This window comes from Silene latifolia, chromosome 5 (genome assembly GCF_048544455.1).
Source record: "Silene latifolia isolate original U9 population chromosome 5, ASM4854445v1, whole genome shotgun sequence".
Classification (NCBI taxonomy): Eukaryota; Viridiplantae; Streptophyta; class Magnoliopsida; order Caryophyllales; family Caryophyllaceae; genus Silene; species Silene latifolia.
In genome coordinates, this window is record NC_133530.1 from 18,836,821 (window position 1) to 18,908,909 (window position 72,089).

At 37.8% G+C, this 72,089-nt stretch overlaps 3 protein-coding genes across 3 annotated transcripts; 2 read left to right on the forward strand and 1 right to left on the reverse strand.

Annotated features, from left to right (window-relative positions):
- Positions 1 to 2,405: 2,405 nt before the first annotated feature.
- On the reverse strand, positions 2,406 to 3,023 carry LOC141654968 (serine/threonine-protein phosphatase 7 long form homolog). The gene has a single exon (XM_074462073.1). It carries the CDS (start codon positions 3,021 to 3,023, stop codon positions 2,406 to 2,408), a length of 618 nt encoding a protein of 205 aa, XP_074318174.1.
- Positions 3,024 to 14,828: 11,805 nt separating this feature from the next.
- Positions 14,829 to 15,938, forward strand: LOC141654969 (uncharacterized). Its single transcript, XM_074462074.1, has one exon. The coding sequence runs from the start codon at positions 14,829 to 14,831 to the stop codon at positions 15,936 to 15,938; it is 1,110 nt and encodes a 369-aa protein (XP_074318175.1).
- A 3,824-nt stretch (positions 15,939 to 19,762) lies between these two features.
- On the forward strand, positions 19,763 to 20,878 carry LOC141654970 (uncharacterized). The gene has a single exon (XM_074462075.1). The coding sequence runs from the start codon at positions 19,763 to 19,765 to the stop codon at positions 20,876 to 20,878; it is 1,116 nt and encodes a 371-aa protein (XP_074318176.1).
- The last annotated feature ends 51,211 nt before the right edge of the window (positions 20,879 to 72,089 follow it).

Genomic DNA, 72,089 nt, shown 5'->3' on the forward strand with positions numbered 1-72,089 from the left:
GTGTAAATCCGTATACAAAACCGTATACAAAGAACTATACTGACCTCGATTAACTGAACCCGAGATAAGAATCTCGACCACAAAATCTCCTTGCTCCTGCCACCCAGCCACACACTAACCCAAGACAATCACCGTCTTGTATCAAACCGTGTGTAAAAAGACCCAAGAAAACAGACCCGTTTCTTGTTAGAAGATGTGGCACCCATTTGAGCTCACGCTCAAATCAACCTGCAAGTTTGCCTTTTTTTTTGTGATTTGTGTGTTGTGCTTGTTGTGTTCTCTGCCTTTTTTTCAAGATAAAAGGAGGAACTCCTTTTATATCCAACAACCAGCCAAATGATTTGGCTTCTAACCTACACCACGTGGGGACCAAGCCCACTAAACAAGCAAAGAAAACCTTATGTTTTATTTCATAAGACGAAGTTCTAAAGAGAACTTTTGGGCTGGACACATATTGGGTTACGACCCAACATAAGTTAACTAACCCATTAGAATAAATTCTAGCTTAAAATGATCGTAGCTTGAGAATGATGTGGCAAAAGTAAGCTAGTGATAACTATCCAGATTCGGTCCATTGTCATCCCTAGTATCAATATTTCAAGACAGTCTCAAATTTGAGACTATTCCGTAGCTTTTGAGACTGCTATATATTCAGTCACAAATTTGAGACTGCTAAAATAACATTGAGACAAGTAACGGTCTTTAAATCAATTTTGAGACCACTTTTTGAAGCGGTGCCAAAAAAAAGGTCCCAAAAACGCGTGTTTCTTGTAGTGCTGCATATTTTGCCATGGTCGTATGTTGAGATTCAACTTTCGTCCATGGTTTGCTCCTTTTTTTTTTTAAAAAAAATCCTTTTTAATGCGTTTTTTCCAATTATTATTTACGTTTTAGAGTCGATGTTGGTTAATTTCTAACATTTTTTATTTGTTTAATGCATATGGGAGATCGAAATGATTCGGGTTCCGTCATACTAATTAGTCTTGTTAATTGTTGTCGTCAATTTTTTTTTTAATTTAGTTGGTTTTTAGTGGAATTAGAGAGAATTTTTTAGAGAGAGAAATGAGTGTAAATGTGCAAAGGGCATTATCGTCTTTTGGAATGAAAACGTCCACGATAGTTACTAAAACACCGACTATGAAAATCAATCCTCATTAGGAAAGGAATTGCTAGAATTAATGAATTTTTTGGATAATTGGGGTTAATTAGCAAAGTAATTATGGATTTGGGGTTGGTTGGAAAGTATTTTGGCCCAATGGGTCCACGTCATTACTTTATTTTTTTTCCAATTTTTCTACAAAGCCGCTAACAAACATGACGACTTTGCCTTTTGTTCAACTTCCTATTACCAAATAACTGAGGAAGTCGGCAAAAAATGGGAAAGAGCAAAGCCGCTGGGGAACATGGCGTCTTTGCCTATTGTTTTATTTTGGCATCCAAAATTGGCTTCTGGATTGCATATTTGGGATTTGCATAGGAAAAAAAAGGAGAAAGACGCTGGGAAAGCGGGCGGCTTTCCCAGTTTGCAATATAAAAAAAGGGGGAAGGGGGAAGCCGCTGGGAAAGCTAGCGGCTTTACCCGTTGTTTTACTGGTAAATTTTAGACTAGTTACTGGATTGCAACTTTTGGAATTGAAATAGAAAAAAGAAGCAAAACTGCTGGGAAAGCTGGCGGCTTAACCAGATTCCACAGCAGTATTTGATGAAGCCGTTAGGAAACCTGACGACTTTGGCTAAAAACTGTAAAAAAAATACCTTCAAACAACACAGCGAGCAAGCCATACACACCAAAACTGCCATACACAGCCTATTCTCACACTCCAAACACGTGCTTTAAATCCGGAAATGTTCACCAATGTCATTCATAACCAAATAAAGAACAAAGTTCATACAACACTTCCATCTAAATTAACTAAAGTTCATACAACAAAGTTCATACGAAAGTTCATAGAAATTAAGCAATTCTATCTAACATCCAAACACATTAGCCCATTCTTGAGCGACCTCTCTTCGGTCTTGATCTTGAACTTGAACCGGTAGGTGTGTCCTCCTCACGGATCGGAGTAAGTGTACATAAATAATATCTCTGACCCTCTTCGTGTGGAGGGCTTAGATGTTCAGTCGGAGTGGGTTCGATTAGATGTCCTTGTCCCGTGCGTATCAAGCAATCGAGTGACATTGACCGCATCTCTTGCAACATCTGAACATGCTTGATTGACACATCTTCCGGCATGTTACCAAGCATAGTAGTAGCGTGGTTGTAGTTATAAACATGACCCTCCGTCTGCGAAATTGAACAAGTCAATTACAAGAGATATATTTTCAAAAATTAGTATCAAAGGAAACTTAACCAATACTAAACAACTATCAAAATGTAGTAATGACTAGACATGTAATGAAAATACTTACAAGTAGCATATTGTCCGCCGCATTCGGATAGAAATTATGTTTCTTCTCATATGTTGGTTTTTCTTGTTGTTCTGCAGTGAGGTTACTAATGACAGACATGTGATGGAACGATACCACTTTAGGTAATCGTCATTGTAGTCAAGGTAACCATTGTAAGGAACACCACGAGGAGTCGTTCTTGCCTTGCGATTATTCCACTTCTCAATGCTTAGTTTATGCATTTCCGCATAATCGGTGGCCTTTCCCCGGCGATCAATGGCATGCAACTTCTTCGATGTCTTGCACATAGGAGGCACCGTTGGATGCCAACCAAATTGCCTAACAACCCTATTAGGAAAATGCCATTCAACGGCCTCAAAGCAAATGAGTGGTGCATTTACAATCCACTCAAAAGGATCTTCGGTACAAATGGGGGGTAGAAGGGAAAAGACCTCCCTAGTGTAGGGCTCCCAAGTGAACATGGTGTCGGTCATGATATCAAGTGCATGCTTACATGCAACTAATCCAATTAAGTGATCCTTGTATGTGCGGTCTACCCTTAGCCACCTACAACCAAGAGGGTCAACACCCACCACCATTTGCGAACCAAGAGGGTATTCAACACCCGCTTCCATCGCTATAGCAACATTTTTTTGACTAGCTCTTAAATACCAACTACAAGCTAAGGGTTTTCTACCACATCTAAATGTCACGGTGTGAGGTTTTGATTCGGTGGTTTTGTAGACTTGGTTTCTAATGACATTGTATAATGTGACAACTTGTCTCAATTTCTCTTTGCTTGAAAATTCTTGCCCAATACTAAACTCACCACCATTCTTAAATGGAACCCCACTTGATTTATACCAAGTATTTACATTATCAACATCTATAGCATTAACCTTGACAAATTGGGTATTAAGACATGCATGTTTGAGAAACAAGGTCCATCCTAGCATCATCATCATCATCACTCACAAACAACATAGCATCCTCCTCTTCAATTTCATCTCCAAAAATATTACCATCAATGGCCGCTTCATCAACATTATTAGTTGACAAAGACACATACCAATTTGGATCCTCAACTTGACTAAGCATATTTGTGAATGACAAATTAGAGGGTTGTAAAGTTGTTTGAGTTATTTCAAGAGCTTGTTCAAGAGGCATCAACTCAATAAACAAATCCATCGATGCGGCTTTCGATTGACACACACTTGCCCACATAGCTTTCAAACTACGATCATTACTCAAGGATTGTACTTTGTAATCTCTTACACTTGGGAATTTCATTTTAATAGTAAGGTCATATTTAGTTTTATCTACCTCTAAAGACTAATATATTTCATTCTTGAGCTTATTAAGACTAATATTACTATTAACAGTAACAAAGCTTTCACAACCACCCTTATAACTAATATCTTAACCATTTACCACTATTTCACCATTCAACCAACAAGTTAATGGGTAATTATTGATCTCCATTGTAAGGAATTAAAGTAAACTACTAATTTGACAAAGAAAACTACGAATTTGAACAAGAAAAGTTCTAAATTAAGCTACAAACGAAACTAATAAATTAAGCACAAATTCAACTCAAATTAAACAACAATGCTAAATCAAAATAGAATAATTAGTACCTTTAGATGAATTAGGTAGATGGAGAGTAATTGATTAAATGAAATTTGGTAGAAATTGGGTGAGAAATTGGGTTTTTCGGGCACTTAGGGTTTGTCTTTTAATTTGGGATTTTTATTTTTATTTTTATTTTACGGGTATAGAGGAGAGTGATGAGTGTTCAGCGATTTTTTTTATATACGCGACAAAGCCGCTAGCTTTCCCAGCGGCTTCCCCTCTTCCCCTTTTTTTTATATTGCAAACTGGGAAAGCCGCCCACTTTCCCAGCGTCTTTCTCCTTTTTTCCTATGCAAATCCCAAATATGCAATCCAGTAGCCAATGTTGGATGCCAAAATAAAACAATAGGCAAAGACGCCATGTTCCCCAGCGGCTTTGCTCTTTCCCATTTTTTGCCAACTTCCTCAGTTATTTGGTAATAGGAAGTTGAACAAAAGGCAAAGCCGCCATGTTTGTTAGCGGCTTTGTAGAAAAACTGAAAAAATAAAATAAAGTGATGACGTGGACCGATTGGGCCAAAATACTTTCAAACCAACCCCAAATCCCTAATTACTTTGCTAATTAACCCCAATTATCCAAAAAATTCAGAATTAATCCATCAACCTTATCCCCACTTTGAGACTGTAAGTATAATTATACTAGTCGAACGACTACCAAAGGATGAACTCCGCTGAAATTTTAGCAAAGACGGGTCTTACAGTGTCTGTTTGCTCGCATCAGAGCTAGGAGGAAAAAGCCATCTTGTTATATAAACCTCAACAGAGTGGTAACTTGCGCTTGGAGATATAATGTGAGTTGGAGAGTGCGGAGAGTATGCTCATATAATCGGAATTATCGAGTGTATGTGTTAAAGTGATATGTAAATGATGTATATTCCGTCCCTTATCAGAGTTATATATATATATACTCCCTCTAATTTTTTTTTATCTTCCCCTTTCTATAATATATGTGAGGAGTATTTTATTGAAAGGGGAAGATAAAAAAAATTGGAGGGAGTATATACTCGAAGACATATTACCTAATACTTATATCTCATATATTCTATGTATATCCAAGCGAATGCGAGAATAATTAAACTGACATGGTATTTTCAGATTTTACATTAACATGGAAAACCAAAAACTCCACTAAACCGTATTTACAGTCTTTTTATCTTTGTCTGGATGAAGGGTCCCAACCATCTTACCCTATAAGGTATTTCGTGTAACAAAAGGCATGAAATGAGTCAAAATACTCTTAAAAAAAGCATATTTGATATGATTCGGTTGATATTCAAATTTCCGATCATTATCACTGTCACTCCAAACCATTATTCCAACAAATTTTAAATGATATTCAGTAGTAGTAACCGAATATTCAACTTTGAACAAAAGAAACACAAACTTTCGTACTTATAAAAATTCCAGCTATCTATTGCGTCAAAAACTCTGTCCATGAACTCTTCGAACTGCTTGTCAGTGTGACTGTGCATGGCGTCATATACTTTGTCCATTCCTTACCTCGCTCAATCTCCTCGTTTATGTTAGATATGGTACATGCATGAACAGGAATTGACAATAATGAAACCGCACCGAATCGACTCCGGTTTTCTAAATAAAATAATTCGACCCTTATTAGTGCCTGGGTTTAACCGAATTTCCTATTGAGATAAGACGGTGCCCTCTGATTTCCTAAATAAAAATCAGAGACGTAATATAGAAATATTTTGTGTAAAATGTTATATCGTTCTTTAGATGTAGAAGAATTTGTGTTTCTGTAACTTGTTCTTCTCATCCTTCATCTATTTATATAGAAAAGAAATTGGGAAATAGGGCAGCGAGACCCCGTCATAGTTATTCAACGAAAAACTATTCCGTAATCCCGCAAATAATTATGTAAGCGTACACTCTGTACTTCCCGAACTCACATTTTATTATTTAGGAATTACCTATCTACGAACCAACCTTAATTACGCCAAATAACCGGAAATTACTCTTAAATCACCAACAGTTTATTGGTGGAGGAATCCATAATGACCGAAACCGTGTCATCGAGAGATCCCCCGTGTCTAGAATAGGTGTTATGGACCCGTCTTTCAAATCAAACACCCTTAAATCATCTGCTATATAAACTGAATTTGGCTTTAACCCGTCGGGACCACATTGCTCTACTGGTACGGAAAACGAGTCACTTCCTTGCCCTATGAAGAACGCGTGATCATCAAGCTTTTTCGTATAACTCATCTTCCTCCTGACCAAATCAAACCTAAACACGTCCACAACACGTGTATGAGAAACGCCTAGCTCCCTATTGTGGAGCCTTATAACCAGGTACAATATTGGGTCTCCTCGCCCACCCTCGTCTCCAGTCAATACCAAGTATCTATCCTGATGACACCGCGCCCTCAACTCCCTCCCACGGGTCTCAATCTCATAACTAGAATCAAGTGCTACTTTAATCCGAGAAGTGACATTTATACGATAATCAGACATATCCCATAGTTCGACAACCCATGGACCGTGTTCACTACCATTACAAGAAAGCTTATAAACCGTTTTAGTTTTCTGACAATAAACAATAGGCGGATCGTCCTTGTGGAATAGGTTAGGGAACCTAGTCCATTTAAAATGATTTGACCAATTAACATAAAAATCATGGTAGGTCTGAGGTTGATACCTCGGATAACATAAAACTGTTACAATACAGCCGACTTTAGTGTAAAATCGGGTCAAGGAGTGAAGATGATTATAAGATTTGCGGTCATCGCCACCATAGATTTTGTACTTTTCTCCCTCGCCAGTGTGGGGGTACCCGATATACATCTTTTCACCCTCGCAGATAAGTGCGAGTGACCCGCGACTTGATCCAACGCATAATATGTTGCGATAGATACCGTATGCTTCCAATATTTCAAGCTTGACAAGTCTCTTGTCTACAATGTTGTAGAAATTTTCAATCTCGACAAATTCGGGGTCAGTCGTATCGATGGGGACCCGTAGCCACGGTGACGGTGTCGGTGGTAATGTGACCAACTGTCTCGCGTCAGTTTTCGTGCTGGAACGAGTAATTGGGGTGATATGCTTTAGTGCTCTTCGCGCAAAAGCAATGACCGCCATTGTATGTTGGAAAATGAGTTAGGTTTTTGGTAATTGAAACGGCCGTACTCCAAAGGTTTCCTTTGAGTGATTTTAAGTTATTGCTAATAAATAATAAAAAATATCTTTAATTGAATGATTTAGAAAATTTCCGGGATTTGGATGATTATATTTTAAGTTATTGCTAATAAATAAAAAAAAAAAAATTATCCGATGATCATATATCATCGCGTACAATTTCTATTCTATAGCTTTAGAAAGAAGAAACTGCTCAAATAAAAGAAACGGAATATACGGAAATTTGATAGTAAGTACTACGTAAATATGTAAAAGTATACTAGTTTTAAACCCGTGAAAAATTGCAAGTTTTGCACGGGCATGTATTTGGGCAAGTACTAACGTTCTTGGATGATTTTTTTTTGTTTTTTGTTTTTTTGCATTTCTTTTGTAATTATCTAATTGGTCTAAATCGGCGATCTACGTAATTAATGTTTACACTTGTTTCAAATATGTGTTCAAATGCAATGAGTTAAGAGGAAATAACGTAATACTCCGTATACTATTGTAAATAACATTTGCATACATAAAAAAACCTTACATCCCGAATAAAGAAATGTAATTTAATAATCTACTTTAACATATGGAAATTATTCTAAAAATTGAAAAATTTCATGATATACTACATTATTAGTAGTCGTAGTAGAAGTACACATATCTGAATCACAAATTAGAATTTTCAAGCCTTCTTTTCGTGTGACTCTGGAAAGTGCCACATAAAGCTGACCATGACTAAACACTGGTCTTGGAAGATAGATGTTGACCTGAGATAATGACTGCCTTGACTCTTGTTTAAATTACTATATGCAACACATTATCAGAAAAATTAGGAATTGTTTTCTTACCAATATAAAGTCTATATGGCATTGCACCAAAAACGATTTCATGAAAAGTGTAAAACAAATGAACTGAAAGTGGTATCTCAGAACCAGTTATGGGTATCACCCTTGTACTGTATTCAAACCAAATCTTGCAAGGGTGAAATATTGCCATGTCGAGGCCCACTCGGTTTGAGGAAATGCTGAATCTTCTGATTTTGTATGTGTTCCCTTCAGTAAGTTGTTCTAGGAAAATCCTTGTCAACCTCTGGTTGATTGTTGCCTGAATATCCCATGTTTCACGAAATGATCAGCCATGGCATTAAACTCATTCCCATTATATGACTGAACGATTTTGACCCGTTTAGAAAATTGAGTATCGACCATGGCTAAGAAATTCATAAACATAGGTGTAACCTCAGTCTTGTCAAAAAGAAGATATACCCAAACCGCACGAGAGCAGTCATCAACAATAGTTAAAAAATACTTAGCACCAGAAGTAGACGGAGTGGGATAAGGACCCCATAAATTACAATGAATTAAATCAAAAATGTTTGATGCAATATTAGAATTTAATTGAAAACTGACGGCATTGTTTAGCTAAATGACAGACGTCACAAGCACTGTCAACAGGAATACGAAATTTGCTAGCTTCAGGAATTAAATGAATAACTTTATTAGAGGGATGACCAAGACACCTATGCCACAAGTCGAAAGAGGCTTCAGCGCTCACCCTATGCACCGTAGAGGACTGACCCACCACACGCAGAAAATAGAGACCGTCCATGAGCTCACCGACTCCAATCCTCGTCCTCGATAAAGGGTCCTGAATTTCACAAGATGTACTAGTAAATTGCAATACATAGCGGGTTTTAACAATTAACTGAGAAACGGATATCAAGTTACACGTGAGACTTGGTATATATAAAACATTAACAAGAGCTAACGAATTAGATAGGCAAACCGTCCCAGCTAGAGATGCCTTAACCGTATGCCCATTAGGCAAATTAACCGGGTGAGGGGGTATAGAATAAGAGTCGGATAAACAACTAAAATCTCCCGTAACATGATGTGAAGCTCCGGTATCAATAATCCAATTAAGTGACATACCAGAAAGACGGTCACAAGAAGGGTCGGAAACCAAGGCATTGACACTAGCAGGGACCTGTGAGGAAGTAGAAGCCGATGCACCTGACTAGGAATGAGTCCGGGCTTTCACCTCGTCAAGGGTCCGAGGACGATCACCCCGGGAAATTTTTCAAGTTTATCTTATGTTATTACTCCTTTGCCGCCTTTGAAAATTTTCGGCCCTAACGATAAATTCAGGCTTCGCTAATGTTAGAATATGGAAGTCATTTCTCAAGATCAACCAAGCAAAAGATACAATGGGTACAATAGAAGAAGACCACACCAATGAAAGCAAGGCTTTAAAAAGCCTTTGAATTTTCACAGGACATACAACTAATTCTGATGAAAAGACGATTAGGCAATTTAATGAACCATTTTGCTTTAATTCGCCACAACAATAATAAAAAGAGAAAATAGCAGCATTGTCATTTTAATTTATAAAAATAAAAAAAGGAACAAAAATAGAAAGAGTGGAAAAACCTATGAGTTGAGATAAACCATCGTGGACGAGGACTAGACTTTTCATTGCCCATCAAAATGGGGGGTTCAGACGCACCCACTGAACCCCCTTAGTAAGACTAGTGAGTCAAATTCCATGACTCAGCATTTTTAATCTGCTCGTATGTTGGTGGCGGAATCCAAAATGACTGAAATCGTGTCATCGAGAGATCCCCCATGTCTAAAATAGGTGTTATAGATCCATCTTTCAAATCAAACATCCTTAAATCATCTGCTATATAGACTGAATCCGGCTTTAACCCCCTAGGACCACATTGCTCTACTGGTATGGCAAAGGAGTCACTTCCTTGCCCTATGAAAAACGCGTGATCATCAAGCTTTGTCGTATAACTCATCTTCTGCCCGACCAAATCAAACCTAAAAACATCCACCGCATGCGTTTGAGAAACGCCTAGCTCCCTATTGTGATACCTTACAACCAGGTACAAAACCGGGTCTCCTCGTCCACCCTCATCTCCAGTCAATACCAAGTACCTATCCTGATGACACCGCGCTCTCAACTCCCTCTCAAAGGTCTCAATCTCATAGCTAGAATCGTGCGTTACATTAATTCGAGAAGTGACATTTATACGATGATTAGGGATATCCCATAGTTCAACAACCCATGGACCGTATTCATTACCATAACAGGAAAGCTTATAAACCGTATTAGTCTTCTTACAATATACAATAGGTGGATCGTCTTTGTGGAATAGGTTAGGGTACCTAATCCAATCACGATTGTAATCATCTGACACATAAAAATCATGGTAGTTCTCAAGGGTTGGATTTTTAGGGTGATACCTCGGATAGAATCGGGTCAACGAGTGAAGACCTCGATTAGATAGATCACAGCGGAATTTGTCGTCAAACTCTTGATGACCGTATATATTGTACTTGTAACCCCCGCCAGAGTGGGGGAAACCGAAATAGAACCGTGGACTTTCGCAGACAAATGCGAGTGACCCACGACTTGATCCAACGCATAATATGTTACGATCGATACCGTATGCAGTCTCTCTATCAAGCTTGACAAGGCTCTTGTCTACAATGTTATAAAAATTTTCAAACTCAACAAACTCTGGGTTAGTCATATCGATCGGTACCCGTAGCCACGGTGACGGTGTCGGCGGTAATGTCGAGAACCGTCTCGTGCCGGTTATTGCGCAGGTACGCGTCATTGGGGTAATATGCTTTAGTGCTCTTCGTGCAAAAGCAATGGCTGCCATTGTACGTTTGCACCGGCAGTACTCTAAATTTCTACTTTGAGGGATTTTTTTTGAGAAGATTTAAAAAATTTTCGTGATTTGTATAAATATCTTTTAAGATATTTTTTAATAAAAAAAATATATGGAGTATATTTTATCCAAATTCAATAGCTTTACAAAGGAATCGCATTTACGGAAATTTGATAACCTAAAAATCCGATTGTCGAATATAACCTACCCTTGACTCGATTGACCTGTTTTCCGGGTATAATATAAACTACTCGATAATTAACCAATTACCCTAAACTGTAAAAATAATTCATCATGGCTGTACGCAGTATTCTCAATCATTGTGTCCACAAATTAAAACCCTATAGACAATTTTCATCATCAACATTAATTTCTAAAAACTTGTACAAGTCATCTTTGCCAATTTTATCAACACCATGGCTTATGCTCCCCCCTGACGTTAAAGACGGTCCGAATGGTCCATCTGATAACTACTGGAATATAATTGACAAATCAATTGTCAAGATCGACCGTCCGACAGCACATGGGAGCGTTCCATTCAACACAAAGTGTATAGGATCGGCCAAAGGGTGGGTTGCGTTTGATTGTGATTCGGATGGTAGTCTATTCCTGGCTAACCCGTACACTGAAGCGCGTTGTCATAAGTTACCAGCACCTCCCCAGTATCCAATATTTAGAGAAGGGTTACATTTTACTCTTGCTGGTGATCCAATGTCAAACAACTTTGAACTTATACAAGAGAGTCGCGGAATATTTAATAAATTATGTCTAGCCGCGTATAACAGGAAGGCAGACACACTGTACAAATTACACTTTGAGGACTCCGGGAAGCTCCAACTTATTACCAAGTCCTACCCTTTAGAGGATGATGAAACCGGGGATAAGAGACGTGTTTTGTCTTTGTTTTTGGATCCAAAAGTTATCAAAAAATATCCAGGTGACCATAGTGTTGAGAAATACCTGGTGGTGACCGAAGAAAAGAATCAAAGTCTGTTGTTAGTCATTAGACATTTAGCTAAAGATGAGGGGGTTCAATGCGAGACTAAAGATATTAAATTGTTTGAGATTGATTTAGAGGGCGACGGGGAGGTGAAATGTGTTGAGTCCATAGGTGATCAGGTGCTCTTCTTAGGAAGAAATAGCGAGCCGTTTTTCATCTCAACTCAAGACTGTTCTGGTCTCAAGTCGAATTGTGTGTATGTTGCAGATGATCTCGGTTACTATGATTTGGAAACAAAAAGCATTACACCATTTCTTTCTCTTGGTGATCTTGCCAACATTCGTCCTCATGTTTACTGGGTTGCTCCTCCCTCTTTTGCTTGATGTTTTTCAGCCGACATTCGTACACTTTCGAACTCAACTAGTTGTTTAATTACGTTTGATTAAAATACGTACTCCTTACAAGAAAATAAAATGTTTTAGCTAGTTGTTATGCATCAAGATATTAGAATTATTGTTTTTATGGGTTTATTCCTCATGTTCGACCGAGTATGCTCTATTTTGCATTGCATTATTAGTGCCTTGTTTTCTTTCGGTGTTGTCCCTTACCACGGAGGTTATGCCCATTGATTCCAACGGACAACGGACAGCTGGTTATTTACGTTTGATTAAATGAGACGTATGTACAACGCATTGTAAGGTCGTTGTACATCGTATTTACAACACGAACTTACTCTATAATTTGTGTTTTTGACTCAATGTTATGGCTTTTGCAACTTTTAATCTCATAATAATAAGTGAAATATTGTCTGCAACTTTGGATCGTAGTTGTAACACCCACGATTTTAGGGCTAATTTAAAAATATACAAAGCTGTTCAAAATAGTATTTTTCAAAAAAAAAAGCTGTTCAAAATAGTAAAATTTAGAACTGTTTTTACAAGAAGTACAAAATACTTAATACAAAACATGACTGAAATCTTCACTTTAAGATCGACTCGAGCTAAACGGAAGCAAACCACCTGAAAACCATTGACAGAGAGAAAAGGATCTACCCCTATAACGGGTAGCCCAAAAAGGAAAAACACGTCAGCCGAAAACACTCGCATGTAAAAATGGAAAATATAATGAAATAATAATACTATTCTTATGATCTGACCCGAGTGAATGAATCTGTAACCGTTTCTCTTGGGAATAGCTACAACCATGAGTAACGCAAGACCGCCATGTTACTTAGACTTCCCTCAGTTCTAGTTCGAACTGCGTCTGATATTCTCTTGGGGACATGTTACATATAGAGCATCATCCGAAAAAAGAAACAAAAAAAAACTGTCCAGATCAACCAAACTATAGATAGATATATAGACTGTGCAATGCAAAAAGATCACGCCGATAGAAAAAGGCTTTAAAAAGGCTTTGGCAGTTTAGTGAACCATTTTACTTTAATTCGACATAATAATAATTGAAAGATTAGCATCATCGTCGTTTTATAAATAAAAAGACGGAACAAAAGTACAATGAGTGGAAACTATGAGTTGAGATAAACATTATTTAGGCAAAATGATTCAAAGGAAGCAAGCGTGAGATTATATTGCCTGTCATATACTCTCTTCTCTATTCTTTCGCCATTCCTTACCATATTCAATCTGCTGTTTTGTTGGTGGTGGAATCCATAATGACTGAAATCGTGTCATCGAGAGATCCCCTGTGTCTAGAATAGTTGTTATAGATCCGTCTTTCAAATCAAACACCCTTAAATCATCTGCTATATAAACTGAATCCGGCTTTAACCCACCAGGACCACATTGCTCAACTGGTATGGCAAAGGAGTCACTTCCTTGCCCTATGAAAAACGCGTGATCATCAAGCTTTGTCGTATAACTCATCTTCTGACCAACCAAATCAAACCTAAACACGTCCACAACACGCGTCTGAGAAATGCCTAGCTCCCTATTATGATGCCTTACTACCAGGTACAAAACCGGATTCCCTCGCCCACCCTCGTCTCCGGTCAATACCAAGTACCTATCCTGATGACACCGCGCCCTCAACTCCCTCTCAAAGGTTTCAATCTCATAACTAGAATCGAACACTACATTAATACGAGAAGTGACGTTTATACGATCATTGGACATATCCCATAGTTCAATAAACCATGGACCGTGTTCATTACCATAACAGGAAAGTTTATAAACCGTTTTAGTCTTCTCACAATGTACGATAGGTGGATCGTCCTTGTGAAATAGGTTAGGGTACCTAGTCCAATCATAATCCCAGTGAACATAAAAATCATGGTAGTTGTTAGGGGTTGGATTTTGAGGGTGATACCTCGGATAACAAAGAACTGTTTGAAGATCGCCGAGTTGAGTGTAAAATCGAGTCAAGGAGTGAAGACCATGATTAGTTTCGTCCTCGTCTTCGTCTAGGTCACTGTAATGCCAGTACTTGTCTCCCCCGCCAGCATGAGGATACCCGAGATACATTCTGAAACCTTCGTTGACAAATGCGAGTGACCCCCGACTTGATCCAACGCATGATAAGTTGCAATCGATAGTGTATGCAATCGATCTATCAAGCTTGACAAGTCTCTTGTCTACAATGTTATAGAAATTGTCATAGTCACCAACAAACGATGAATCAGTCATATCGATCGGTACCCGTAGCCATGGTGTCTGTGTCGGTGGTAACAATAATGTCGAGAACCGTCTCGTGGCAGTTGTCGTGCTCGTACGGGTCACAGTGGTAATATGCTTTACTGCTCTTCGCGCACAAGCAATGGCTGCCATTGTACCTTTGCAACGGCAGTACTGTAATTTTACTATGAGGGTTTTTTTTAGAAGATTTAGAAATTTTCCATGATTTTATAAATATCTTTTTAATATATTGCTAAAAAATAAAATAAAAAATACGGAGGATATTCTATCTTATGATCATATATCATATAAGATTTGAAGGAGATTTGATAACCTACACTTTACCCGATTGACCCGTTTTCCAGCTCTAATATAAAGTGCAAAAATCTCGCTACGGAGCGTTTCCAAGTGAAAAGAAATAATCATGGCTCTACGCAACATTCTAAATCATTCTCTACGCAAATTAAAACCGTATCGACAATTTTCATCATCAACAATAATTTCTAAGAACTTGTACAAGTCATCATTGCCAATTTTATCAACACCATGGCTAATGCTTCCTCCTGATGTTAAAGACGGTCCGAATGGTCCATCGGATAATTACTGGAATATTATCGATAAATCAATAGTCAAGATGGACCGTCCCATAGCACATGGGAGCGTCCTATTCAACACAAAGTGTGTAGGATCGGCCAAAGGGTGGGTTGCGTTTGTTTGTGATTCGGATGGTAGTTTGTTCCTGGCTAACCCTTACGCTACTGAAGCGAGCTGTCGCAAGTTACCAGGGCTTCCGGAAGGAATACATAGAGATGGGTTACATTTTATTCTGGTTGGTGATCCACCGTCAAATAACTTTTTACTTTTGAATTACTCCTATGGAAAACATGGATGTGAAATTGGTAACAGCAATGGATGGCGGCATAACGAATTTCGCCCATCACAGGCGTTACGGTCTCGATTGGCGTATAACAGGAAGGCGAACACTGTGTACGAATCACACTTGGAGCGCTCTGGGAAGCTCCAGATTATATGGTGGCATCCTTTAATGGATTGTAAATGTACGGAAAATCGCTGGGTTTTGTCTCCGCCGTTGGATCCGAATGTTATCGGAAAATACATGGAGTTAAACGAGGGTTATCCAGAGGACCATGGTGTCGAAACTTACCTGGTGGTTGACACTGAAGAAAATAATCCAAGTCTGTTCTTCGTCATTAGACATTTTGCTAGACAGGACGGGATTCAATGGGAGACTAAAGATATCGAATTGTATAAGATTGATTTAGAGGGAGATGGGAAGCTGGAACGTGTAGAGTCCATAGGTGATCAGGCGCTCTTTATCGGAAGAAATAGCGAGCCATTTTTCATTTCAACTCACAAATGTTCAGGGCTCAAGCCGAATTGTGTGTATGTTGCTGAGGATCTCGGTTACTATGACTTGGAAACAAAAAGCATTACACCATTTCTTTCTCTTGGGGATCTTGCCAACATTCGTCCTCATGTTTATTGGGTTGCTCCTCCCTATTCTTATGTTTGATATTTTTCTACTTTCCTATAAGGCATACGGAGACACCTCCAATTCAACTAGGTGTTTGCGTTTGATTAGAATACTTTTCATGATAAAATAAACGTTTAGTAATGCCTTTAGATTTTATCTGTACAATTCTAGCTACGGAGTAATTGTTAATTGCATAAAGATTGAATTGATGTTCTTATTATGGCTTTTATTCCTTATGTTCTATCGAGTATGTTTTGTGTTGTTGTTGTTGTTGTTGTTAAACCACTTATACTAAATAAGTCATCCATGGGTGACAGACTCGAAGTCTAGAAGGCATAACCTCAGGCCATATACACTTCACAAGATTGCCCTTGGAGAGGCTTGAACCTCAGCCCCTTGGGAATTTCAACCAAGTTTCAACCATTTTCAATACTTGCTCTCGTGATTAGATATAGTCGATTCTTACTAATATTTTTATCAATTGTTACTGTAATATTGTAAGAACTTCGTTGTCCAAGAAAATATATGTTGTGAATTTGCTTCTGTTTCATACCGCCTCTTCCATTCCTTTCAATTTTCTCTTTTTGTTTTAGTCTGCTCATACAAAAATACGTTCCAACAAACAAGAATAGCAAGCCGTTCACATTCTACCGACTTACAGTAGTACCACAAATAAGACTATACATCTAGATGTATATGAGCATGGTGCATGCAATACAAACCTAATTGAGCTTATATGCAATCTTTTCGAGCTTTTAAATTTTTTTGAGTTACATTTTAATTTTTTAAATGTCAAAATTAAAATCTAATTGAGCTTATATGTATTATTTTTGAGTTTCATTATAATATATTGAGTTTAAAATGTTTATAAAGGCGCTCAGATTCTTTTCTATGAAGCTCGTAAAATATACATATAAACTCAAATCCTTTATTATAAAGCTCGAAACCTATACAACCAGATGTATACAACTAGCTGTAAAGTCTATTAATTGTAGTATTACTCCCTCCGTCCTGGATTTGTTGTCCTTTTCTATTTTGGGTGTCTCAGTCAATTGTTGTACTTTCTATTTTAAGATTGCACTTGATGAACAATTTGATCATTCACACTCAAGTTGATCCACTTGTTATCTTATAATTGGCTCTCTCCTCTTTCCTTGATCTTTGTGCCAAAAACAAAGAATAACAATTGACCGGAACGGAGGGAGTATTAGACTAAGTGCGTTGTATTATTAGACTTAACGAAATAGACACGAATCGGAAAACGAATTGAAAATATCTGAAATTCTGAACTCATAAACGATACAACACCAAGTACGAGAAACTGAAATAGTACCTGACTAAGAAGCAGCACCGTAAATACGTATACCTACGCTATGAAAGTAGCGTGTCCATGGATATGCATTGCGAATAACAGTTTAATAATTGCTATGAAAATTGAACACCGAGTGCAAACTGACGCCTATTGATTTAAATTCATTGTGAAGGTAATTGATTAGACGAAAAGAGAGGGAATAAAAGCAACATAATTGACCAAGCCTGAAGGTTTGAATAGGGATTATAGCGAAAGGTATTGTAATATGAGGCTGAAGAGTTATCGAAGTCGCTCAAGGACCCGACACTTCTCACAAAGAGGGTCACACATTCAATCTTTACTCTGGACTGTCTCATGGCCTGCAACAGTTTGCAGCGAGATGCAGTGTGATCTCGTCCAGGACATTAATTTTGAAATTCCGACAACTGAGGACTAAGGTTTTAATTAGAAATGCCATGTTATCATCTCTTTGGAGCATGGTTGAGTCGGGATGGATTAATTGAGCTAGGATGTATTGGCTAGCGTCTGCTATTCCGTCTAGGCTTATCACGCCAATTAACGAGTTTAGTTTTACTGAATGACTACCAGAGGAAGAACAACATCAGAATGGTTTCAAACAAGTGCTTCAAATGGTTATGTTATAATCTTGGAATTTAATTCTAGCGACTTAATTGTTGGTGTTATTCAATTGTTTGACGATAGTTGCGTAATATGATTATTTGAGGTTCATTATAGGAGAGGGATTGGGACATACAGAGCACCATCCGAAAAAAGGAAAACAAAAAAAATCATCTCTCGAGATCAACCAAGCAAGCGACAGGTATATTCCGTACAATAAAAGCCTTCCAATTATAATGGAAACTGGAAAAATAAGTACGCAAAATGACTTGAAGGAAGTAAGCGTGAGATTATTTGAGTGGCATGATATTGCCTTTCATATACTCTCTCCACAAAACTTTCTCCATGCCTTACCACATTTAATCTGCTCGGGGGTTGGTGGTGGAATCCATAATGACTGAAATCGTGTCATCGAGAGATCTCCCGTGTCTAGAATAGGTGTTATGGACCCGTCTTTCAAATCAAACACCCTTAAATCATCTGCTATATAGACCGAATCCGGCTTTAAACCACCAGGACCACATTGCTCAACTGGTATGGCAAATGAGTCACTTCCTTTCCCTATGAAAAACGCGTGATCATCAAGTTGAGTCGTATAACTCATCTTCTGCCCAGCCAAATCAAACCTAAACACGTCCATTGCACGCGTTTGAGGAGTGCCTAACTCCCTATTATGATACCTTACAACAAGGTACAAAACCGGGTCTCCTCGCCCACCCTCATCTCCAGTCAACACTAAATATCTATCCTGATGACACCGCGCCCTCAACTCCCTCTCAAACAACTCTATCTCATAACTGGAATCAACTGCTACATTAATCCGAGAAGTGACTTTTATATTATCAATATCATCATCAACACCAACATCATCATCATGGAGGATATCCCATAGTTCAACAGCCCACGGGCCGTGTTCATTACCATAACAGGAAAGCTTATAAACCATTTTAGTCTTCTCACAATACACGATAGGTGGATCGTCCTTGTGGAACAGGTTAGGGTACCTAATCCAATTATCGCCATTGGATTTAAGGTAAAAATCATGGTAGTTCTCAGAGGTTGGATTTTCAAGGTGACACCTGGGGTAACAAAGAAACGTTTCATTGTACTTACTGCCGAGTTTAACGTAGAATCGGGTCAACGAGTGAAGACCACAATTAGATATATCATACTCCTCACCACCGTAGAGATTGTACTTGTAACCTCCCCCACAGTGGGGAAAACCGAAATACAACCTTCCATTTTCGCAGATAAACGCGAGTGACCCCCGACTTGATCCAACACATAATAAGTAATAGTTGAGAGTGTATGCATTCAATCTGTCAAGCTTGACAAGTCTCTTATCTACAATGTTGTAGAAATTGTCGAAATCAACATACTGTGAGTCGCTCATGTCGGTTGGTACCCGTAGCCATGGTGCCGGCGTTGGTGGTAATAATATCGAGAACTGTCTCGTGTTGGTTATCGTGCTGGAACGGGTCAAGGGGGTAATATGCTTTAGTGCTCTTAGCGCAAAACCAATGCCTGCCATTGTACGTTTGCACCGGCAGACGGCAGTAGTCTTAATTTCTCCTTAGCTTTGAGGGATTTTTTTAGAAGATTTAGAGATTTCTGTTATTTGTATAAATATCTTTAAAGATTTTTCTAAGAAAAAAAATACCTCGAATATTCTTACTCGTATAGAAATATCTATAGCTTTGCATACAAGAAAAGGGGAGATTTGATTTGATTTGATTTGATAACTAAAAGTCCGGTTGTCAAATAATCGGAAGTCGTAATTATTCAGTGGGCATATAACCATATATCCAAAATAACCTACACGCAGTCGACCTGATTAACCCGTTTTCTATGACTAATATATAAAGTACTACGTAATCGCTTACCCTAAAAAAATATCATCTTGCAAAAAAATCTCTAAGCAAAAGAAATCATGATGGCTCTACGAAACATTATTATCAATCATTCTCTACTCAAATTAAAAACATATCGACAATTTTCATCATCAAGAATAATTTCAAAGAACTTGTACAAGTCATCATTGCCAGTATTATCAACACCATGGCTAATGCTTCCTCCTGATGTTAAAGACGGTCCGAATGGTCCAACTGATAACTACATGAATATAATTGACAAATCAATTGTCAAGATCGACCGTCCGACGATAGCACATGGGAGCGTGCCATTCAACACAATGTGCGTGGGGTCGGCCAGAGGCTGGGTTGCATTCGATTGTGATTCTGATGGTAGTCTATTCCTTGCTAACCCGTACATTACTGAAGCGAGCTCTCGCAATTTAGAGGCAATACTACCTCCCGATTATGGAATATTTAAAGAAGGGTTATATTTTACTCTGACTGGTGATCCACTGTCAAACAACTTTTCACTTATAATGGAAGATAGGCGAGATTATAAGGGCCATGGTGTTCAGATTGGTAACGACAATGGATGGCAGAAACAATCAAGCCCAGTAAATTCAATATCTCGAGTGGCGTACAACAGGAAGGTGAACACTGTGTACGAATTACACTTGGAGAAATCCGGGAACGATCTCCAAATTAGCTGGTGGCATCCTTTGGAGGATGATAAATATGAGAAAGAGAGTCTGGATTTATCTGTGGACCCGAAAATGATAGAAAAATATTGGGAGTTATTTATGTATTCATCTAACCACGATGCCGAGAAATACCTGGTGGTAACCGAAGAAAATGATCCACGTCTGTTCCTGGTCATTAGGCCTTTAGCTAAAGACGATGAGGTTGGAGTCTTGACTAAAAATATTGAACTGTTTGAGATTGATTTAGAGGGCGACGGGAAGATAGAATGGGTAGAGTCCATAGGCGATCAGGCGCTTTTCTTAGGAAGAAATAGTGAGCCGTTTTTCATCTCAACTCGCAACTGTTCAGGGCTCAAGTCAAATTGTGTGTATGTTGCGGATGATCTTGGTTTCTATGATTTGGAAACGAAATGTATAAAACCATTTCTTTCACTTGGGGATCTTGCCAACATTCATCCTAATGTTTATTGGGTTGCTCCTCCCTCTTTTGCTTGATGTTTTTCGATCTTTCAGTAAGGCATAGGGAGTAGGGAGTATACTCCCTTCAATCCAACTAGAGTTGTTTACGTTTGATAAAAAATCTTTACTAGAAAATAAAAATGTTTAGTAATGCCTTTAATTTCATCCTTACATTTCTAGCTATTTATTGGATAAAGATTGAATTGCATAAACGTTGAGTCCATCGTCCCTTATAGACTTCGAGTCTGTCACCCTCAGGTGACTTACTTGGTATACGTGGTTTGCAGACTATCACATATACCCGAGGATTTACCCAGTGCGCATCAAAGGTAACGGCTGTGCTTTCTCTCGTCACCAAAAAAAAATTGAATTGTTTTTTTTTTTAAAAAAAATAAAAAATAAACTTTAGCTAGTCATAATCCCCTATTTACAAAAGAAAATGAATAGAAAAAACTTCACATTTTTCCACCTAAAAACACTTTCCTATTTTAATACAATTAACTCTTATTTACTTTCCTATTTTGATAAAAATTTGTTGTCTCCCCTCCATTTTTAGTCATCCCATTTATTTTCTCTTGATCTCCTAGAAAATATTTTGACCGGTTTTTTCGACACGTATATAACTTCTTAAAATTGGAGTATAAAATAATATCACTAATTTTGCGTAAAAAATATTTTCATTAAAATACACATTTCATGTCATCACATAATCTCTTGATTAATTTTGTTATTTTAATTTATTAAGACAAATAAAATAAAATAATGAGAAACTTTATGAAATTAATGAATTGTCAATTTATAATCTAAAATAATATAATAAAAATTAGAACTATATAAATACCGTGCATGCAATGCACGGGTCTACACTAGTCAATATCTATCTATCTATCTATATTAATAAAGGAAGCTTTTTTCGAGCGATTAGAGAGAGTCCAACTTTTCCGACCTGCTTTACTTATTAAATTAAATACTTTTATTTTAAAGATAAAATATGAAACAAACTTCAATTTTTATCTAAAGATGGAATCCTCAAACAAAGCAACTACAAACTCTCTGAGTATATAAACAACTATCGACCTACTTAATTTTAAACTTTCATGTTTTTTTTTTTGTATTTGTAATTTGTGTCTGTATTTGTTTTAGACTTTTAGCTCTTTACATATTTCTTATTTGAGAGTCTAATATATTTTGCATGCGATATTATCATATTAATGCTTTGTTCATTTATTTTGCTTTGCCAGTGGTTAGAAGAAGAAAAAAGATGAATTTTGGCCTTTGAATACGATGTAAGTGCTTTCGATTCTTTTATACTCCGTATCCTACTTATACAAAATCTACTTCGTATCTGCGAGTATTTATTTTTGGGCCGCTCTAGATGATTGAATTGGTTTATAGAGGGCATATTAATTTGTTGGTTGCTTGGTTATGGATAGATCCCAAGTAACTTAATTTGTTGCTTTCTTGAAGGGTTAAAGTTAGTGTACACTTGATAATAGTCATTGTGAGATGAAATTTTAAGAATCTTTTATTATGAAAATAATTTCACTATATTCTATTTTGACGTTATAACAGGCCAAATTTAAGACTCCAAGCCATAGTGAGCAATTTATATACTTTTTTATCGGTTACAACTCTAAACATGATATTTTTATTAGGTTTCCCCTTTCCCTTATAATTTACGCAACTTATATGATTTAATGGACTGTTTTGTGATCTTATTTGCTAACTTATGATTATGATTTATTTTCCTTTTGTGCAGTGTAATATAGTCAAATACTATAGAAGAACTGGCATACTCGAGAGAAGTTGTATAGGCTTATATATGACGCTTTTCGTATTTGTTAATTGAGTTAGTCTCTTGAGACCATCCCGTACATGGTTAGTGTGAGACATATAGTACAAAGTAAGCAATGTGAAAGGTAGAAATAAACATAAATAATAGTAGGTATAGTAGGTGTAGTTTTATTTAAAAGAATTAGTCGCGCTATATTGAGGTCAAGAATAATTACATCTAATATTAATTATAAATACAGAGTAATTATGAGTATAAATCATATACTTATCTTTGTAAGAGGTATTTAATCAAAGATAAATAATTGGGACGGAGGGAGTAATTGAGGAGTTTATAATCGAAAAGACAACGTTAAAAGACCTAAATTGTCGTGAGCATCTCATGAGGTAGAGTTTACCAAATATTAGAAAAAGAGTTGGAGTAGAATTTTAAGAGTAGCTTTCTTCTCTGCCTAATCATTTATGATTTTTTTTGAGGAATTTTATTTAAGATTTTCGATAAGCAATTATTTTTAAATTTTTGAAACGAAAATACAATGTTGTATGGTTATTTTAAGTACGTAAATACAAGATGTCATATATCTTCATATGCTATCTACACAAATTGTAGAATAAGACGGTTTCACGACACTCCATTTTTATAAAAAGTTTATTAATTTATTGATAATAAATAAATTATCTTTTTATGTAATGGGACCGTCTCACAGTGTGAGACAATCTCAAACAAGAATTTCTGTCCTATCTACTATAATTAACCTCATTTCATTAATGAGTTTATACATGTGTATTAACTTAACTATAAAGTACATTTATGTCCACTACACACTTGTGAAAATATTAAACAGAGCTCTATATCAACTGGGGTTTTGGAAATATCTCATGAGCCAAATCCTATAATAGGATATTTTTTCGGAGTCTATAACCATATTTTCGGTGTAAACTGAAAATTGACTCAAATTCAAGTCTGACCTGAGTTATGATTTGGGACCTATCTTATTATTGAGAACATTATTATTGAGAACAAAAGATAGTTTATGATACAACTAAAATTAGATAAAGTCTTATCATAAACCATCAAACTCTATCTTTGTTGGAATCCTAATCAAACGCACTAACAAATTTTCTTAGTATAATAAACAAGTCTTTGCCTACTTATTTTTCCAACTTTTCACATTGTTTCTTAGTACTATACCTTGTATCACAAGGGATTGTTCATTTGTTAGCATAATAATAAGAGTAAATTAGATTTTACTCCCTTTTGAAATCAACTTTTTTAAAATTACTCCCTTTTAAAATCTTTTTTTAAAATTACTCCCTTAAGTTGCATTTTTTTGCTAAAATTACTCCTTCAAGTTGCATTTTTGCTAAAATTACTCTCTTAAGTTGCATTTTTTTTCTAAAATTGCTTCAACTCTCACAATTTAAGTGACTTATTTCCTCTTTTTTTGAACTCCCCCTACATTTGTCTACATAGTTATACCTTTCAAAGCATTGATTGGCTAAGCCACAAACTGAATAAGTTAAAAAACAGACGAAATAAGTCGCTTAAATTGGTGTTTGGAGCAATTTTATCAAAAATTGTAATTTAAGGGAGTAATTTTAGCAAAAAAATTTAAAAGGGAGTAATTTTTAAAAAGTTGATTTCAAAAGGGAGTAAAATCTAATTTACTCTAATAATAATTGTGAATTTGGTACATATGCTTTTGGCTCTCTTTTGTCAGTCTTCTTATTGTTGGTGATATTTATTGTGTTTATTGTAATAGACAAAAGTGCATTTATATGACCTTAAATCTTGATTAACATTGTAATTGTTATTATTCTTTGATTTCAGTTACTGTATTTTATATAATGGTTTTGTTAGCACGTTGAATCAAATAATTGTATGTTGAGATTACGAAAGACGCTTATGGTTTGATAGAACCCACATGCCGGTGCCAAAAATCTATACCGGGAAGTTGTCTGGAGTTAACGGTTTCGGGGATCATAATTTTTGCGAAAGAAGACCCAAATAGGCACAACTATTGATTGAGAATAAATATTACTCTCCAATGTCTTCCGTCCGAAAGCAAGCACAACTATATACTGATATAGTTGTAAAACGGATTAAAATACAACCATATTAGTTGTAAATTTTGTAAAACCATCCGACTCAAATATTTGTGTTAATATAATACATCACAGTATCACACTACAAATAAGCAATCACCGTCTTAACAATGAGATTGTAGTTGTCGTAGAAGAATTCTCAATAACTTGGTATAATCCAACCTACATTTTGATCTTTATGTAGTTCAATTTTGTGAATGTTGTAAAAAAAAAAAAAAAACAAGACCAAAAGGTACAAGAACATTATTTTTGAGAACATAATTTTACTCAAAACGCATTTGAAAAAATTCTTGGTATTTGTAAACATAAGTCGTCTTTGCCGTAGAAACAATATTTGTCGTAGTTATGGAGTATTTATTAAGAGAAACTCTACATACTGATATGCATCACAATTCAGACACATGCATGAATACGAAGAAACTATTACTGTGTACCTTACATATGTAATAATCAGAATTTTGTTGGTATACATTGTTGAGTTCAATTCAACTCAACTTCATCCAGTTTAGTTAAGTAAGTCAATAAGTCTCATTTATAAAGGTATATCTGTCACAAGTTTGTGAAGGGTTAAATATCACCCATATGGGTAGATAAGACATAAATTAAAGTGTACAAGGAGTCACAAATGATTTGTCTTATCTAGCCATGTGGATTTTACTTGACCCGTCACAAACTTATGAAGGATATTGGTCGTCACAAATGAAAATTTGTGTAAGTTTAATTCCTATCAGCCTAAAGGACAACGCTTTGATATTGTTTAAAATCATCAGAATTTAAAAGCATTGTTCGTATATGTATCATTAGAATATTCTTAAACTATTGTACTTATATACTCAAAATCATATACGGAGTATTACGGAAAAAGCTCAACCAATCGGCCCGTGCATCGCACGGGCATTAAATCTAGTCTATATTATTAAAGGAAGCTTTTTTCGAGCGATTATAGAAACTCCAATATTAATGAATTACTTTTAAGTCTCCAACTTTTTAAAATTACCTAATTATTTTGTGATAAGATTATGTTTTTAGTCTATCTTAATAAAAGTCGGTCAAATTGTAAATTAACAATGCTAGGATTGCTAGCACATACCGTACTTATCTTGGAGTTAGTATTTGTGTTTGAATGGGAAATAATAACTTGTGCAAGTATAAAAGGAGGTTCAAGTCTTCTTTTTTTTTTTTTTTTTTGGAAATAGAGAGCATAAATTAAATCAAAGTCAAAGGTTCAAATACATCACGGGGGCGGGTCGGGGGGGGAGTGGCTCAATGGCCAACAAGAAATCGTTAGTACATAAATGAAGAACAAAAGAGGGGGCGAAATCCCAATTAAAACATCCATTACAATGAGAGGTATCTCCTAAAGCGGCCTTTGCAAGTGCGTCGGCTACTCCATTGGCGGACCTTTTTTCAAATCGAAGCTTCACGCGGGGGGACAGCTCCAACAGGTGCCTACACTCAAGGATAAGGTTAGCAAATTGGCCACAAGGGGGAGTCTTGCTCAAAATAGAAGTAACAGCATGAAGACAATCAGAAGCAATGATAAAGAAATCCATGGACTCTAGGCAAGCCACAAGACCGTCCCGAATAGCAAGGACCTCACTAACAAAAGGGTTAGGGGCGAGGAACCTACGCGACCAACCCCGAACCCAAGAGCCAAACTCATTCCTAACCACACACCCAATACAAGCCAAGGAAGAGGAGGGAGAAAAGGCCGCATCAACGTTGGCTTTGAGCCAACCACGCGGGGGAAGGGCCCAGCTACCGGGGTAGCAAGAGGCAGAAGAAAAGGTAGACAAGGGGGGGAGGGGGTTCGGGCTAGGGGAATTGGCAGAGTTCCAGGAGGTGGCAAGGGAGGAGATGGAGTCACAGAAGGAGGCGCACGAAATAGGCACAGAGCTAGTAAAGGTAGTGTCACACCGGCGAGTCCAAAGTCGCCAAAGAATGAAGGTGAAGAGGGAGGGCCAAAATGGCTTGGGCGAGGTGCAATTCTCATGAATCCACGGCTGAAGGTCAAGGGTGAAGAAGGAGGCGTCCATACCAAAACGAACCCAAAAAAAGAGAGGCAAGACTACAATCACGAAGGATGTGAAGGGAGGTCTCATTAAGCGAGGGGCTAGGGCACAGGAGGCAAGAGGGGGAAAGGATGATGGATCTCTTGAAGAGAGTGAGGTTGTGGGGAAGCTTATCCCACCAGACGAGCCACAGGAAAATTTTTATTTTTGGAGGGGTAGGAAGGTCCCAGAGCCAATCAAGGGAGGGAGTAAAAGACAGGGGGAGGTTAGTATGGTTAAGGAGGGACGAATAAGCAGAGCCAATAGAGAATTTGCTCTTGGGGGCAAGGGAGGTAGAAAGGATATCAGGTTTGCTCAAGGAGGGAAGGGGAATGGTCAGGATAGCTGTCAGGATATCATCAGGGAGGACAAAGTCAAGATTGTCAAGGGCCCAACGACCATTGGAGATAATAGAATTAAGTTTTGCATTATGAGAGGTCGCATTAAGGGGGCCACAAATGAGGGTTCTGAGCGGGCCAAGGGTAGACCATCGGTCGGTCCAAAGAAAAATAGAAGCCCCGTCTCCAATGGACCAGATGATGTGAGGTTGAAGCAAGGGAAAGCCAATGCCAACACTTTTCCAAATGTGGGAGCCATTGCGGAATGAGGTAGAGTGAGAGGTCGAGTATTTGCTCAGAATTGCGTGAGAGGCAGGGGATTGTTTGTTGACAAGGATGTTCCAACTTAGCTTAGTAGAGAAAGCATCATTAAGGGGGCGGGCGGCTTTGATGCCCAAACCCCCAAGGGAGGTGGGTTTAGTGACGAGGTCCCAGTTAGAGAGATGGAGCTTCTTTGATGAAGAGCCCGACCAAAGAAAGGATCGGGTTATCTTGTCAATATCATCAAGAATAGATGCCGGGAGTCGGATGCATTGCATAGAATGGGAGGGGATGGCATTCAGCGTTGATTTGATGAGGCAAAGTCTTCCAGCTTTAGAAAGGAATTTAGTTTTCCAACTAGAAAGTTTGGATCGAAGGGCGTCGATGATATGTCGAAGGTCGGCTTTCTTAGGCTTGGTTCCTTTAAGGGGGAACCCAAGGTAAGTGCCGAGATTAGAGGTGGCTTTTATACTTAGGGCGGTCTCGAACAAAAGGATACTCTCAGTGGAAGTGTGCTTAGAAAAGGAAATCTTACTTTTGGAGAAGTTGATTTTTTGTCCAGAAGATGAACAAAAGTTGAAGAGGATGTCTTGGAGGGCGCACAAGTTTTTTTCATTGGCACGCCCAAAGAGGAGAATGTCATCGGCGAATAGAAGGTGAGAGAAGGAAGCTCCGCCTTTCCCTAAGGGAAAGGGGGACCAGTCGAGGTCTAAACAGGACTGATGGATGAGAGTAGAAAGGGCTTCCATGCAGATGATGAAGAGGTAGGGGGAGAGAGGGTCACCTTGTCGGATTCCTCTAGAGGGAGAGAAGCTCTGTAAGAGAGTTCCATTCAAGACCACTCTGGTAGTGGAGGAGGAGATACATTCCATGATGAGGGAGATAGTATCAGAATCTATCATAGCACGGGAGAGGCAGAGGTGGATAAAATCCCATTCGAGGCGGTCAAAGGCTTTTTCTAAATCAAGCTTGAGGGCAAACCACCCAGTTTTGCACTTGGAGGCGTGCATTGAGTGGAGGATTTCGGATGCAATGATGAAGTTGTTATCAGTTCCACGTCCAGGGATCGAGCTGCCTTGGTTGGGAGAGATGATATGTTGCATGTGGGGTTTAAGGCGGTTGACAATGATTTTGGTGATTATCTTATAAGAGGTATTACAGAGGCTGATGGGTCGGAAATTCTTAATCGTTTGGGGAGAAGGAATCTTTGGGATGAGGGAGATGGCAGTTTGGTTGATGCGTTCTGGGACATGTTTAGTGAGGAAAGTGTGTTGGATGAAGGAGGTAAGATCATTTTTGACAATGTGCCAGCATTTTTTAAAGAACCCAGCATGAAACCCATCCGGTCCAGGGGCTTTTTTGGATCCAAGGGAGAAGAGGGCGATACGGATTTCGTCATCAGAAGGTATCGTGAACAAGGTGGTGGAGGGTTGGGGGCTGTGTGTAACCCGAGCACCCGAGTCCTTTTCAGTAGTGTAGAGCTTGGTGAAAAAAGTGGTAATGTGGTCAGAAAGGTTATCATGGCCAGAGATGGTTTGGCCCACATCGTCCACAAGGGAGATGATACGATTGAAGCTACGCCTCATGGTAACAGATTTCTGAAAGAAGGACGTGTTTCTGTCCCCGTCAACCAACCAACTAATCCTGGCACGGTCTTGCCAATAATGGTGCTCAAGGTCCAGGACTCGGTTAAGGTCGAGAGTAAGAGAATTATGGAGATTGTTGAGATGGTCAGAGTCGGGTGATTGGCAGAGCTCACGCTGGACGCCTAGAAGTCTTGCACTAAGAGTTTTTTTGTTTTTTTGAATGCTACCAAAGGTCTTATCAGCCCAGGCAGAGAGAGCATGACTGAGAGAGAGGAGTTTTGAAGGGACGTCGTCATAGGAGGACATCCAGGAGGACTCAACAAGGGGGAGGAAGTTTGGGTCGGAGGTCCAGAATGTCTCGAACTTAAAAACTTTGTCAACAAGTCGGAGGGGGAGGGACGACTTTAAGAAAATTGGACAGTGATCAGAGGACAGACGGGTAAGGTGGCAGTTATGGGAATTAGGATACAGGTCGAGCCAGGCTTGGTTGACCCACACACGGTCAAGACGCTCAAGGATGGGGTTGTGTCGCCTTTTATTGGTCCAAGTAAACTTAGGGCCGGAAAACCCAAGGTCAATCAAATGGCAAGAGTCCATGGTATCTTTAAACAAATTTGCTCTGTTCCACTTAATGCCGCACCCACCAAATTTCTCGCCGGATTCAATAATTTCATTGAAGTCACCAATACACACCCAGGGTAAGTTTAAATTATGGGAAAGGGTACTCAGGGCAGACCAAAGATGGACACGACGCTTGAATTTCGGACTCGCATAAACAGCAGACAAAATAAAAGAGAGATTATTAGAAGTAACCTGAGCCACAACATTGATCATTTGATCGCTCCTGTCGATAAGAGTGATGGCCACATCTCTAGCATTCCAAAGGATAATGATCCCACCAGTAAATCCAGCTGGGTCGCAGATTTCCCAAGAGTCGAAGGGGAGTCGCCTGATAATAGTTAGTGAATTGGGAGAGGTAACACGGGTTTCAGAAAGGATCACAATGTGGGGTTTGTGGGCATTGATGAGATAGGAGAGGTGGGTGGTAAAGGAGGGGCGGGCAATACCACGACAGTTCCAAAACAGAATATTCATGTTAAAGGGAAGGTCAGGGAGAGAAGGGAACTCAACCGAGGTGCCTGTGTTTTCCACGCCCTCCACCACGCTTTGGTTTGGGTTTTGGGGGGCGTTGTAGCAGCTGTCGGCTGAGCCTGCCAGGGATAGAAGGGTTTCTCTCTTGTCCCAGTCCATGGCTACCCAGCTGAGCCAGAGGGTCAGATTCGTCATTGGAGCAGAGATTCTGAAGAGCTGCACCAGATTTGAGTAACTCGGGACAATAAGTTCCCTCTCCGCACAAGTCAACAATAAGACCGTCCTCAATCGAGGCAAGATGGGAGTGGGGTCCATCAGGAATTCCAGCTCGGCAGGGATGACTGGGGTCCAAGGGAGGTGGTTCTGGTATTGGACAAACCAGAGGAGGAACTGGATAAGAACAGGAGGTAAGTTCATTAGGTCCGAAAGGTCGGGGAGGTGAGCAGGGGCTATGAATCGGCATGGAAGGCGAGTTGTTAGGAGGCTTAGACTGAGGCAATGTGGTGGTGGGAAGATGGGGTTTGCAAGAATGGATCGGAGAATTGGGTTGCTTACTTGTAATGAGACGAGGCGAGGTTCGAATAGGAAAATGGTTTGATTGACTGGGATTTCTGGTAGGGTGAGTGGGGGGGGTTGGGAGGAGACCTTTAGAGGAGTCTCGGGGTGAAGTAGTAGGATGGTCAGGGGAGTTGGGAAGAGAGTTTCGTCTTGTTCTTGATGGAAAAGGAGGTGGGGTGGGCGATAGGATGAAGGGATCAGGCGCCGAAGTAGGACGGGATTGAAAGCCATGGGGAAGATGGGTATTTTTTGGGAGTGTGTTAAAAAAGGGGGGGTTTGAAGGGGAGAGGAGATATTTAAAAAACTCAGGGAGGAGGGGGGCCCGAGGTTGATAAAGGAGGGGGTTAGGGGAAAAGGTTTCAAGGAGGTGAATTTTTAAATTTGAAGTAGTGTGAGGGCTGTTTGTTTGTAGAAGCAGAGGGGGGATGGTAGGGATGGTAGGGGTGTCAGGGGAAGAATTGAAATTAGCTAGAAAGGGGTCTGGTTTGGCTTTTGGAGTGAATAAAGGGAATTTGCTTTTATCCTTGTAAGGGACAATAGTCCAATTGTTAGCATGTGAGGGGTTTGACGTGTTTGAGGAAATCTTAGGGTGTGGGCAAGGAAAGTTTTCCTTACTGATTGTGTGACAACTCGAAGGATTCGAATCCACCGGAGGGTCAACAGCAGATTTGCACGCACCGTCGCATCTGCTTTGACAATTGAAGCAAAAGATTTGTTTGTCTGCAAGTTTTACCTCCTGACAGAAGGATCCAATCCAGATTTTTGTTGGTGGTGGACGGGACTGATCGAGGTGGACGGACAGACGAGCAAACCTGGCATTGTTATTATTTAACCCATTGGGGTCAAACTTTATAAACTTGCCCAACGAATTCCCAATAGCTTGAAGGATATCGGGACGATGGTATTCAATTGGTAACTCCGGCAAAATTAGCCAAGTCGGAACAAAATTAATTGTCGCCAAGGAGGGTTGGAAATTTGGGCACCATTCCTGAACATGAAGATAGTGGCCAAGAATAAACCAAGGGCCGTTGCTTCTTATGTTGTGGAGATCAGATTGGTGGTTGATTTTGCATGCATAGAACCCTTTTCCAAGCCCAATCAATTTGATTGGTGATCGACAATTCCAGAGGGAACGGAGGGAGGTTAAGAGATGGCTCGAATCAATTGACTTGCCAGTAAGTTTAAGAATCAGGGTGTTTTCCCAGGTGGATTTAATTGAATTAATGACAGCAGGGGGGAGGTTAATACGGGGTTCTGGTGGGTTTATGGAGGATGAGGGTGGAAGGGGGTTAGGGGTGATAGGGTGGTTTGATTGTGGGTCGAGGTTGGATGATTTGAGGATGGATCCAGTGAGGACAGATCGGTAGGACGGGGTCGGTGCCGGCGACGGGGAGGTTTTTGGTGTGAAAGAGGTAGGTGGCGGAGGGGGAGAGGTATGGGTGTTAAGGGAGGGACGACGACCGTGGGCCAGCCGGATCATACTGGTGGGCGGACTGCTGAGGATGGGGTCATGGGGTCTTATCATCGAAGGAGGTGGTGGCTCAGGCAAGGCGGTGGAAAGGCTGCAAGCTGACACGCAATCACTAAAGCTCACTTTATCACTCATTATTAATGTGTTTATTTCTCTAGAAACTCACTTTCTCTCTCATCACTCATTGTCTATTCGGTTGCGCCTCGTTTTAATGTCTATGCTTCAGTTTCCGTAGATGGTTCCTTGCTTTAATATTTTTTTTTTATTATTGTTTATCTTTGCTTATTATTGCTGATGATTAATCATTATGATATGATGCATGCATGCAAGTTTGTATAACTGAATAAGTTTTATATTAATTCTTCCATAATTTTCATCTACTAATCGATGATTTTCTTTTTATGTTTTTTTTGTAGATTTAGCCTGATGTGATAAGATTCTACGGAGTATTCTTGCAAGGGAGTAGAATAACAAAAATTGTCACATGCTTTTAATATCGTTTACACAGGTATTATGTTCATTTTGTATATATATTTACTTTTGACAAACTAAAATATTTATTAAAAAAATTAAAAGTTTTTTTTACGTAAAAAGTAATCAATACCTCTACAGAAATTTTTTTAGTGATGTTAAAGAGTTCAATTTTGTAAAATTACCTAGAATGTATTAGAATAATCATATACTTCGTATTAAGAGATAGGTGTATGTACGTATAGACTACTGATTTGTGTTTGATTATAAGTTATAAATTTGCTCACACAATTTTGATTAGGAGTTGTAAATTTGCTCACACTATATATGTGTCATGTGTGTATATACGCCCTATTGTCCGTGTAGTTCGAGAAGAAAGTTTTTTATTGTCTTTTTCCTACTAAGCGGGGAATAACTATCCCAAGTACATCTTCACGAATCGTACGAATGTCATCTGGAGGAGTTGATAAGTAGAATTTTAGTCGTGTTTTACCCCGCATTTATACCTTATTCCGACTTGATTTTGCGTGCTTAAATGTCTAAATAGCTCATTTAATTACTAATTTATAATAATTAGTCGTTTTAATTAAATTTAATAATTAGTCGATTTTTATATTACATTAGTATTTTTATTATTATTTATTTATTAATATTATCATATGTAGCCAATGTAGGTAAGGAGGAACAACGAAACGGAAATAAGACGGAGTCAAATGGATGGGAATGCGAATTATAGAAAGCAAAGTCAAAGTAGGCCTTTCATTTGACCAAATCGTATTTCCTTGCCCCTGCTGTTACTGTGTTGAATTCAATACCAAATGCCAAGATCAATTCATCAAAATATGCCACACATTTGTTCAGCATTCATCTACAATTATACATTCATCACCATTAACAACCTTCATCACCATCACCAATTCAACCCACACCGTCATCAACAACCACCAGCTCCGGTCTGCCACCATCTGAGTACAGCTCGTCTCCATCATCACCAATTCGCGCTACTTGTTCGCACATCATCCACCATCACCTCCGTCACCATCGCCAGCTGCTCAGCCCGTCGTCACAGCAGCAACAATCAAGACCTGCTTCGACAACCACCAACACCAAAACAGATTTTTAATGCATCACAAATGCATTCCCAGCCGGCCTTGTCACCGGTGGCCGGCCAACCGGCTCGCAACACCAATTTGTTCTCCCAGACGGTCAACCGTCTGCCGCCCCCTCAACCGGCTCAGCGCACCATCAAATTACCCCTTTTTTCCAGGAGACTCCCAGCCGGTGGACCGGCTGAGCCCCCTTGTTGGCGTGATTTCAATTTTCCTTTTCTTTGTTTTTGATTGTTTTGTTTTGATGATTTGTGTCGTTGATAGGATGAAGGAGGTGGGGAATTAGGATTTAGATTATTATTATTATTATTATTAGTATTAGTATTAATATTAATATTAGTATTAGTATTAGTATTAGTATTAGTATTATTAATATCATTATTATTATGAGACTAGTATAAAAGACAACTTTACATTAGAAATTATAGCTTACCCACCTTACCTTAGAATTAGATTAGAAAATTAGTCTCTCTTACTCTCTCAATATTTGTAGAACCCTAAATATTTTCCTTTCAATATTTCTTCGATAAAATTTGTAATCATTACTTAATTAGTTTAATCAATCTCTTGTTTATCGAAGTTCTTCATTCCATCAATTCAAAGTTCCCATGTTATTGGTATAATTCTTTACTCTTATTTCTCTCTTTAATTTCATTTGTTTACATTTTGCTTTTCTCTTAATTCTTGTTTAATTGTTCATGTTAGACTTCTTGTTATTTAATTGATGCTATTCTCTTTCTTGTTCATCTTTTCTTTGTTTTGCATTGTTGTTGCTCTCAAAGATTGAATCTTTGAATTTCTCATGTTAAAGATTGAGTCTTTGAGTTTATTGAGTTAAAGTTTGTGCCTTTAGTTTAATCTTCATTGTCTCTTGAATTAAATTGTCTTTCTTCTTAATTTGTGTTGGATATTTGCATGATTAATTGTAGAATCCATTTTCACACCAGGTTCATGATTAAAGAATTCATCTTTACTAATTATCTTGTCCTAGTAGAAATGATTAGCGAGTAGTCTTTTACTAGGACTCGGTTTGACCCAACATGAGTAATTCCATTAATTAATTCTCATATGGGCTAATTGTTTGGGGAAATTGGTAAGGGTAGTCTAGAGGGTTGAATTGATTTATGGACCGATTTTGGGTAATGTTGATTTGTGACCCTTGTCCACCAACGAGAGTTGGTTAGGTTGGGAATCGGGTACCCGGAATTTGGTCCTATTGCTAACCTAGGTTGAGACCGAAAGGGAGAACCAAGGGAGGGTACCTCTAGACTAGCGTTTGAAATCGACCTCCGAGAGGAGGAGTGGGATGACCCGGAAAACGATGAGGGCTTAATGACCTTAGCCATTACTAAGCCACCTTGGGAAAATGCATGTTCTTAGGGTAGTCGGGTATTAGGTTAGGGATTCCGACCTTCGAACCCGAGAGGGGGGTTGGTGGGTAGTTCTAGTGTCCTATTTCGAACCCGAGAGGGGGGTTTTAGGCGAATTAGAGCCATCTCCTCCTTGCTTGTCTACCCAAGTGATTAGCCTAGGGAATCGTGACGTGGAATTATGAATTGTTGTGGGAGAACCGAGTTCTAGGCCTTTTAATCATTTGAATTACAACTTATCCTTCTTTCTTGCTCATTTACCTTTCTTTTGTTAAGTTTGCATTTCATTTTGTTTTAGGTAGCATTAGTATAACAACCTCTTCTTTTATTGTCGACTTAGCTAAGCATAAGAATTTAAACAATTAGTAATCACCCTTGCTCCTTGTGGTTCGACCTCGACTACCCTACTACATTAGTTGAGTAAATTGTTTGATTGGGGGAGTGCGACAAACCCCACTATCAGGAGTATCAAAGAAGGTTGTGGTCGACTCGAAAGTAATCCCTGCATTAGCCATCGTACGGATTACCGTCAATTGTATGTATAGTTTGTACATCTGAATGATTTTGGTACGGATGACTGTCAATTGTATGTATAGTTTGTAAATTTGAATGATTTTGCTATGCCTTTTGTTTCAGGGATAGGAGGACCAACTATTTCAATCCTAACTAATGGTGTTGGTAATCCATTTGTGATATATTAATAATCAAACAAAATCTTCCCTCAAGAAAAAATAATCAAACAAGATGTAATTACACTCCTCACAAATTTACGATCTGAACTGAACTGTAATCCTTTAATACAAAGGCAGTGTGCGACGTGGTTGAAGAGGCTTACTCAACAAACAATTAATAATATGTTTCTTCAGTTGTATGCTATATGGCTTGATTTTAAAAAAAATAAAAGCTAAATTATCTCATTGGATGAAAGTAAAATTAGGATCAATTTAAGAGTAGAAGATGTTGTAGTCTGCCATTGGAACGACACATAACCAAAAGTCCAAAACGCAGTGTAACTTAAAAAATCGATGTGGGAAATTTAAGCAAACTACACCTTATTGTAGTTGTCCATTGTAGTTGCTCTTAACAAATATAGTGAGCAATTTGGGTGTGATGAGATTAGTGTATACAATTGTTTGTTTCTAATAAAAAAAACAGTAGATCTCGTGAAAGACCGTCTGTTTCCCACTAACTTAGTGGGAGATATAACATGAAAAATATGAATCAGATAACCTCCTCCCTATATCATGTGAGAGGTATTTCAATAATGTTATTGAGAGACCGTCTCTCTAAAGTTTTTGTGTAAAAAAAAAAATACTTTTCAAAAGGGTTTCTATTTTATTTGACATTATTAAAAATTGTTTTTTTTTTCTCTCTCTTTACTAGAAGCCATTAGTAAATTGTAAACAAATACACATAGTAATATTGACGTGTAATTTTATTTACAATGGAACTCTATTGAATATACTAATCATAATATATTAGGTACCAACAAAGGAGGATTCGATATGTGCTATGATTGAATGAAAATTTATGTGTAACTATACCTCACAGTAATACTACTAATTTCTTTTGTGAGTTTGAAATGTATTAAGATTTGAGTATAATTTAATCGATTTGGCGATAGACTTCTCATTGAGCCTCTTTATCGGCGGTACATAAATTTTGTAGCAGTTATTTGTAACTTGACATTCAACGGTGGTTTATAAGACAACATATTAGAAATGGCCCGTACATCGCACGGACATTAAATCTAGTATATAACTAAAAGAGGCTTTTTTTTTCAACTTTCCTATTAAAATTAGGAGATAATTACTTATTTACAATTTTTCTATCATAATTAGAAAATAATTAATTATTTACAATTCTTCTATTGATATTAGAAAACTACTCTTTAATATTTGTACACTTACTATTTGCATAATACGGAGTACATGGAATTTATTTATATAATAAAGAGCAAAATGAACGCTGAAATATGCTCATATATCTTGTTATTGTCTATACTCGGACCTTAGAGCGTATATCCAAATATTTAAAAGAGTAAATGAATATTAAAGAGTTTAATTTTTACCTCCCTAACTAATATTTTCTCCAATCCAATCTAATATACCCATTTAATTTTTGGTGGTCTCGAAGTGACACTTAACTTTAACCATATTTTTCTTCCTTTATACGAAGAGTTTTTTTTTTTAATCAAAAATATAATTTTATGAAAGATATTACATAACAAAACTAAATATGTTAGTTTTAACTTTCAAAGTTTTATCTTTTTAAATGAATTAACGGCCAAATTTTTTAAAGTTTGACCTCCAAAAAGCAAATAGGTACATTGGAATGGAATGAGTAATTGATAAGTGTACAAGTGTGATAAATTGATAATAGTTTAATTTAAGACAAATCTATGGTATAAATGTAGGAATTATAGTTTTTCAACAAGTGTATGATAATTTAATTAGATCAAATTTTAAACTATTATATTAAAATTAATATATTTAAATATTAATTAAACAAACTCTATGAGGATTCATTTGGTGTAAAAAGATGGAATAGAATAAGATGGAGCATGATATCATGGAGGTATTGATTCCGAATCTCATACCTTTTTATGGCTGTTTGGTTTACTTAAAGAGACGTTTGGTTGGCCTTCTGGAATGGAATGGAGTGAACTTGTTTCATTCAATTGTTTGGTTTGGTTGGTGTATACTTGAATGCAGGTAGATATCCAATGGATTTTTACTCCATGCCAACCCTATGTAATATCATACCTATCTTACGCCCTTGGTATCAAACTACATTTCTTTCCTTTACAATTTTAGAATAAACCAACAGTTTTAAGAAGGAATAGATTTGGATCCCTATACCTCTAGGGTATCATACTCCATTTCATCACGTTGTTTCATCTTGAACCAAACGACCCTTAAGATTGTAATACTAAAGAAATGGAGTTTGAAACCTTGGTGAAGATAAAGTAGTATGAGATTTCAAGGGACTGGAAAGAAGTTATATACATGATAGATTATAACTTCTCTACAAAATACCCAAACCATACATTGGAATGAACCAAATCCATTCCAATAAGTCTAACCGTACACCTCCTGAATGTATTAAACAACATGTATTAATCATAGTTATATTATATAAACATAATTTGTATTTTGCATTCCTTTTTTTCTTTTTTTGCATGTTCAAACTATTCTTTACGGGTGACACATAAATCTTACAGGGCGAGGATTGATTTTATAGTGGGTGTTTTTTATTTTTTCGAAGGGTGGAGGCGGGTTTTGCGGGAAGGGGAAAAGTGTCTCGACGGGTAGGACTACTCTCCGACGTTTACGAGTGTGGTTTAGGAGATAGTAAAAGATATTTATATGTAGGGGCTGGGGTTGTTCTGGGACATGGTTGATTCTGATGTGTTAGTTCGGTTAGTTGGGTGGAAAAGGTTGGATATGGAAAATGGTGGATAAAGTGAGGTATTGATTGGAGAAGGTAAATAGATATATTTTATTTGAAAAGTATATTATATGAAAATAAGAACGTGACAAATACTATAAATATAGACTAAAAACCTTTGAAATATCATGTATATAAACCAATTTTGTTTCTTTGCTAGACACAAAACAGAACAATCAATCCAATGCTCCTTTGGGCCGGCGCATAAATTTTAATGTGGAATGACTTTATAGTGTTTTTTGTGGCGGTATTCTTGAAAATAATTAGGGGTGTATAAAAAAATGTCATAATGTGGAGTTTTAATAAGGCAGTTACAATGGTATCATTTTAAAAACAACAAATAAAAGAGGATAATTATATCAACTAATTTACCAAGTAAAGAAGGGGAATATTGAATTAGATTGTACAAAAATGAAAATTGGGGACATTGGATTAGAGAGGGAGTATTTATCATGTTAATATTATATCATTAACTTTTAATCGAGTTATTTTGAGAATGTCATTATATCGTCTTGGGTGTACTGTTTGGATCCCTCCGTTCCTTCACCATTTCTCTTATATCTCATTTGCTAACCAAACAAGTAATTTTGCATGCTTTTGTTCCCCTCTCATTTCCCAACCCAATAAGGTCGATGATCAAGACATAATGTTGTTCTCTAATTCTTCTCAATATAGACATGACGTCAGACCCGTCCAATAGCAAGTTCAAGGTGTTCTCAGAACAGAGTCCCAAACGGTTTTGGGACCCAAGAATTATTCTGTTGTTAGAATAATTACATATGGTTACCATAAAGTAGGATAAAATTATCTTCACAGAGTGGTTATTTCACACTTGCTTATTGCATTTTCTAGCTTGAAGGCCGAGTTCGATCCTTTTGAGCAACAAAATTCCTTCTCCATTAATTTTATTTTTATCGAAAACATTTTTTTCCTGAAAAATTGTGAGAAAACTTCTTTTTAATAGTGAATAAAGTCACATACCTTCAAGCTTTTAGTTTATAGTTTATTAAGCAATGCATTGGTTTATTATAGTTCATTATTTCAAAATTAATAATAATGATAAAAAAATTCTTTTATTATTTGGGACCTCAAATCGACATATAGAACGGGCCTCTTAAATTTATTTGACAGTCCTGCACGACGTTATTAGATTAGTAACTAATTGAAATTTAAAATGATAGTATATCAAATATTAGATGCACATTAGACTTTTACAACTAAAATAAATAGTGCAATGCACTATAGTTGCAACTTATTTTAGTATCCGTGTAACGCATGGGCATGAAAACTAGTCTATATTTAATACAAGGTCTTTTTCTTTCTATTATAGCTTTCGATTACGGAGTGTAATTCCTTTCAGGTAACGTGATTACGGAGGAATGTGTGGATATAGCTTTCGATTGCGTGAGTTTAACGTTTCCTGGTACTATTAATACAAGTTGCTAATATGACTATATGAGGTTTTTTTGTTGATGATGGTAATAGTAAGCTCCAGAATTTATCATTGTTTTTTTTAAAAGAAATGTTACGGAAATTACACGGTGAGGTGTGTTTCTAGAAAATGAAAGTAAAAAGAGATAGGGATACCGTATTAATATGGAACAATACTAGGTGAGTATGGTGCGTTTCTGGATTATTGGGTATTCTATATAGTTTGAGATTAAGTGATTGTATACTTTTGATCGAATTACTTGCTCAAGGCTTATTAGTTGATGCTAGATTGAATTTTTTTTTTCGACAATAGTAAACTGCCATAAATAAAGAAAAAGCTACAGAAAGTGCATTATGGTACAAACCGAGGGGAAAAAGAACCCCCAAAACTATTAGAAACTTGAAAAACAGAAGAAACAATAAACGCAGTCGAATGCTAGATTGAATGGGATATGAAAGTTAGGATGAAATAGGGGGTGGGGGAGTGTTTGATGGTGGTGGGGAGGGTGGTAGTAGTTGTAAAATTGACGGAAAGTTAAATTTGGGTTAATTTGCACATAATCTCAAACGTTTGGGGTTAAATTGCACGTTTGAAAATTACTTGGGAGCAAATTGCGCATAACCTCAAACGTTTGGGATTATGTCCAAATTAACCCAAGTTATCGTCACCATCATTATCGTCTCCCCCTCTCATGAAATATCATACACATTTAACATACAAAAAAAATTATCCATGACGAGAATGTCGTGATCGCTAAATTCCGCTGCCTAATTTTCCATTTTAATGAATTTTTGAGCCACTGCAAAACATAATCATGATTTCATCGAAAGAAATGGTGTTAGACATTTCGTCTCCAAGTCATAGTAACCAAGTTCCTCAGCAACATACACACAATTCGACTTTATCCCTGAACAGCTGCGAGTTGAAATGAAAAACGGATCGCTATTTGCTCCTATGAATAGCGCCCGATCACCTATGGACTCTACACATTCCACTTTCCCGTCGCTCTCTAAATCAATCTCAAACAATTCGATATCTTTAGTCTCGCATCCAACCCCATTCTCTACAGCTGTAGTAGTTCCTCAGATGTAGTAGGCCTGATTAGTGATTACCACCCCTACAATTACAAACATGATTGATTGACGATGAACAAAAATCAAACTAGCAATAAAGACACTCACTGAATTAATATCATTTTAAATTAATCCTGTCGAATTTATCATAGTGCCTTATTTTTTAAGGCCGTGATGACCTGAACGGAATCGTGCTCTAATGGCTTTACCCTCAAAGCTCCAATAATTGGCGAGAACAAAATCACATGAATTGAATGGTGCCCTCAGTTTTACAAGGATGTAGAATAACACTAACATTCCTGCACGAAATAAAAATATAAGAACCATATGAAAAAACAGGAATAAGGAGAATCAAAGTGCGATGTACGCAACCTTACCTACGTCAGGCCATGTGTAAACACATATACATGTTTTTTCAAATGACCTATTGCGCTAGAATTTGGTCGAATGACTGTTTTACTTAAGCAACCACTGCTTTATTCAAATTTTACATAACCAAAGAAATAAATCAACTTGCATTTTCTTAATTTTACTGAAAAAAATGATGAATTGTTTGTGTTTCTGACTTCTGAATAGAGATTATTAAGCAAATCATTTATTAATATATTGGGCTGTAATCACTCGCTATCCTCGGATTCCTCGCTCCCACTTTCAAGCTCTTCAATCATCAGGGGGGTTGATGGAGAAATCCATAATGACTGAAATAGCGTCATGGAGAGATCCCCTGTGTCTAGAATAGGTGTTATGGATCCGTCTTTCAAATCAAACACCCTTAAATCATCTGCTATATAAACTGAATCCGGCTTTAACCCGCCAGGACCACATTGCTCAACTGCTACGGCAAATGAGTCACTTCCTTGCCCTATGAAAAACGCGTGATCATCAAGCTTCGTTGTATAAATCATTTTCCCGGCGACCAAATCAAACCTAAACACGTCCACAGCACGCGTCTGAGAAACACCTAGCTCCCTATTGTGGTACCTTATAACCAGGTACAAAACGGGGTCTCCTCGCCCTCCCACGTCTCCAGTCAACACCAAGTATCTATCCTGATGATACCGCGCCCTCAATTCCCTCGCAATGGTCCCAATCTCATAACTAGAATCGAACACTACATTAATCCGAGAAGTGACGTATAGTTTAACAGACAAATCCCATAGTTCAACATCCCATGGACCGTATTCATTACCATAACAGGAAAGCTTATAAACCGTTTTAGACTTCTGACAATATACAATAGGCGGATCGTCTTTGTGGAATAGGTTAGGGTACCTAGTCCATGCATCTCCCCAGTGAACATAAAAATCATGGTAGTTGTTTGGGGTTGGATTTTCCGGGTGATGACTGGGATAACAAAGAACTGTTTCAACATCGTGGTATTTATTGCCGAGTTTAGTGTAAAATCGGGTCAAAGAGTTAGGGTTGCCGCAGCTGCAATTATATCCTCCGCCACCGTAGGGGAACGTGACGTAAAACCCTCCATTTTGGCCGATAAATGCAAGTGTCCCGCGACTTGATCCAACGCATAACATGTCATTACCTAAACAATATGTATCGAACACGTCAAGCTTGACAAGTCTCTTGTCAACAATGTTGTAGAAATTGTCAAAGCCAAGAAACAATGTGGCATTCATATCGGTCGATACTCGTAGCCATGGTGTCGGTGTCGACGGTAAGTTCGAGAGCCATCGTCTCGTGGCGGTTATCGGGCTTGTACGGATCATTGGGGTAATATGCTTTAGTGCTCTACGTGCAAAAGCAATGCCTGCCATTGTACGTTTGCACCGGCGGTACTCTTAATTTCTCCTTTGAGGGATTTTTTAGAAGATTTAGGAAAAGATGTTCTATTCTATATGACCTAACCCTTTAGATTTTATATACGGCGTATATTTATATATTCTATTCTATATGACCTATATATACATCATATTATATCCCTCAAAAAAATATATCATATGAGATCATGTGGGATATGTACAATTTTAAGGGAAAAAGTTAATTTAGTGTATCCTTCGTCTCATTATGTGAAAGGTTTCTCAATAACGTTATTAAGAGAACGTCTTTTCGAAAGTTTTGTGAAAATTTAACTCTTAGAATGGTTGGTGCTTATTCATGGACGGATTTTACTCTTTTGTGGACGTGAATTACCATTATACCCTTGTCATTTAACAAAAATTACAAAACATTTAACAAAAGAAAAAAAAGAAAAAAAGAAACAAACAAACAACACCTCACACAACGTAACTCCATGCCACCACCACCATGCCGCCGCCACCGGCCGACACCACCCAATGGACCGAATGGACCGGTGAGTCGTCCCCACCACAGAGTGAACCGACAAACGCCGCCACACGAAAAATAATTTCAATAACCCTAATTAATTTGTGTCATTCTTTTGGTATACTTACAAAGTTTAAAATGGAATTATTATTTTATTAATATGAGATCTAAGATGTATAATTGATGAATTTTACTAAAAATTTGGTTAATTTTTTTTTTTGAGGGGTTCTAAAAATTTGATTAATATGAGATCTAAGATGTATAATTTTTGGGAGGAATAAGAAAAGGGGAAAAAAAGAGAGAATTTTATTTAGAAGGGTAGAAGATGGAAAACTTATGAAAAAAAGTCTATAAATAAGTAAATCCCATACATAAAAGAGCAACTACGTAGATTAATAATAGCTCGTATCGCAAAATATACCAAAAGTATGTCATATAATACTAGCACAAGTACCAAAGTTGGCTGGTGTGAGTGGTAAGGGCTCTCATCTCTTAAACAAGTGGTCAGGGGTTCGATTCCTGATTCTTGCGAATGAAAAAGTCAAACTTGGGAGGGGTCAACCCATTAAATTGCCTTCAGATCCGAAGGAGATTGCCCTGCACCAGGTGGGGATACTCCCCGGTCAACACCAAAAAAAAAAAAAAAAAAAAAAAAAAAAAAAAAAAAAATACTAGCACAAGTGGGGCATTTTAAAAATTAAAGACCTCAATCACAATTCACAAGCGGGGCATCAAACCCGACCAAACAAAAGGCATCGAACCCGACAAATACAAGATGGCACAAAAAGAACCCACAATCCAAACCGATTCAAGATCGATACAACAACGTAGAAGATATAAAACAATGAGATAGTAAAAAAGAGCTCACAACGAACAACATCAAAGAAATGAAGACAATCAACATGGAATAGCGTGTTTACAATTTTCCAAATTTTTTCGAACTCTCCTTATACCATTAACCGTTCACCCACGTTTAAAATTTTCGGCCCCGTTGAGTTTAATTCCTGGCTCCGATACTGGGTACAACAAAAACATAATTGAAGCTTAGATCATAAGACCAATTTCAAGTGAAAATTTCATTCAAATCATAATAATTAAAAGTATAAGAAATTCAAGATTAAGAGGGAGTGCTAGAAATTACTCGTAAAATATCATCCATTACAAAGAACACTCTATAAAATGTATGTACTCCGTAATAATTTGTGGTAAGCAATGCAACCAACATTTGCATAATTGCACAATGAGTCAATGAGTCTTACATACCCAAACTAAACTACAATAAATCTATCAGGCTCCTTGGATTCCCTGGTGTGCAACGAGACGATTCCGTACTAGCGAAGACAATAATGTGTCCATGACTCCATGGCCGCGTCTTATGTTTAACTGGTTTGTGGGTAAATTATTCCCAACATCTTTGGTGTTGCCTAGGAGTATCCCCTAACGACAGCTGAGACAATCTCCTTCAGGGTACTGAAGACAATTTAATGGGTTAACCGCTTTCAAGTTTAGCTTTTTCATTTGCAAGAGTCGGGAATCAAACTCCTGATCACTTTTTTAAGAAATGAGAGTCCTTACCACTCACACCAGCCAATTTTGGTATTATTCCCAACATCTTTCTCAATTAAAAGATACGAGTAGCAAGAATCGACAATTTCAAATTGCATCAATTATATATAATCATGACAACAAGTTTTAAAAATGCGAAGGCCAACTAAGAGAACAAAGGTACTAATGTAATGCAAAGTGTCGTATAGCCAAAATATTCCAATCAAAGTAATAACGAATTCTTTATGAGGGACATTTTAGTCAAAGGTCGACAAATGATTGAGACGAAAGGGAGTTAACGAAAAACATCAACCAAAGGAGGGAGGAGCAACCCAGTAAACTTGAGGGCGAGTATTGGCAAGATCCCCAAGAGAAAGAAATGGTGTTATACATTTCGTTTCCAAGTCATAGTAACCAAGTTCCTCAGCAATGTACACACAATTCGACTTGATCCCTGAACAGTCGCGAGTTGACATGAAAAATGGCTCGCTATTTGCTCCTATGAAGAGCGCTTGATCACCTATGGACTCTACACATTCCAATTCCCCGCTCTCTAAATCAATCTTAAACAATTTTATATCTTTAGTCACGCATCCGACCCCATCCGCTTTAGGGGAAGGCCTAATGACCAAGAACAGTCGTGGATCATTTTCTTCCGTTACCACCAGGTATTTGTCGACAATATAGTTATAATGATCCTCAACCTCATCATATTCTTTCACAACTTTCGGATCCAAAAACAATGACAAAACACGTGTCTTATACTCGGTAATAAGTTGGAGCTTCCCGGAGTCCTCAAAGTGTAATTTGTAAAGAGTGTCTGCCTTCCTGTTATACGCAGCTAGACGTAATTTATTAAATATTCCTCGACTCTCTTGTATAAGTTCGAAGTTGTTTGACATTGGATCACCAGCCAGAGTAAAATGCAACCCTTCAGAATATATTCGAGAACTGGAAGGTGCCGGTAACTTCCAACTGCTCGCTTCAGTAGCGTAAGGGTTAGCCAAAAATAGACTACCATCCGAATCACATTCAAATGCAAGCCACCCTTTGGCCGTCCCCACACAAATTGTGTTGAATGGCACGCTCCCATGTGCTGTCGGACGGTCGATCTTGACAATTGATTTGTCGATAATATTCCAATAGTTATCGGTTGGACCATTCGGACCGTCTTTAACATCAGGAGGAAGCATTAGCCATGGGGTTGATAAAATTGGCAATGATGGCTTGTACAAGTTGTTATAAATTATTGTTGATGATGAAAATTGTCGATACGGTTTTAATTTGCGGACACAATGATTGAAAATAGTGTTGCGGAGAGCCATCTGATTGATTGCTTCTAGGTTATACTCCGTATTAGAAATGTACTTTATATTTGACCTGGAAAAGGCGTTAATCGAATTGTTAGGTTATCGAACTTCCTTTAATTTCGTTCCCAAAGAGTTTCTTGTTTGAAAAGCTATAGATATCCGACGTGATAATAGTATAAAGTATACAATATAGTAATAGAATATTATTATCACTAGTTTTTGAACCCGTGCACTGCACGGGTGGTAACGAAAATTGTAATTAAAAATAAAACTTAGATATTTTCTGGAAAAGTTTATGTTGTTTAATTTTATTCGAAATATCCTATTTTCTTTTTCGACTTTTTAACTTATGAGAGGTGAAATCGGAAAAGTGGATATAAATTATTGAAATTTCAAAACGTGTTTATTACCCAATATACATTTAATTTTACCCATTGTTGTATGCTTTTTATCATATTACACCTCTTATTTGTTCTCCTCTCAATTCTCTATCTTCTCTCTCATTTCCTCTCTCACCCACCATCGCATGCACGACTGGAAGCAGCGTTCGCAATCAACGACCTTGAGACCCACCAACACACTCTCAATCGCAATGGTGATCGCATCTAAGTATCCAACACCCCGGACCACGACGTCCATCTCAACCCTTATTCAGCAACCCCCACAACTAACCATCACCCTACAATTCATATCTTACGTCCTCCAACTACCCTACCTCCTCTTGCCTCCACCATCCCCTACGTCCCGTACCTCCAGTATAACCATCATTCCAACTCCACCCCAGGCGTGACCCTCAACCCTTCTTCTAACCTTATGCGATTCCCCTAGCACCCCATCATTACCCCCATATCGCGACCTCTCCCTTATCACGACCTCCCACTATCAACACCACTCGTTCTTTCGCCTTTCAAGTCGCCAAATACTAATGTTTTTATTTCTTTTCTTTTGTTTATTGAGTAATGTTAACACTCACCTCTCAAAATTGTTAATCATTTTGTCATGTAGCACAATTAATTTAAGACAATTTAATATGAGAGATTGAACAATAAAATTAAAATGGATAAAGTATTATTTTTTCTAACACCATGCAAATAATTATAATAATTATATCCCACAAAAATTCAGGCGAAATCATAGGAGTCACATCATACAAATATAATATATCAAAATTCTAAAATCTCATCCTAAATTTACAAAAATTAACTTAGATTATTATTTTAAAAGTGTTTGTTATTGTGTACAAAGTAGGAAAGTTTTACGAAAATTTTCAACCACTGGCGGAATATTATCCTTTTTTCAATAAGTTTTTATTAAGATCCTTGTAAGTTAAGAAATGTGAGATTATAAAATGACGCTCATCCATATAGTTTTAAAAGACATGAATACTACACACTAATTTACATAAGGATCCATCAAAATACTGTGTACTAATCATTGCCCTATGTAAATTCTAATTTTGATTTATTAGGCATATATATGATGTACCAAATGCTATTCCCCTCAAAATTAAACTTTATTGAATTCTTGATCTTGAAACTGAATTCACATCCAATGATGAAGACTTTGAGCTCTTGGGGATGTACTCCATCTCCTTATGACTTTCAAATAATGTATGGACCCCTGAAATTACTCCGTAGCTATCACCACAAGCTTCAGCACAAACCTAGACATATGAAAATAAAACACATAAAAAGACATTAGATTTAAGCTTTTTAGGGTGCTCTAATACAAATAGTACTCGTAATCACCATAAAACTTACCTTGTTGGACTCCTCTCGGTAGCTTGTTTGCATTAATTCAATACGCAGTATCACCACTTTTTTAACGCACTCGGTTAAAACAACTTTTGCACAATTACAATAACATTTGATGTCCACTTTCCTCAAACATTTATGTATTTGACGTATTATGTGTCGATTGTAATGTCCTTGATGTTGGTAAGTAGGCTGCTCCGGACACCCGAGATTTAGGGAGAGAATATTTTGAAACTTAAATAAAGCTTGAGAATTGTACACGGAAATAATAGGACTTAGGAGACAATTGTTTATGAAAAGGATATTAGAAGATTTTATAGAGTGGAAATAACAGAATAATTGTTTAAAAAAGGAGGATTTAAATTTAAAAATTAATAATTTGGGCAAGAGTTCAGGAGAATAATTTTGAATAGTTTGATTTTACCTATATATAAGATTCAAATATTTGTAAAGAAATATTTATTCAATGATTTCTTGCCTCCTTTATGCCGTTAGATGATTTCTGTAGAATATTTCGGACCTAATTTGTGTAGAATATATGATTTGATTATATTTCGGGCCTAATATGTGTATAAAACTAATTTGATTATATTCTGTAGATATCATATATTACGTCGACTCAGATTGTTAATGATTGTTAATGTAATTTAAGGAATGTTGATTTTTTGTAAACCAATCGTATATGTATCCAAATCTTTTATTTATTTTTATTTTATTATGTCGACTCCGAATCTTGATATTTAGCATTGATAACATCTTCTTTTGGCAGTTTTACAAAGTATTTTTTAAATATAGCAATTTAATGAGGGAATTAAAATTGATAAGTAGTTACCGTTTTAACAAATAATTAAGTAATTAATATAAATAAAAAATTCCAGCATTTAACATGTGGCAAGCTAATGAGTAATGACACGTGTCGACTGAATAGGCTTGCGGTTTCTGCTTTAATGTAATATATGATATATGATAGGATAGAATATATTTTTTTAAAATCTTAAAAAATATATTTATACAAATCGATCACGGAAATTTTCTATTTTCTAAATCTTCTCAAAAAAAAATCCCTCAAAAGAGAAATTTAGAGTACTGCCGGTGCAAACATACAATGGCTGGCATTGCTTTTGCGGGAAGAGCACTAAAGCATATTACCCCCTTGACCCGTACAAGCACGACAACTACCGCGAGACGGATCTCGACATTGCCACCGACACCGACACCATGGCTACAGGTACCGAGCGATTTAACTAATTTACCAGAAAATATGAAGTATGACAATTTCTTCAATATTGTAGACAAGAGACTTATCAAACTTGAAAGATGGAATATATCCATTAGCGGTCGTTACAAAATATCGGGTGCAAGTCGCGGGTCACTTGCAGTTGTTGAAAATGGAAAGATTTGTTTCAAAGATATCCACTCTGGCGGAGGGAGAGCGCTCAAACTCGACACATCTAATCATGGTCATCCCTCCTTGATCCGATTTTACACTAAAGTCGGCGATAATGAAACATTTCTTTGTTATCCTCAAAATCCAACCCCCAAGGACTACCATGATTTTTATGTTCCACGGTCATATGATTACAATTATGAAAGGCCAGATGATTACACTGATGAAAGGCCAGATGATGATGATTACACTGTTGAATCGACTTGGATTCGGTACCCTAACCTATTCCACAAGGATGATCCACCTATCGTATATTGTCAAAAGACTAAAACGGTTTATAAGCTTTCCTGTCATGGTAATGAACACGGTCCATGGGTTGTTGAACTATGGGATATATCTGATAACCGTATAAATGTCACTTCTCGGATTAATGTAGCGCTCGATTCTAGTTATGAGATTGAGTCCTTTGGGAGGGAGTTGAGGGCGCGGTGTCATCAGTGTAGATACTTGGTGTTGACGGGAGACGAGGGTGGGCGAGGAGATCCGGTTTTGTACCTTGTTGTAAGGCACCACAATAGGGAGCTAGGCGTTTCTCAGACGCGTGCTGTGGATGTGTTTCGGTTTGATTTGGTCGGTCAAAAGATGATTTATACGACAGAGCTTGATGATCACGCGTTTTTCATAGGGCAAGGAAGTGAGTCATTTGCCGTACCAGTTGAGCAATGTGGTCCTGGTGGGTTAAAGCCAGATTCGGTTTATATAGCAGATGATTTAAGGGTGTTTGATTTGAAAGACGGATCCATAATACCTATTCTAGATACAGGGGATCTCTCGATGACACCATTTCGGTCATTATGGATTCCTCCACCAACAAAACAGCAGATTGAAGATGGTAAGAAATGGAACCGGGTATAACAAAACAGCAGATTTGAAGATTGTAAGTGCTTTCGCGGGTTAGATAAGTCCAAAATCGACAGCTTTGTCGGTTTATTTTGTTCTAATCTAGGGAGTATCTTTCATTGTTGGTGTTTATTTAGTGCCTTATCAAAGCGCATCAAAACTCCGAAATTTTCTCCAAAACATCCGTTTTTATTATACTTTTACTCTGTTTTGTTACTGTAATTTTACAAGTTAAACGATGTTGAATATTCAGTTAGAAGTCAAAGAGTTTAGTTTGGAGTTACCACCTCTAGAAACATGAATAAAAAAACTCAAACTAGCAATAAAGACAGTCACTAATCATGTCGAATTTGTCGAATTTTTTATAGCCATGATAACCTGAAGGGAATCGCTCTCAAATGGAGTATAATTCGTCGGAGGTCAGACTAGCTACTTGAGGCAGATGATCATCACTATTAATTCATCAGTCACCTTGCAACAGCTAAATCCAACATTAATTGTACTTAGAATACTTGATTGTTTTCATCCGAAACCATGATTATTCAACAAAGTTACGAGCTACTATTATTAATCGACAGCAAAAATATTTTTCATTTAGCACCATCACACATCTATGGCTAACACAAATAAAACCTCTGTAGAATCAATCTAAAGGCAGATGCTAAAGGATAAAATCTAAAGGCACGCAATAATAAACGTTTTTATTTTCTTGTGAGAAGTATTTTAATCAAACGTAAACAACCACTTGAATTGGAGGGAGTAAATATATTATATGCCTTAAAAATTGAAAAACATCAAACATAAGAATAGGGAGGAGCAACTGTTGAGTTTATGGATTCAAGTACCTAAGAGGGGGAGGGGGTGAATTAGGTACTCTTTTTAAAAATTTTAACTTCAACTTTATTGGATTAAAGTGAGTTAAGTGAACAAAAGAGATTAGAGGATACTTTGAATAATATTGAAAGATTGAACAAGTATCACGATGAATGTTTGCTGAAGTATGAAAGCAACAATCGTTCTGACTGTATCTATTTGTCTCAGTTTGTGGAATATGACTGCAGACCAAATGCGACAGTATGATGAACTGTTACTTCTAAGGTTAAGCGAAACAAAACAAACAAACAAAGTAAAAAGGCAGCGGAAATAAAATAAGCACTTGAACACGAGATTTTTGAATTGGTTCGGCAAGAAACTCAAGTGCCTACATCCAATCTACTTTTTATTACTTTCCTTTAGTGATCTACTCCGAAAACTAAAAGACCCTTGTAATAAAAGACGCCAACCTACTCCGGTTGCAAAGCTAGTACAAGAACTACTCCGTTCTCATGACAAGCTAACTCGCAATCTACTCCGATTGCCAAGAGTTAAAGAACTACTCCGTTCTAGAACTCAACAACTCACAACCTACTCCGGTTGTCAAGAGTTAAAGACTACTCCGTCCTAAACTCTACTAACACACTTAGAATGTTATAGGATCAAGTTTCCACTAACACATTCTTAACAAAGAATAGAGGTGGACAACTTTTACAAGATCAACAATTCTTAAGCAAGAGAGTTTAGTATAGAAAAGCAACAGTAGCCACGACTGTAACAACTGAAGACACCTGAAGACTTTTAAAGGATTTTGCAAACAAACACGATTTTTAAGCTTTAAAAATAATTTGCAAAGTTGGAAGAATTAATTCAGAAAAGTCTTGAGAATTTATGGAGAGGATGCACGGTTTATATAGAGGAGGTGAGTGAAGGGGTTGCTAGGGTTTTGAAGGGTCAAAGACCTCACATGTGAAGGGCAATAGCAACCACCCAAAACTTGCACCAAAAAGGCCTCTTTTGCAAAGGTAAGAATAGAGAAAGATGGTTTGAAATATATCCTTAAAAGCTCTTGCAAATTCAGAAAACAAAGAGAGAAAAGACAAGTCACATGATGACAAGTTGACACTAAAATGGCAAAAAGCATTCTTTGTTTTCTTAAAGGACCAAAGGGTTGAATTTGCATAAAGAGGAAACATTTTGAAATAATTCAAACCACTCTTTAATGAATATCATCTCCTTAATAAAAATCTGATTTTTTATCTTTGAAAATAAAAGTCACGTGAAAGCTTTTGAAAGATAAAAGGGACTTCAAGTTTCTCGAGTTGTGGCATAATCCAAACAGCTGTTTACTTGTAAAAGCAACGATGCCCTGTGACTGTTTCTATTACTCTAATATACTCTACTTTCTCACTTGTACATTAGATGACACATGACTTATTACAATGGGATTAATAACAACTTCAACACTTCTTAATCCAAGCTTGATATGATCATATATCCTGAAAAGGTAAACTAAGATGACACAAATCAAATGGGCATGTTATCATCAACATAAGGAACCCAACAAATTCCCCCTTTGATGATGACAAGCCCCAAACGAATGTATAAGCAATGTAAACACCTTAATTCAAGATTTTAAGATAGCAAGATCAAATGATAGAGAAGGGACAATATTACCTTACCTAAGGCAAAAGCTAGAATCAAACTACTATGACAATTTTACATTGCCCCAAAACAAGAATCAAGCTAAGAAGGTTAGGCAAGACATTAGTTTAATCAATAAGCAAGGAGATTTAAAGCATGAGTTTACCTTTTCCCCCTCTTGACATCATCAAACGGATAGGGATGTCAAAAGCATTAGAGTGCAGATATTTCACAAGAAAACACAAAAGGACACAAGTAATTGTAACAAGGTAACAAGGTCAACATAAACAAAGATTAAACATAAGTTAATCAAAGTTCAACATGGCTAAAGATAGTTTAAAGTACACCACCAAGCATCAAAATAACAAGTAAAGAAAATAGTCTTAGATGGGCACAAACAAGGTGGGACAAAAGATGTAAGGCAAAAGACAAGTTTGATTATGGGCAAATTTAGGGTGCGGAAGTTTGGTCATCATTTTTGAGGATAATGAAGAGGATTGGGAAAGGTTGAGGTTTGACAATGAAGGGCCGAGTCACAGTCATCTCAACTGTTGCATTGGATTTTGTTATATTGAAACCACCGAGGTATGCATCGATTCAACTTCTCAACATATGATGAAAGAGCATAAACTTCTCATATTTTCCTTAGTACACGACATGTGATGGGGGAACATCAACTTCTTATATGTTGCTCTCATTTCATGAAAATTCTTGACAAATTTGATCTTGACCTTTGAGCATAGCAACAGTGGCATACACTGTGACTTCCTTTCTATTTCTTCCAAATTTTCTATTTACTTCTTTTCTCAAGACCCTCAATTGCATCTATCTTGTTTCCAATAAGTACAATCACTTTGACATTTCGCATATTGCCTTCCCGTTTTTTTTTTTTTTTTTTTTTTTTTTTTTTTTTTTTTTTTAACCAACTTCAATTTTCAATTTCATCTATCTCCGTTTTTCTAACCAACTTCCCGATCATCTCTTGATGCACATGTAGAACATGTAGTTGTTTGGTTCTTTGTTTCACATAGACCTTTGCGACGATGAAGTAGCTTTCTCCTTTCTTTTGTTAGCTTTCTTTTGGAATCGGATCTAACTCGTAGACTTAGTCGGATCCTCATTCAAATCAATTGGAGTTTCTTCAATTTCATCGATATTCACAGTCACGGTCTCGGTGGAGGAGCTTGGGACAGTGGTGAGAGGTCATTTTCACGGGTTTGATGGGTATAGGGGTATTGAATGACGTCTTGACCATGGTGGGTTAAAGGGTAGGTTAAATGGAGGGATTTGGGAGATGAGGGGATAAGTGGGTTGTGAGATTTCGGTGGGTTGAGGGAGTTTGGACGGTGGGTTGTAGGTAGGAAGTGGCCCAATAAATGTGGTAAGTGAGGTAGTTGGCCCAATCTTGAACATATTTAATTACTCGAAATAAAAACGCAAGGTAGCATATAATAAACGTAAATTTAGATATGAGGTTGAGTGATTACCGACTCACAAATACGGTGTCAATTTTTGGTCTAAACATGATGTCAATGCACTTAGAACACTTAATAACATATATCCAATTTTAATTTAATCAATTAAGGAATTTTGTAAAACTTACACTAAAAATCACGAGCTATTAATTAACCCAATTTCTAGCCTAAATTTCTCAAAATGTTCTCTTGCAAGTGGCTTAGTGAAAATATCGGCAATTTGATTTTCGGTTTTGCAAAAGATAAGTTTAATATGTCCTTTTTCTACATGATCACGAATAAAATGGTGACGAATATCAATATGTTTGGTTTTAGAGTGTTGAATAGGATTTTTGGAGATATTTATTGCACTCGTATTATCACACATTAAAGGAATGGAGTCAAAAATAATACCAAAATCCAAGAGTTGTTGTTTTACCCAAAGGAGTTGAGAACAACAATGTGCCGCACTAACGTACTCACTTTCGGCCGTAGAAAGAGCTACCGTGTTTTGTTTCTTTGAGGCCCAAGAAGTCAAGCTAGGATCCAAGAACGTTGCAATTCCGGAGGTACTCTTTCTATCCACCGTGCACCCCGCATAGTCCGCATCCGAAAAGCCTATAAGATCAAAAGGACAATGTAAAGGGTACCATAGGTAAAGATTTTGTGTCCCAATCAAATACCGAAGAATTCGTTTAACGGCTTTGAAATGTGATTCTTTCGGATTTGCTTGGAACCTAGCACATAAACAAACACTAAAGAGAATGTCGGGACGACTTGCGGTCAAGTAAAGAAGTGAGCCTATCATACCTCTATACACCTTATCACTAACATTCTTACCGAGTTCATCTTTGTCCAATTTGGACCCGGCTACCATAGGTGTATCATGAGGCTTACCATTAGTCATCCCAAATTTCTTAAGCATTTCCTTAATATACTTTTGTTGATGGATCATGATTCCATCCTTTGATTGCTTAATTTGGAGCCCAAGGAAGAATCCTAGCTCACCCATCATGCTCATTTCAAACTCCGATTTCATTAGTTCCGAAAAATATAAGTAAAGGAGTTCATTTGTTGCACCAAATATAATGTCATCAACATATACTTGTACAACCAACAGTTCACTGGACTGTTGCTTCAAGAACAATGTTTTGTCAACGGAGCCTCTTTTAAAACCATTTTCAATAAGAAATTTAGACAATCTATCATACCAGCATCTTGGTGCTTGTTTTAAACCATAAAGAGCTTTGTCTAATTTGAAAACATGGTTAGGCAAGTCATTGTTCTCAAAGCCCGGTGGTTGCTCTACAAAGACATCTTCTTCCAAATATCCATTTAAGAAAGCGGTTTTGACATCCATTTGGAAGAGTTTAATGCCTTTGTGAGCCGCAAAAGCTATAAGCAATCGTATGGCCTCAAGTCTAGCTACCGGTGCATAGGTTTCATCGTAATCAATACCCTCTTGTTGGTTATATTGTTCCTTACAATTTCTCCCGAGTCATCAAGCTTGTTGCGAAAGACCCACCTAGTACCAATGACGGTACGATTAGGCGGTCTAGGGACTAAGTGCCATACCTCGTTTCTTTTGAATTGATTGAGCTCTTCTTGCATAGCAAGCAACCAATCTGCATCAGTCAAGGCGACTGTTACATTTGAAGGTTCAATTTGAGATAGGAAGGCATTGTGGGCACAATACTCATTGAGATGAGCGAGATTGTTGACGGATGATCTTGTTCGAATTCCCGAGTTGAGATCACTTGTGAGATTAGTGAGTGGATGAGAGCTTTGATGTTTCCACTTCTTTGGTACAATGGTTTCTTGTTCCCCCTCAGCAAAGATCGATCCATGTGATTGTTTACTATTGGCCTGGAAGGTTCTTCATCCTCACTGTTTTGGTTTTCTTGATTCGGAGGTAGAAGCACGATCGTTAGGTCTGTTGCTTCAGAGAAGAAACAGTAGCAGAGTTGCTACGTGTTCCCCCTGAGTTGTTGATCTCTTTTGAAGGTGACGGTCTCGTATCATTTTGTCGATCAAAGCCGGGAACTTCTTCATCCTTGAATACAAAGTCCTTTCGAACAAGACCAATCTCAAACTCATCATCCTCATTCTCATCATCATCATCCATGTTTTGTACCTGTCCAAGCACACTAGATTCATCAAAAATGACATGGATGCTTTCTTCAATTAACAAGGTTCGTTTATTGTAAACTTTATAGGCCTTGCTATGATCGGAGTACCCAATAAATACTCCTTCATCACTACGTGGATCGAACTTACCCAAATTGTTTTTACCATTGTTGTGAACAAAACATTTGCTTCCAAAACATCTAAAATATGAAATGTTGGGTTTTCTTCCACGTAGCGACTCATAGGGAGTTTTATTCAATATACTCCTTATCATGACACGATTATGAATGTAGCAAGCGGTATTTACCGCTTCGGCCCAAAAATTCTTAGGCAACTTACTAGATAATAACATTGTTCTAGCCATTCCTTCAAGGGTTCTATTCATCCTTTCAACCACACCATTTTGTTGTGGGGTTCTAGGAGCCGAGAAGTTATGGTCTACACCATTGTCATCACAATAAGCACCAAATGATGAGTTTTCGAATTCGGTTCCGTGATCGGTTCTCATGGAAACAAGTTTTAAACCAAGTTTATTTTGAATTTTTCTTAACCAAATTAGAAACTCATCAAATGTCTCATCCTTAGAGCTTAGGAAGAGTGCCCAAACGAACCTAGAGTAATCATCAACAATGACACACACATAATGACTACCACCTCTACTTCTAGTTCTCATTGGTCCACATAAGTCGATATGTAAAAGTTGCAAAGGTTGAGATGTACTCATAATTCTTTTGGATTTAAAGGAACTTTTAACATGTTTACCTCTAGCACATTCATCACATACTTTATCAAAATCAAATTTTATATTAGGAATGCCTTCAACTAGGTCAAGTCTTTTAAGGGTATTAAGAGTTTTTGTACTAACATGACCAAACCTTTTATGCCATAACCAAGGATCATTGTTCATTACACTCATGCAAGACATGGTGTGACCGGATAGAGAGTTCAAATTAGTTAAGTACACATCTTTGACACGTCTTCCTTTGAGTATTAGTTCATTAGTAGTGGCATCAAAAATTCGACACATATTGGCACGAAATTCAACAATATTACCCTTATCACAAAGTTGAGAAATGCTAAGAAGATTATGTTTCAAACCTTTGACAAGCCGCACATTGTCGACACAAAGTAAGGATGACTTACCAACTTTTCCAATACCAATTACTTCACCTTTCTTGTTGTCACCAAACCTTACCGTGCCACCATCATATGCTTTAAGTGAGAGGAATTGGCTTCTATCACCCGTCATGTGACGAGAGCATCCACTATCCAAGTACCAATTGCGGCCGCCTCTCACCAAGCCCTACACAAGATTAGACTTTGAGTTTAGGAACCCAAACAAACTTGGGTCCCCTTTTGTGATCAACATATCTTATGGTGTCTTTCCTAATCCATACTTGCTTAATTATTTTGGTGTTCTTGTTAATGTCATGAAATCTTTTTTCACAAGTGTTGAGGACATGACCATTCTTACCACAATAATTGCAAATAATGTATTCGGGAAGACCAACATACTTTCTCCTTCTAAAATCAGTTTTAGGCTTCTGGATGCAATGATCTGTCTGACTGTTCCATTTGAACCCCAAACCAGCATTTTTGTTACATCTCTCGGTTTGATTTGTGAGGAAGTTTAACACGGTTTGACTTCCTTCCCATTTTTCAGTGATATTCTTATCACTAACAAGTTCATTGGTCAAGTCATTGACACGTGAGAGGAGATGCAAATTCTTTTCTTTTTTCTCTCTTGAGTTCATCATTGTTAACACTTTCAATAGACAACCTTTTCTCAACTATGAAGTCATGGGTGTGATTGTTGAGTTTAGACACGAGATACATGATTCGTTCTTTGGACTCTTCATATTTAGACGTCATCTCATCAAGACGTTTGTTTAGATCAACGAATTCATCGGATCTATGATGAGGAGAAGATCTAGAAGTGCTACATTCGGGCATACCTTTTTGAAGAAAAGTAAGCCTATCATGAAGGACTTCTATTTCATTCTTGAGACAAACAACCTCACCTTTTAGACAAGTGTTTTCATTTTCCAAACATTTAATCTTTTCATTTGACTTGTCTAAATCTTGGTCAAAGCAACAGTCTGGACATAATTGTTTCTTTTAGGTCTACAATCTCAACCACAAGGTCATCCAATTCATCTTTGAGAGCATCTTTGTCCTTCAAAAGGTCATCACGTTCCTTGGTTAGCAAGGAAACTTGCATCACCAAAGTGGTGTTGACATTTTCAAGGTCAGAGACATCCGTGGATGTCGACCTAAGACGCTCTAGTTCTTTAGTCAAATGTTTGTTTAACTTGTTGACTCTTTTAACTTCATTATATGCCTCAGAGGTGACAGTGACACTGTCTGTTGCTTTTAGTTCATTTTTAAGGTTAAAGTTTTCTTGAGCAATTTCTTCAATTTCGTCTTGCATGACATCAAGCTTATCATTTTGTGAACGACACTTATCAAAGAGTTTGTCAAGAAGCTTACATACCTTTTCTTTGGAGTAAGATCTAACCTTGGCTTTTAGATGTTTTACCTCATTGTCGGAGTCCGAGTCGGAATCATCGGGGTGAGCCATGAGACATCTAAGATGTTCAATTTTGGAAGTTTTTGAGACTTTGTCCTTGAGATGACTTGTAAGACACATTTTAGACTCTAGTTGCTCCTCGATGAGTTCCTCATCTTCCTCGGAGTCGGACATTCCCCAAATTACGGTCATGACTCTATGTTTGTAGTCCCTTTTAACTTTATCTCGTTTTTCCTTTGATTCGATTTCATCCCACTTGGGACATTCTTTAACTTGGTGAGTTTTATCACCACACTTAAAGCATCCCACGGTGGAACTAGGTCGTTTCCTAGGAAAACGTTTTTTCGAGTAATTATTATTGAACTTTCTATTTTCTAGATCATTGACCAACCCAACTAGATTCCTTGAGAACATAGCAAACTCGTCTTCCTCCTCGTCTTCTCCATCGCTTGGAGAGGACGTGAGAGCGAGACTCCTTCCCTTTGAAGACTCACTAGAATGCTTATCGAGATTGAACTCGTGAGCCATTAGTGATCCCATTAGTTCATGAGGAGATAGGGTTGACAAATCTTTGGCTTCCTCTATAGCGGTAACTTTGGGTTGCCACTTAGAGGTTAGACTACGAAGGATTTTTCGAATGATGTCCTCGGACTCAAAATTCCTTCCTAGACTTTTAAGCTCATTAATAATACAAGAAAAACGTGAAGAGAAACTATTTATGGACTCGTCCTTTGACATTCTAAACATCTCATATTGTTGCATGAGAAGGTCAATACGGTGTTTTCTTACTTGGGACGTCCCTTCATGGGCAAGTACAAGGGAATCCCAAATAGATTTTGCCGTAGGACATCCAGAGATTCGACTAACTTCCCCTCACCAACACAACGTTGAAGAATCGACATTGCTTTGGAGTTCTTTTCGGCAAGTTTGAAATCATTTTCATTGTAATTTCTTTCCTCTTTAGTTTTGGTGAAACCGGTTAGCATATCGGTTTCCTCAATAACAAGAGGTCCATTTTGGATGATGTTCCAACATTGATAATCGATACTTTTGATGTAATGTTCCATTTTGAGTTTCCACCATCCAAAATTCGAACCGGTAAAGACCGGGATCTTGGAGTGTTTCTCGGAATCCATTACCCACGAATCAAACTCTAAGGCGGTTAGCCTCGATCAAAAAGCACGAGGCTCGATACCAATTGTTGAGTTTATGGATTCAAGTACCTAAGAGGGGGAGGGGGTGAATTAGGTACTCTTTTTAAAAATTTTAACTTCAACTTTATTGGATTAAAGTGAGTTAAGTGAACAAAAGAGATTAGAGGATACTTTGAATAATATTGAAAGATTGAACAAGTATCACGATGAATGTTTGCTGAAGTATGAAAGCAACAATCGTTTCGATCAGTATCTATTTGTCTCGGTTTGTGGAATATGATATGAGACCAAATGCGATAAATATGATGAATCTGTTACTTCTAAGGTTAAGCGAAACAAAACAAACAAACAAAGTAAAAAGGCAAATGGAAATAAAATAAGCACTTGAACACGAGATTTTTGAATTGGTTCGGCAAGAAACTCAAGTGCCTACGTCCAATCTACTTTTTATTACTTTCCTTTAGTGATCTACTCCGAAAACTAAAAGACCCTTGTAATAAAAGACGCCAACCTACTCCGGTTGCAAAGCTAGTACAAGAACTACTCCGTTCTCATGACAAGCTAACTCGCAATCTACTCCGATTGCCAAGAGTTAAAGAACTACTCCGTTCTAGAACTCAACAACTCACAACCTACTCCGGTTGTCAAGAGTTAAAGACTACTCCGTCCTAAACTCTACTAACACACTTAGAATGTTATAGGATCAAGTTTCCACTAACACATTCTTAACAAAGAATAGAGGTGGACAACTTTTACAAGATCAACAATTCTTAAGCAAGAGAGTTTAGTATAGAAAAGCAAACGAGCTACGATCAGTAATAATCGAAGACACTTGAAGACTTTTAAAGGATTTTGCAAACAAACACGATTTTTAAGCTTTAAAAATAATTTGCAAAGTTGGAAGAATTAATTCAGAAAAGTCTTGAGAATTTATGGAGAGGATGCACGGTTTATATAGAGGAGGTGAGTGAAGGGGTTGCTAGGGTTTTGAAGGGTCAAAGACCTCACATGTGAAGGGCAATAGCAACCACCCAAAACTTGCACCAAAAAGGCCTCTTTTGCAAAGGTAAGAATAGAGAAAGATGGTTTGAAATATATCCTTAAAAGCTCTTGCAAATTCAGAAAACAAAGAGAGAAAAGACAAGTCACATGATGACAAGTTGACACTAAAATGGCAAAAAGCATTCTTTGTTTTCTTAAAGGACCAAAGGGTTGAATTTGCATAAAGAGGAAACATTTTGAAATAATTCAAACCACTCTTTAATGAATATCATCTCCTTAATAAAAATCTGATTTTTTATCTTTGAAAATAAAAGTCACGTGAAAGCTTTTGAAAGATAAAAGGGACTTCAAGTTTCTCGAGTTGTGGCATAATCCAAACAGCTGTTTACTTGTAAAAGCAACAGTCGTCTGGACTGTTTCTATTACTCTAATATACTCTACTTTCTCACTTGTACATTAGATGACACATGACTTATTACAATGGGATTAATAACAACTTCAACACTTCTTAATCCAAGCTTGATATGATCATATATCCTGAAAAGGTAAACTAAGATGACACAAATCAAATGGGCATGTTATCATCAACATAAGGAACCCAACAGCAACCCAATAAACATGAGGACGAATGTTGGCAAGATCCCCAAGTGAAAGAAATGGTGTAATGCTTTTTGTTTCCAAGTCATAGAACCCGAGATCTTCAGCAACATACACACAATTCGACTTGAGCCCTGAACAGTCACGAGTTGAGATGAAAAATGGCTCGCTATATCTTCCTAAGAAGAGCGCCTGATCACCTATCGACTCTACATATTCCACTTCCCCGCCCTCTATATCAATCTTAAACAATTTGATATCTTTAGTCTCGCATCCAACCCCATCCTTTTTAGCTGAATGTCTAATGACGAAGAACAGACGTGGATTAATTTGATATATTTCTCAACAATATGGTCACATGGACACTTATTTAACTTTCGAATCCCAACACAAAGACCAAACTCGGAGCTTTTCCACATATTTATTATCCAATAAAGGATACCACCACATAATATGGAGCTTCCCAGGTTTCGGCCCAGATTCCTCCAAGTGTAATTGGTACACAGTGTTCGCCTTCCTGCTATACGCCACTCGAGATGTCCCATATCCTGGGGAATACGGTACCGACGGCCGTCCACCGCTGTTACTAATTTGATAGCATCGTACTGTTTCACAATACAAAAGTGAAAAGTTATTAGACGGTAGATCACCAACCTGAGTAAAATGTAACAGATCTCTCAATATTCCGTAAGGGCTTGGTAACTCGTGACAGCTCGCTTCAGTACTGTAAGGGTTAGCCAGAAATAATCTATAATTCGAATCACAATCGAATACAACCCATCCTTTGGTCGACCCTATACACTTTGTGTTGAATGGAACGCTTCCATGTGCTGTCGAACGGTCGATCTTGACAATTGATTTGTCGATTATATTCAAGTAGTTTTCAGTTGGACCATTCAGACTGTCTTTAACACCAGGAAGAAGCATTAGCCATGGTGTTGATAAAATAGGCAATGATGACTTGTATAAGTTCTTGGAAATTAATGTTGATGATGAAAATTGTCGATACGATTTTAACTTGCGGACACAATGATTCAGAATAATGTTGCGTAGAGCCATGGTGATTTCTATTCTCATAAAAGAGAATTTTGCAAGACAAGACCGAATTACCGAGTAATTTTTTCTTTTTTGTTACAGTTTTAGGGTAATCGATGACGGAGTACTCAGACGTAAATCGGCTCGAGCGTAAGTAATTTTGGGTTTGCCCATAAGACTTTTAGGTTATCAAACTTCCTTTAATTTTGTTTCTTTGGTTAATAGTGTTTCTTATTTGCAAAGATATAGATATAAGACGAAATAATATATATTTTTTAAATCTTAAAAGATATATTTATACAAATGATTTTCAAACGTGTTTCCTTAAGGCGTATTTCCTTATACAACCAGATGTACCAGTTGTACATTATAGAATCTGAGCCTTGTAATAAAATATCTGAGCTATATGTTAAAAAAAATAAGAGTTTTATTAGAAAGTATCTGAGCTCATCCATTTATACATTAAAAATAATCCCTCCAAGTTTGATCAATCATCCCCTTGTTTTTGCACCAAAAATAAGGAAAATAATAAAAAATGGATAAAGTAGTATGAGTTGTTGAGAGAGAAAATAATAAAAAATTAATAAAAAATAAAAAATGAATAAAGTAGGATAAAATAGGGGAAATTGTCGACTTTTTAGGAGAGAGAATGAATAAAGAATGAATAAAAAATAACCAAAAAAGGAAAGGGGAAGATACGAAAATAAGCTCAAAAGAGAAATAGGGAAGATTGATCAAACTTGGAGGGAGTATGAACTTCGAATTAGCTCTGGAAAAAATACATATAAGCTTGGATTCTTATACCTTGGTTGGACAATGCTATATATACAACTGGATGTATAATTCTATTTGTGATTAATAATCTAAATACGGAAAGATTTACAACACTCATTTTCTAAAGGGTAGTGTTAGGAAGACACCGGGTGTTACTGAGTTTCGGTAACACCCTAATAAAAAAAAATTAAAAAATAGAAAAGTAATTTTCATTTTTGCGCCAACATCGTAGGGATAAAACCGTAATTCGCAAAAATATATTATGTTAATAAAATAAAATAAAAAGGATAATAATAATTAAAAGTAAACTAAATGAGTGCTAAAAAAGAATTAGTGCTATTATGGGCCCGTTACCAACTTAATGGGGTCCTTAACGCTAAACGGAATAAGCTCGGGTCTTTATCGTTAAAAGAGGGTAAAGTTCGAGTCCGTCTTGTGCCCTTAACTCATTTATATAAGAATTAGAAAACGGGTTAATCGGGTCGAATTTTGGCTATTGAATCACGTTTGTTTTTTCACTTTTGATCAATCAAGTGTCATGTTTATAAAAAAAAAATGTAAACGAAACCCTAAAGAAATCTCAAGTGTCAATTCCTAAGTGAGAAGCAGCTGTCTCCGGTCTCTCGAGTCTCGAAGATCTCATATGCATCTGATATAATCTCGGCATGGATGAGCCTATCATCGAACCTTATCCTCGTTATAAGTGGGACCACCATTCCCCAAGAATAATAGACAACCTGTGCCAAAGCTTGCTACTTGCCTTGATAAATGACGACAAAGATGAATTTATGAGGGTAATCAAGGACGCCAGATGTTACCTATGATGGTGAATTTTGGGATGTTAAATATTTCACCCCTTTTGACTTCATCGTCGTAACTATCAGATATTTTGGTTCTGGAAGATCGCTCTTTGAGATGCTTACTTGGCTTGATATTTTTTCTATGGTCGTCGGTCGGTCATGAGCTTAGCGTGCTGCATGCCTGCATATATAAGGCTTCGAGAATTTGGTGTGGTGTCGAACTCTATAGAAGCTTATTTTAAATCATATCTTGAAGTCGATTTCTTCCTTCGTAAAGTTTCTCCCAAGAAGCTAGGAGTTTGCTGTCCTTATGTTGCGCCAGACTAGGATTTGTAATAAGCTTCTAAGAGAGCCGATTTTATTGGATAGTAATGACTACAATCGAACTGATATTTACCGGCTGATCCCCAAACTAGACCCGCAGAGTGCAGCCCGTCTAAATAGTGCTATTGAAAAGAAGTTATTGGGTGTGTCACTAGGAATAGTATTGGGTCTTGGGTTAGAGGTTGGACCATTAGATTGGCTTCCCCCTTCTCTCTTTATTTGTGAGGTGCTTGCGATTAGAGAAGGGTTGCGTTTTGCGTCTCAGTCAACAAGTAAATTTGTGATTGCCTCGGATTGTCTTAATGCGGTCAATGCCATTACGAGTCTCCTTTCGCCTTGTGGTCCCTTTGCTAACATTTTGATTGAGTGTAGGGAAAAATTAAAAGACTCATCCCATTTGAAGCTTGTATTTGAGAAAAGAAGCGCCAACAAAGTAGCGGATGCTATGGCTAAGTTTGCCCTTAAAGACACTAGCTCTCGAAATGGAGCCTTTGTTTGGACTCATGCCCCTTTTTTTGTAATTGATTATTGTTGATGGGGCATATTCTGCACCGCTGACCAAGTCAACATATTGAGCAAGGTCAAAGATATCCACAGCAAGTCAACGACTTAGACAGCCTAGCCGATGCGGCCCATCGGCTGTCACGGGTCTCGGCATGGCAACCTACCAGCCGGGACACATACCCGCGTACTCACATCCAAGACCCCTCGGCGGTGAGTCAACAGGGCCCGCCGGCCTGCCATAGGTCCCTCGGCCGAGGGGTAGATCAGTCTTTCCACCTGCTAGCCACTTGGCCACTACGTGACAAAAGGTGAAAAGTCTATAAATACTCCTCAACCTTCATTGAGGAAAAGATCCACAACTTAACCTAAGAAACACTATTCATCTGGTATAATCTTCCTTATCTCTCTACAATATACTTTCAGCCAAGTAACAACTTATCCCTTAAGTTTACTGACTTGAGCGTCGGAGTGAGTACGCTTGGCACAAAGCCAAACCCTCAGTTCGTTCATTGTTGCAGGAGAGGCCGAGAGGAACAATTAAGGAAAGAAGGATTCAACCAAAGACGACATTCTACAAGCTACGAGTGGTAACGAATATCTGCTCTGGAATTACACCCGGAACAATTGTAATTCGGATTTTATTTCGGCTTGTACGACACTAAGCCCCGACCCTCCCCCGTGATGTACTTGAATTCCCTTTGTCTTTAATTTAATATGTTCTTTCCGTCCAAAAAAAAAAGAAAAGAAGTTATTGTCAATGTCAAATTTGCGCGGCTCTCTTAGGACAACTGCTAAAATATCAAAGAACTTTTCCCCCAAAAGTTTCGAATTCGGTGCGCTGTCATTATTTACAAGCGTGGCCAGTGCTAATAAGCCCTTTTTAAGTTCATCAATCTTGCGAGAAAGGAAAAATCGGCAACATCAGTGATGGAGGAACAAATCAAATCAATGAAGCAAAGGCGAGAAAGATTAGAAGATCAATAATTTTTGACTAAGGGGTCTCATGTTGCAGCCATGAATACAGAATGCAAAAGACAATTGGAGCTTGCTTGCCGCGTTAATTTGCAGCTCATTAATGAATTAAATGGGAAAATTTATCATGTAAGGTCATTTTACATGTACAACGATTTTGTGTTATACATGACTACACCTCATTTAATGATAACGATGAATGAAGTGAACTGACTTTACAAGGCCATTGTTGACCGTACAAGAGTCTTACAATATAATTCTCGCAAAATGATAACCATGTTATCACCCTACATTTTTTACCATAAACCCTTCACTTTATTTTCATATTGTTGCACTCTTAAGCTAATTTAGCCTAGTCCATAGTCGATTTTGCATTTATCCACACTTGCATGATTATAATAGTATTTCACACTTTTCCAGGTGAAAATGAGAGGTCACATGGAGACGCAACCTTTTTGCAAGGAGTGAAGCGGAAATTGTAAACCGTCTTGAAGCTCTCCCAACTCCTGTGGGCGTATCTACTTCAGGCCGGTGTTCCCAGACCTCATCCGGTGCACCAAAATACTCTTGTGGGTGTTCAGGAATTTGGACTGGTGTTCCATCCTCTATCCGGCGTTCCCAGAGGAGGCCGGCGTTCCCAACGCCGGATAGAGGGATTTTGGGCTTTTCTCTCTTTTTCGACCTTTGTAATTCCGTTAATGGATCTTTTTGTATAAATACCCAGCCCTAATTTCAGCAAACACATTATTCTATACTAGATTTTGAGATCAAAAAGTGAGTTGGTAGAGAAATTATTTTGGGGAAAAAGTTGGAACATTTGTTCTTCATCTTCTTCAATTATTCAATCCAATCATCTTTTTGCCTTATTATTGTTGGTATATATTTTCCCTTGTTTTAGTTGTTAATTTTATTTTCCTATGTTTATGTTTCTCTTATTTTTGAATATTTGCTTTGCTTGAAGTTAAAGTTACCATCTTTTTGTCTAATTTCATTTTTTGGAGGAAAAGATTAATTCATTAATAAATCGCCAAACGGTACTTACAAGAGATAGGTATAATCGAAAACAACAAATCTAATAGAAGCCAAAGGACAAATTCCTCTCTTAAAACTTGGGATCTCAAAACATGATATGACAATTCGGCTCGTCCTTGTATCGCTCTTTTCATGTAGCTTTTAAGGGGATCCTTCGTTTGATTCATTGATGGAGAAAATTTACCTTTTATCGGCATCATAGATCGTCGGCGAATAACGCGTATCAATTGTAGAGTCGTATGACAAATCATCAACAAATTGCTCTTATCTATATTTCCAATAAAACAAAACCCTAGAATGATATAAAGGACAGAAAAAACTCCGAAATTGGAGACAGACAAACGGATCTCACCAAAAGGGAGACTTTTATTAATGGATTCATAAATTTTCATACTAATAATTGATAAATAAAAAATTTATGGGGCTTACCATCGATTAATGGTCGATGGAAGCCCCGGATCTGATTGTTGGAGGCTAGGGTTTTTAGAGAGAAAAAGGGGGTTGTCTAATTTCATTTTGATTAAGGTTTAATTAATTTATTTTCATCTTAGTTATTGCCAATTGCATGCTTAGTAGTGGAAATCAATCAATCATCATGTTTATTGTCAAAGTTGCCCCCTTTATTAGCTGACTTGCTAAAACAACCATGATTAGTGAGTAGTCCCCTTGTTAGGGTGTGGTTGGTTCCAACATGAGTAGTTAACATGCTTGATTCTATCTAATTTGTTGTCTAAAGGGAGATTAGTGGGGTTTATCAAAGGAGTTGACTTGCTAGTGTTGTAAATTGGGGTTTTTGGTTAGCTTGGTACCCTTGTCCACCAATGGGAATTGGTTAGGTGCTTAGTGACTACCCTTTTACCTCTTTTGCCTATCAAGGTTGAACCTGGGAGAGAGAACCATGAGGGGGCGCATTTGGGGAACCGGGTTGAGTTTCACCTTTGGGAAAAGGGTTAGAAAACCCGGGAATTTACCGCGTTCTTAATGCCTTCTAGTCATGGGTCGAGGATTTTGAGAATGGCATGCGTTTTCGGGTCCTAGAGCCTTGCTTAGGAGAGGTCCGAGTCACGAGCCCGGGACGGAGGTGAGTCGGGAATCCTAGTGTCTTAGTATGAGTCCGGGAGGAAGTTACTATAGCGAATTAGAGGCATTTTCCCCCACCTAGCTTCCCTTAGACAATGAATTTACGGGATCAATGTGTTACCTACAAATGGTTAATGACCTTACCACGCCCCAGGCCTTTCCTTATTGATTAAAACTCGTATCATATAACTTGTTTCTTGATCTTAGCATTATTTAGTTTATTTATTGCTTGTTACTTAGCCTAGTTGATAGATATTACACAAACCTTGCTCTATTTAGACTTAGCTAAACTATTGGACGGAACGATTAGTAGTCTTATTTTGCTCCTCGTGTTCGACCCTTACTAGTACAACGTATCGTTCACTTGTGAGGTTAAGACTTTTATCATCACAAAACAAAATAAAAACGCAAAACACTCTTAAATAAAAGGAAACAAGAGCTGGGATAGGTATAGCCACTGCGACAATGTGGCGCTATAGAATATTATTCTTGGTTTTTTCTCTTATTCTCAGCCATTTTCTGATCAAACTCTACGGCTTGGTTAGCGAACAAGCCATCGAGAGGTATCGCCAGTGCAAGTAGTTGGGTTGCGTCCCCTCTTACTGTAAACCGTTGCAAGCCATGAGATATTTCGGAGGAAAGAGCAAATGCACGACCCTCTTCGCTATAAATCTCTGGTTCCACAAGCAACCTGAGGAACTCTTGGACTTCATATTTCAATGCCTTGATTAATTCATTTGACTCAGGGTTAAGCTTGTCGAGTGACCTCTCTCTGTTTTTAAGAGCAGTCTTTGATTCGTCGTAGTTGTGGACAGTGGCGGAGCCAGGATTTGAACTTAGGGGGGACGAAAAATTTTAGGAGGGGAGAACGACTAATTTTATAAGGTACACTCGGAAAATTTTCGAAAAATTTAACTAAAACTTCGAAAATTCCATCCGTCAGAGGGGCGACCGCCCCTGCTAGCCCCCTAGCTCCACTACTGGTTGTGGATACATGTCGGCCTGTTCTCTAGCTTCTCTAATTGTGTTAGGAGTATCTCCACGCGCAGCCTCGTGGATCAAGTGTACTAGCTTCACTGTCACCGGTGTACTTGTGCGGGTCATTGTAGCTATTAGGGTGCAAACCCTTGTCCCACATCGGTAGAATAAAGATGGAAGATCATCTTTAGAAGTGTCCAAAAAATATAATAGTACGAGGCCTTTTGGGAAGGAGCTCCAAGAGTAAATCCGTTAAGGCTTGACCCAAAGCTGACAATATCGTACTATTATGGGTTGTGGACACACATGCAGTAGAGGCCTAACATAGAAGGATATTCACGCTTCCACACAACAAGTGGTATCAGAGCCCAAGGTTCGACTTGGGCTAGACACGAGGATGCATCAGTAGGTCCAAGACTTGAAGTTGTACATTATAAGGCATGGAACTCCTTGCTCGGAGGTGAGTCCTTGTACAAGCCCGGTCCAGGATTAAATGGATGAAAGGCGTCATAGGTCTTGTGGAATAGAGACCATTTGTATACTAGAACTGTTGATCAGGTGGACCCTTATCAGATTGGGTGCCACAGGTCTGGTGGGTCCTTTCCAGGTTGGATGCTGATATAGGGCCCTCTTACACCATTTTTTCCTTCTATTTCCATGCTTTCCGACTCCTTTTGAGTCGGTTTTGTATATTCTTGCTTGAAATTGATGCCCCAATCCCCATGCCTATGATATTGTACCTTCCTTGCAGGAATTGAGGCGAGAATGGGAGAAATGAAGCCAAGAAGACGGGTTGTCTAAAATCAACATAGAAGAAGGAGAGAATGAAGCTGAGGGGTGTTCCCAGCCGGTAGGCCGGCATCCGTTCAGCCGGCTGGGAATGCCAAGTGTATAGAATTGAAGTTTTAAACAAGCAAGGAGGATCCCCAGCCGGTGGCCCGGCAGCCGGCCAGCCGGTTGGGAGAACAATGAGCTGAAGAATTAAAGAAGTTACAGCTAACTCCCAGCCGGTCAAGAGTCCGGCAGCCGGCCAACCGGCTGGGAGTTCCCCCAAATCCCAGAAGTCAAGCATCAGGTCAACGTACCCCCAGCCGGTCAGTGACCGGCAGCCAGTTGCCCGGCCATGCATACCTGATGACTTCCAAAAATTAATTCAACTTCCAGGAACCTCCCAGCCGGTCAGAAGACCGGCGGCCGGTTGACCGGCCGGGAGTGCAGACTCATGTTTTCAAGCCCATTTCAAATCCTACCCTAATCTTGGTGGAAACTATATATACCCCCTCCCTTAACCATTTGTACACACACTCCCAGATCTGAATTTATTTCCCTTTCAAAGTTTCAATCTTGTTAATTACTTTGTTAATCATTCCTTAATTAGACAAGTTCTTCAATTAGTTAGTAATAGAAATTGGGTTGTAAGAAGATTGAAGGTTCCTCCTTCTTTATTATTCTATCCTAATTCCTTTCTTGCTATTGAGTTGGTATTATTTCTCTCCTTACTTTCATTAGTTTACATTTGCTTTTCCTTTAAGTTTGTTTGATTGTTTATGTTAAATTTGCATCTTTGTTGTTTGATTATTGTTGTTTTCACTCTTGTTCATCTTTCCTTTGTTCATCCTTGTTGTTTACACCCAAAGATTCAATCTTTGAGTGGATTGTGTTAAGATTGTATCTTTTAGTTTACTCATCCTTGTTATTAGATTAAATCATCTTTCTTCATAATTATTGTTGGATTGTTGCATGTTTAGAAGTAGAATTCATCCTCCCACCATGTTTATGCTTAAAGACTCCATCTTTATTGTTTATCTTGCCTTTAGAAACATGATTAGTGAGTAGTCTCCTTCTAGGACTCGGTTTGACCCGGCATGGGTAATTTCACTAATTAATTCTCATCAAGGTTAATTTGTTGGGGGAAAGTGGTGATGGTAGTTTAGAGGAATTGCATGTTTAAGGTTTGATTTTTGGGTAGAGTCGACTTATGACCCTTGTCCACCAACGAGAGTTGGTTAGGTTGTGAATTGGATACCCGAAAATTGACCCTTGTCACCGACTAAGGTTGAGAACCAAAGGGAGAACCGAGGGAGGGTGCCTCTAGACTAGCGATTGAAATCGACCTCCGAGAGGAGGAGTGGGATGACCCAGAATACGATGAGGGCTTAACGACCTCGACCAAATACTAGACTACCTTGGAAAAATGCATGTTTTCGGGGTTGTTGGGTTTTGAGTTAGGGATACCGACTTTTGAACCCGAGAGGGGGGTTAGTTGGGGTAACTAGTGTCCTATTGCGAACCCGAGAGGGAGGTTCTAGGCGAGTTAGAGTCATCTCCCCCTTACCTTTCTACCCCTTTTGATTAGCCGAGAGAATTAGAATGTGGAATTACGTATGTCCGTGGGAGAACCGAGTTCTAGCCTACCTATTTATTTGATCTATTCTTAATCCTTTAGCTTGTTCTTTGCTTGTCTAGTTTATAGCCTTTTATTTTGCTAATTTAATGCTAGTTCGTCACAACCTCTCTATTTTATTTCGACTTAGCTAAGATCGTGAATTAGAACGATTAGTAGTCCACCTACTCCTTGTGGGATCGATCCTCTAGAGTGTACAACGATAAAATCGTGCACTTGCGAGGTATTACTTGATACCATCAAGTTTTTGGCGCCGTTGCCGGGGAGTACGGCTAGATATTAATCGTTTTTGTTCTAGTTTAGACTAAGTCCTTTGTTACTAATCCTTTCTTTTAAGTGCTTAGGTCTTTTGCATGAGTAGGCGACAAAGAAGAGGTCAACCAACACATCCACTTAATCTTGAAATTGAAGCCACGGCAAGAAGACTTAATTCTCTAAGAAGAAGGGGTTTTCTAGACACGCCACCGGTAGAAGAAGGTAATCACCAAGAAGCTACCGAAGAGTTTGAAAATCCTTTTGGAGTTTTAGTTGAAGAACCTAACATCATGGGTGATCCGGTTCCGATAAGAGAGACTATGGCTCCTAAGCACATAGTCAATCCAAGCATCCAAAGGCCAAGAATTCAAGCTAATAACTTTGAAATCAAAAATGCCTTGCTCAACCTTGTTCAAGACAACCAATTTGGAAG

Excerpts from the sequence above, each read along its gene's own strand:
- LOC141654968 (XM_074462073.1), bottom strand. The coding sequence starts at position 3,023 with ATGGAAGCGGGTGTTGAATACCCTCTTGGTTCGCAAATGGTGGTGGGT.
- LOC141654970 (XM_074462075.1), top strand. The coding sequence starts at position 19,763 with ATGGCTCTACGAAACATTATTATCAATCATTCTCTACTCAAATTAAAA.
- LOC141654969 (XM_074462074.1), top strand. The coding sequence starts at position 14,829 with ATGGCTCTACGCAACATTCTAAATCATTCTCTACGCAAATTAAAACCG.